The sequence below is a fragment of the Triplophysa dalaica genome, chromosome 10 (assembly GCF_015846415.1).
Source record: "Triplophysa dalaica isolate WHDGS20190420 chromosome 10, ASM1584641v1, whole genome shotgun sequence".
NCBI classification, from domain to species: domain Eukaryota; kingdom Metazoa; phylum Chordata; class Actinopteri; order Cypriniformes; family Nemacheilidae; genus Triplophysa; species Triplophysa dalaica.
In genome coordinates this window covers 15756113-15828201 of record NC_079551.1, presented here as the reverse complement: position 1 = coordinate 15828201, position 72089 = coordinate 15756113, and the positions used below count along the sequence as shown (strand labels likewise).

The following is a 72089-nucleotide window of genomic DNA, read 5'->3' as shown; positions in this document are numbered from 1 at the left end:
GGTTCACCCCATGTCCCATCCCAAGTGTTGCAACATACCACATTCTGATCAAAACGAGGGTTGTAGTGAAAGGCGATCCCATATTTGTGGCGAAAGTTGAATGATATCCTGATATAGATGAGAAGAGAGACAATTCAATAAATACATAAATACTTTGAAACAGAAGTATATTAACCTTTATGTCTGATGTTTGTTAACCTGTAAGGGTCGGTGGGGTTGACCACTCCTCGAATAATGAAGCTTTTGCCAGGTTTCAGTGGACCATTGATCAGGGTTTTGCACAGGACCGCCTGATTTGAGGTTCATAATTGAAAACAATACATTTTTAGGTTGTGATACCGAGCCAAATATGAACATAGATCTTAAACATTAATGCAGCATTTAGAGCTGAGAGAAGCAACCCTGCAGATTTATAAACCATTAATGAAAAATTTAAAAAGACAGGTTTATGATAAAGGTGTCTTCTCTTAAGAAATTATAGTTTTAGGCTGATGAAAAGTCACTTACCAGATTTTGACTTGCCATTCTGCCAAACCGTACTTTTATGCAGTCTGACAATGTAAGTGCATCTGTCAAGTGTGACCTGTAAAAATGCATGAACGTGAGCAGCTTATATACAGTGATGGTTAAATAAGGCCAACCCACATTCAGGATATGACAAATTTGAGGTTACACGGAATGTAGCACCTGAAAATTCCAAGGAACTCTATCTCACCGAACTGTATAGATTCCTTAGAATCTATTGTTAATGTCAGCATTTATGTGAGGCACAATACGTCTGAATATTAATATAAAACCTTTCCTTTATAGTCATGTTGATATATGTGAAAATGTTGTGACTGATGGATCTGCAAACTGGGGAGATAAAAAAAATATGATTTCTCTTGTTTGCAAAACAAACAACATGTGATCTCACAACAAAAGTTTTTATGTGCTGGCATGTTTAAGTGAACAAATAACACTGTAAATTATGAAGAAGAATAATGTGTTCAAGTTCATCTGTGTCATTAATGTATCTCATTGCAACACCAAATTTGAAATGTAAAATAAAATACAAATACTAGTTTTTTGTAGTTTGTTTTTGTTAACAACCATACAATTTAAGTATTGTACTTAATGGTTGTAGAAAGCAACAATCTTTGAACTCTATAAAGGTAACTTAATGTTTGTCACATAACTTCATCACGTGTTTCAAAGTCTCTCAAACAATTTCAAATGACATACCCCATATTGAATGCAGGAGGTGTGGCAAACTCAGGCTGTAAACTTTAGGGTCACAAAGTTAATGCTAAAAACCCCTAAACTAATGGATCCCAGAGAAAGGGTGTGTTATCGGATCCATTTTAGTCGCTTGTAGAAATGTTATGCTGGCCCTTTAAGACGCGATACTGAGCTGACGAGTCTCGCTCTTGTGTTCTTCTGGTGAGCAGCGCGCTTGATCAGGCGGCTTGAAAACGGGCAATAAATAATCTATTCTTTTAGAGCAAAGGCTTTATTCTTTATGAACTATATCTTTGTTAGTTTGGGTTATGTCATCACCTGTTTGTCTGTAGTTTTTTTTTTAAATGAGGGATACAGCTAACAGGTTAGTTCCAAAGACGATACCAATAAAATAAGGTTATGAAATATCTTCATTTCCTAAGAAAATAATCCGCCCACATTTCTCTCAAACTGAATGGTCACGTAAAATGTAAAGTCATTAAGAAGTTCCAAAGAAGATAACCATAAAATGAGATTATGAAATATCTTCATTTCCTAAGAAAAAACCTTGTCAGACGCACCACTCCTTCAGTTGAACACATTGATTGATTTAGCTCAAGGCCAGCCAGAATACATTGACTGTGTAAATATTAAAGTGTGGAAACCCAGAAAGCACAGGTACATCTGTAAGATGTCTGCTGAAGATCTGGAGATCTGTAAAGCATCTGCTGTGTAAAAACATATGATAAACATCTTGTACGACATGTAATAATCCCTTCTCCCAAACATCATGAAATAGAGACTGTGTCTGTCTCCCGGATTAGCAAAAATAAGATATTGCGTAAACCTCTTGAAAGTAATTTAATAAACATTAAACAAATCAAACATGAACAAAATACAGATAATCAACTGTTACGACTCGGATTGCTTAATATTAGATCTCTCTCAAATAAAGCACTTTTTGTAAACGATTTGATAACCGATCATAAAATAGACATGCTCTGTTTGACAGAAACATGGCTAAAGCCAGATGATTATATTACTCTAAATGAATCCGTTCCCCATGATTATTACTATAAACACGAGCCTCGTCTAAAAGGTAGAGGGGGAGGTGTCGCTGCACTTTACAATAATTATTTTATCACCTCTCAGAAGTCTAATTTTAAATACAATTCTTTTGAAGTCATGGTACTTCACGTATCGACACCTAATACTAAGGACAAAACATTTTTAAATTTTATTCTAGCTATTGTATATAGGCCCCCAGGGCACCACACAGATTTTATTAAAGATTTTGGTGGGTTCTTATCAGAACTAGTACTGGCCGCAGATAGAGTCCTTGTCGTCGGTGACTTTAATATCCATGTAGACAATGATACAGATGCTGTCCATGACTGTGAATGCTGCCAAACATGTATGTTACAGTTTTTCTCAATTGCTTTGGCTCAATTCTCAAATGAAAATTGTATTTTCCAAAACAATAAGATCAGATCCCCGAATAATTCGCTTATTTTTCACATCAGATTGGAATTTCGGTAACACTTTATAATAACTGCACGCTATGAATCATTAGTTAAGCATCAGTACATAGTTAATTAATCATTTATGAAGCATTGGCCCCACATTAATAGACATTAGTAAGCAGTTTATAAATACAGCTATAAATGCTTTGTTCTTGATTTATAAGCATGTATATAATATGCTTATTAATAAAATGTTCATACTTTATTAAAGATTAATTCATCATTTCTAAATTAAGGATTACATTACTTACAAACCAGTTAGTTAGGAGTTGTCAGTGGTTCATGGTCATCATTTAGAAAGTGTAAGTAAATGATTAATAAACTCTTTGAATGCACATTTATACATCTTATTATTCTGACATATAGTAACAGTTACTTAATTTGTTAATAAATGCTTTTTTAACACACATTCCTTCTTTAATTCATGATTAAATAAGGTAGTTATAAAACATTTACTTGTGGTTAGATAACTATTTTTGTGAACTCATCTAAAGTGAGGACTATGTATCCCTTGTAAAGCATTTACTTACACTTTCTAAATGATCTCATGAACCACTGACAACTCCTAACTAACTGGTTTGTAAGTAATTTAATCCTTAATTTAGAAATGATGAATTCATCCTTAATAAAGTATGAAAATTTGATTATTAGGCATATTATATACATGCTTATAAATGAAGAACAAAGCATTTATAGCTGTATTTATAAACTGTTTACTAATGTCTATTAATGTGGGGTCAATGCTTCATAAATGATTCATTAACTATGTACTGATGCTTAACTAATGATTCATAGCGTGCAGTTATTATAAAGTGTTACCGAAAATCTTTGTATCATAAGCAATAATTCATCTCTTTCCACGGCTTCTTTGCTTTATTCTATGACATATCAAAGGCATGCATCTATACATGAGAAAATAGCTTTTAATTTCATCACTCTTAAGGAGGAATGAAGCATTATTTCAATGAACTGTAAGGGTACCAACAAATCTGAGCACATCTGTTTATCCATATTAAATGCCAGAACAATGCATTACTCGTTTTTGATGTGGTCCTATGAACAAATGTTTTACGTATTACGTAAAGGTACAGTAACGTGTAAAAGCATAATATTAAAAACTGTTGCATATTTACATATTAACTCATGTTTTGTATATTCAGTTTTAACTTTTTATTTGACCAAAATCATATCAAAATAATTAATTTTCGGTGCTAATGTTGATTTCAGGCATTAACTTGAGTCAATTTATAATCTTATTTAAACATTAAACTGGTCTACTACGTTTTTATAGGAACAGGAACGCAGCAGTAATTTGGAATTAGGCTAATAGAATCCTTTGGTACTGAATGGATCTCTACTGCCACCCTGAGGCTTTTGACAGGAGAGAGTTGTTACTTGATGTTAAAAAACGCTGTTTTAATCAAGACACGATCGTTTTTGTAAATTATTTATTTTGTTATTTCGCTCTACATGTAAAAAACTGAATGCGTGTGTTTACACTTCTACCCAACCAAAAGGCTGATATAGAGGTTCAGGAGAAGAACAACAAGCAGGACAAGAAGTGGTGATGGAATAAAACACAGTTTATTGAATAGTCTTATAGGTGCACTTCAATGCTCGGTCTGACTTGAAACAGACTGGTATTATTGTGTTAAGACATTACAGCACTTGACATCAGATTAAACCAAATTAAAAGATTAATTGATCAAATAGATGCTAATCATGAAATGATCAACATGATGATCAAATGTAATGACTATAAGTGAAGGTTTTTTAAACTCCCGAGATTACCTAGCAAAGGTAATAAATTAAGAGCTCTTATTGGCTTGAAGATGGATGAAATCGCTGCTAAGCTTCCACACAAGTCAACTGCAGATCTCCACAAATATCAAGAACATCAATTTCATTCAAATTCTTGAAGCGATGGTTGTAAGTGGGCATTTCATGACCATTAACAGTCACATTGTAGCCACGGTCAGTACAATAAATGTAGACCTGAAACAAATGCAAGAGACGAAAATATATAAGTTATTCCTATGCAGTGCAAACAAACCTGGGGACTTAATAGTGATCACTTTAAAACTACAGTCGAACATAAAACAATCCTAAATGGAATGTGATGTACAGTTGTAATAAGAAAACAGTCTGCGTACCTCAAAAGGTTGACCTGCTGTAAACGGCATGCCTGCAGAATATTCTGGTTCACCCCATGTCCCATCCCAAGTGTTGCAACATACCACATTCTGATCAAAACGAGGGTTGTAGTGAAAGGCGATCCCATATTTGTGGCGAAAGTTGAATGATATCCTGATATAGATGAGAAGAGAGACAATTCAATAAATACATAAATACTTTGAAACAGAAGTATATTAACCTTTATGTCTGATGTTTGTTAACCTGTAAGGGTCGGTGGGGTTGACCACTCCTCGAATAATGAAGCTTTTGCCAGGTTTCAGTGGACCATTGATCAGGGTTTTGCACAGGACCGCCTGATTTGAGGTTCATAATTGAAAACAATACATTTTTAGGTTGTGATACCGAGCCAAATATGAACATAGATCTTAAACATTAATGCAGCATTTAGAGCTGAGAGAAGCAACCCTGCAGATTTATAAACCATTAATGAAAAATTTAAAAAGACAGGTTTATGATAAAGGTGTCTTCTCTTAAGAAATTATAGTTTTAGGCTGATGAAAAGTCACTTACCAGATTTTGACTTGCCATTCTGCCAAACCGTACTTTTATGCAGTCTGACAATGTAAGTGCATCTGTCAAGTGTGACCTGTAAAAATGCATGAACGTGAGCAGCTTATATACAGTGATGGTTAAATAAGGCCAACCCACATTCAGGATATGACAAATTTGAGGTTACACGGAATGTAGCACCTGAAAATTCCAAGGAACTCTATCTCACCGAACTGTATAGATTCCTTAGAATCTATTGTTAATGTCAGCATTTATGTGAGGCACAATACGTCTGAATATTAATATAAAACCTTTCCTTTATAGTCATGTTGATATATGTGAAAATGTTGTGACTGATGGATCTGCAAACTGGGGAGATAAAAAAAATATGATTTCTCTTGTTTGCAAAACAAACAACATGTGATCTCACAACAAAAGTTTTTATGTGCTGGCATGTTTAAGTGAACAAATAACACTGTAAATTATGAAGAAGAATAATGTGTTCAAGTTCATCTGTGTCATTAATGTATCTCATTGCAACACCAAATTTGAAATGTAAAATAAAATACAAATACTAGTTTTTTGTAGTTTGTTTTTGTTAACAACCATACAATTTAAGTATTGTACTTAATGGTTGTAGAAAGCAACAATCTTTGAACTCTATAAAGGTAACTTAATGTTTGTCACATAACTTCATCACGTGTTTCAAAGTCTCTCAAACAATTTCAAATGACATACCCCATATTGAATGCAGGAGGTGTGGCAAACTCAGGCTGTAAACTTTAGGGTCACAAAGTTAATGCTAAAAACCCCTAAACTAATGGATCCCAGAGAAAGGGTGTGTTATCGGATCCATTTTAGTCGCTTGTAGAAATGTTATGCTGGCCCTTTAAGACGCGATACTGAGCTGACGAGTCTCGCTCTTGTGTTCTTCTGGTGAGCAGCGCGCTTGATCAGGCGGCTTGAAAACGGGCAATAAATAATCTATTCTTTTAGAGCAAAGGCTTTATTCTTTATGAACTATATCTTTGTTAGTTTGGGTTATGTCATCACCTGTTTGTCTGTAGTTTTTTTTTTAAATGAGGGATACAGCTAACAGGTTAGTTCCAAAGACGATACCAATAAAATAAGGTTATGAAATATCTTCATTTCCTAAGAAAATAATCCGCCCACATTTCTCTCAAACTGAATGGTCACGTAAAATGTAAAGTCATTAAGAAGTTCCAAAGAAGATAACCATAAAATGAGATTATGAAATATCTTCATTTCCTAAGAAAAAACCTTGTCAGACGCACCACTCCTTCAGTTGAACACATTGATTGATTTAGCTCAAGGCCAGCCAGAATACATTGACTGTGTAAATATTAAAGTGTGGAAACCCAGAAAGCACAGGTACATCTGTAAGATGTCTGCTGAAGATCTGGAGATCTGTAAAGCATCTGCTGTGTAAAAACATATGATAAACATCTTGTACGACATGTAATAATCCCTTCTCCCAAACATCATGAAATAGAGACTGTGTCTGTCTCCCGGATTAGCAAAAATAAGATATTGCGTAAACCTCTTGAAAGTAATTTAATAAACATTAAACAAATCAAACATGAACAAAATACAGATAATCAACTGTTACGACTCGGATTGCTTAATATTAGATCTCTCTCAAATAAAGCACTTTTTGTAAACGATTTGATAACCGATCATAAAATAGACATGCTCTGTTTGACAGAAACATGGCTAAAGCCAGATGATTATATTACTCTAAATGAATCCGTTCCCCATGATTATTACTATAAACACGAGCCTCGTCTAAAAGGTAGAGGGGGAGGTGTCGCTGCACTTTACAATAATTATTTTATCACCTCTCAGAAGTCTAATTTTAAATACAATTCTTTTGAAGTCATGGTACTTCACGTATCGACACCTAATACTAAGGACAAAACATTTTTAAATTTTATTCTAGCTATTGTATATAGGCCCCCAGGGCACCACACAGATTTTATTAAAGATTTTGGTGGGTTCTTATCAGAACTAGTACTGGCCGCAGATAGAGTCCTTGTCGTCGGTGACTTTAATATCCATGTAGACAATGATACAGATGCCTTGGGACTGGCTTTCAAAGACACTCTTAACTCCATGGGCGTTAGTCAACATGTGTCAGGACCCTCTCACCTACGTAATCATACTTTAGATTTAATACTTTCTTATGGTATAAATGTGGACGATGTTAAAATCATTCAGCAGAGTGAAGACATAACGGATCGTTATCTGATATTATGTTTGCTTCAATGGCCTACGGCTGCAAATCAAACTCCTTGTTACAAATATGGTAGAATGATTACTTCAACTACCAAAGATGCGTTTCTCAATAATCTGCCTGAATTGTCTAAAATATCTAGCATGAGTAAAAACGTTGACGATTTTGACACTACTATTGAAAATTTTAACTCTACTTTCTCGGAAATATTAGACCCAGTTGCTCCTCTGCGTTTAAAGAAAATTAAAAATAGCAGCCCAACACCGTGGTATAATGAACACACTCAGACTCTAAAAAAAGCGTCCCGGAAAATGGAGCGCAACTTTAAAAAAACTAATTTAGAGGTATTTCGTATAGCATGGAAGGATAGTACTCGAAATTACAGGAATGCCATAAAAACGTCTAGATCCGCCTACTATTCAACACTAATAGAGGAAAACCATCACAACCCTAGATTTTTATTTAACACCGTGGCTAAATTAACAAAAAATAAGTCGTCATCGACGTCAGATTCTGATTATCAGCATAACAGTGATGAATTTATGAACTACTTCACGAGTAAAATCCAAGATATAAGAGAAAAAATTATAACAATGCAACCTGTAGTGAAATCCGCTGAACAAACTAACTATAGCACCCCTAAGGAGAAATTGCAATTATTTTCTACAGTAGATCACGATGAACTGTCTAAAATCATTAGATCATCTAAATCATCAACATGCATGCTAGACCCTATACCTACAAATCTACTGAAAGAAATGCTCCCAGAAATTATAGATCCTCTTCTCAGTATTATTAACTCATCTCTGACATTAGGACATGTGCCTAAAGCATTTAAGGTGGCTGTTATAAGGCCTCTTTAAAAAAAAAAAAAAAACTCGACCCTAAAGACTAGGGAATTACAGGCCTATATCCAATTTACCTTTTATATCTAAAGTTCTGGAAAAAGTAGTTTCAACTCAATTATGCTCCTTCCTCCAAAGGAATGACATTAATGATGAATTCCAGTCTGGATTTCGAGCATGTCACAGTACAGAGACTGCTTTGATCAGAGTTACAAATGATCTGCTTTTAGCGTCTGACCGTGGCTGTATTTCGTTATTGGTGCTGCTAGACCTCAGTGCTGCATTTGACACCATTGACCACAGCATACTTCTACATAGACTCGAAAATTACGTTGGCATTAACGGAATAGCATTGAAATGGTTTAAGTCTTATTTATCCGACCGTTTTCAATTTGTAGCAATAAACAATGAGGTGTCCCGCAAATCACAAGTCCAGTACGGTGTACCACAGGGCTCTGTCTTGGGGCCTCTGCTCTTCGCATTATACATGCTACCTCTAGGAGATATAATAAAGTGACACGGAATTAGCTTTCACTGTTATGCTGATGATACTCACCTTTATATTTCCTCGAAGCCTCACGAAACCCAGCAGTTTCATCGAATAAAGGATTGCATAGTTGACCTAAAAATGTGGATGAGTAACAATTTTTTACTACTAAACTCGGACAAAACAGAAGTGTTACTTACTGGACCGAAAACTGCTATGCGAAACAACCAAGAATACTGCTTAACCATTGACGTATGCTCCATAAAATCCTCGTCATCAGCTAAGAATCTTGGCGTTGTATTCGATAGTACTCTGTCATTTGATGTCGCCAACACATGTAAAATTGCATTTTTCCATTTTAAGAATATATCTAAATTACGTCATATGCTGTCACTATCAGATGCAGAGAAATTAATTCATGCATTCATGACATCAAGACTAGATTACTGTAATGCACTTTTAGGTGGTTGCCCTGCGGGCCTATTACAAAAACTGCAACTGGTTCAAAACGCGGCAGCTCGAGTTCTTACACATCCAAAAAAGTATGAGCTTTTAGCATCGCATTAACTTTAAGATCATGCTTATTACCTATAAAGCCCTACATGGTCTAGCGCCGTAGTATTTGAATGAACTTCTATTGTATTACAGACCTCCGCGTACATTACGCTCTCAGGCGTCCTGTCAGTTGGTAATACCTAGAATTTCAAAATCAAGTGCAGGTGGTAGATCCTTTTCTTATCTAGCGCCTAAACTTTGGAATATTCTTCCCTGCACGGTCCGGGAGGCAGACACACTCTGTCAGTTTAAATCTAGACTAAAGACTCATCTTTTTAATCTTGCATACACTACACCTCCATAATATTAATCCTCAGAGGATTTAGGCTGCATTATTTAGATCAACCGGAACCAGGAACACATCCAACAACAAATGATGTACTTGCTGCATCAAAGAGTGCAGAACAGTACTCTACTCTCAGCCAGTCTTGTCTCTTTGCTCTAAGGTTACCGCAGGATGCAGTTCGTGACCAGACCTGATGGCAGAGCTGAGAATGGGAAGCGGTGACCTGACAAGAGCTAAGAGGATAGAGCTGGATAAAGGACGCGACAACTTTGTTTTTCCTACAACATTTCAAATGCTATTAGATTGTTAATGATAATCTTAAATCCTTAATTTTTATATTTTTATTAAGCCTTGTTGTGCAAGCACTGTTGAGCTTGTGCAGAGGCAGCAGCTTTTGCCAGAGGGGAACTAGAATTCCCTGGTTGGGCCTGGGTTCCCCTGAGTTTTTTTTTTTTTCTCGATGGGAGTTTTGGTGTTCCTCACCACCGTTTGCATATTGTTTTGCACTATCTGCCTGGCCGGGGGGGGCTGCTTTAGAATTCATACTTGTATTCAATGTGTCTCATGTACAGCTGCTTTGCAACAATGAAAATTGTAAAAAGCGCTATATAAATAAAGTTGAGTTGAGTTGAGCTCCCACTTAGCTTCTCCATGTATGCATTTTTTGAGGTGGGTTTTGTAGCGGCGTTTGCCGTCACGCGACCGGCTTAGTGCACGTTGATTGGCGTCACCGCCCTGGGCCCTTTAGAGTAGGCAATTGCCCAGTTGCCCAATATGGTTAATCCGGCCTCGCTAAAACCTGCTGCTGTGATCCTGTCACTGATGTTCATCTAAGAACAAAAGAAAACAGCAATTCAATGTGTTTGCAGCTTTAATTCATTTAGAATCTAACACTGAAGACTGTAAAGTGTTTGAGAAGTTCATTCAATTTCTGTATATTTCGTACATGTTAGACACGATCGCTCTTGATTATACTGTACTTTGATGTTAAAAAAATAATCAATTAAATGGAGATATCAGTTGCAGTATTAATATTAGAATGTTGGCTTTCATTCATAAAATGATGCAGTTAAAGAAATCTGTTGTTTCTACATTCATTTGGAGATTAAATGTGAAATTATTGCAATGTAAAAGTATATTAAAAAACAATAATTTTATGTGCGATTATTGTCGATAATTGTCGATAATTGTCGAGTGCACTAGTTATATTATTAGACACTAGCCAAACATACACCGGAAGTTCACCTCAGTCCAGGCGCGCACATCCAATGAAACGATCTACACGGGCTATTAGTGACACAGATATAGACATAATAAATGTCTTTGCAGCGATGTGCTAACGGCTAGCTGTGAGTGCAATGTGGGGCTGACTGATCTACCCCAAAAAATCGAATCTTGTTTTTTCAGAAAGACCGATTCCAGGGATGTGATTTTTCCATATAAATACAGATATCCCTATTTTTTTGACCGCTGGGATCACCCAAGTAAATTGCAAAAAATTGAATTATTTATATTTGTGATGGGGGGATGTGACCGCTTCATTCAGAACATCATTTTGCGAGTTATCTTTATGTATCCAGAGAGTCTGTGAAAAATAGACGCCAAACATTGCTGCTTCGGTACTCAAAAAAGTGGGGGGTCTAATCGTCATTCAGTGGGGAACTCGACAGCGTTTTGTAACCTTTACAGAAAATCCCGAGTCTGGAAGTTGAGATGTCTATTTGATACGCTTTAAAGAGTCAGTAGCATTAGATCATGAAAACGACATTTCATCCAGAGTGTTATGTTGCCGTGTTTGAAAGTAAGCAGTCTGCCAAGTTGTAAATCCTAAGGTGAATAAATAACAAAGTTATTGGCTTGTAAAAAAGGAAGTTGACTCTGAATCATACAAACGAGACATATACAGCCACGTTTAAAGTAACATTCAAATACTAACCAAATTTAGTCCATCAGACATTAAGTGTAATCATACGAACCATCAATTAAATATCTGCCGTGCATTTAGAACAGTGTCCTGCTTACTATTTAATGAAGAAAAACACAATTCACCGCTTTAAGACATTTCTAAGGTCATTTATCTTAAAAGAAAAAATAACATGTTTCTTGTGAACAAAATTATTTATTAAGACCATAATCAAAAACAGGATCAAATATTCAAGGTTTTATTTGTCACATACACAATTATACAGAATATAATCAGTCAGGTCGGCTCAATTGACAGTGTATGGGATCGGAATCCCGCCAAAAGTATTGCGGCATATTTAAAAATATAATAAGGGTAATTCAAAAATAAAAACCGCGAGTCAGAACGTTAAATGCATTTTAAATAATATTGCACAAAATGTATAAAGACAGGAAAGTTGTCCAATTTGCATACAAAATAAAGATGCCCTTGGTTGTGTAAGTCATTCTTTGTGATTTTTGTTATTATTTGCTTATATATATTTTTTTCCCTGGCTTGCTTTTCCACGTTCTGCGCTTGCCTTTCCACATGCTGCAGTTTGAGTTTCATGATAATTAGGGTAATTAGGTAATTATGTACATTTTAAATAGCTTTTTAAAAAAGAATTTGCCAAATGCTTTACTATCTCTATTTGTCAATCGAGTCAAAAAATGCCATTGGACAGTACAGTTTTGGGAGACACCCCTTCTCCCATATGTCATACGAAGTCGATGTAAGGCGGAATTTCATTGAACAGCAAGAAAGAACTACAGCCTTTAAAACATTGACTTTATTCCGCCACACACTATGAGTACATGACATGGCAGAATATATGACAGTGACATTAAATATATGTGAACTAAACAAGCATACAGACAAACGCTCAAATGAATACATGGTTGCACACAGAATGAGAGCCTATAGAACAGTGTTTTTAACTCATGGCCATAGAGATCCACCTTCCTAATGAGCTCAGCCTTAACCTTAAAGTCCCTCGAGAGCGTTTCAAGTGCCGTCTGCTTTGTATGCTTTTGAATTGCTCTTGCTGTACTTTAACGTGATACGCCAAGCAATCTGCGCAGCAGTCGAACGTTATTGTTCCTGAATCCTTTGAATAGTTTTTTCCGGAGTTTCATCAGGGTTAGTTCCTTCCAATGGAACATCGGAATCACGGCAGAATATCCAGTTATAACCACTTCGCAGGGCACTAACGGACTTGCTGAGCAAACGTCTTAAGGTGGATAAGAGAAATACACTAAATGTGTAGAGCCGAGGGGTCATGAGGACAAGGATTAGGAACCGTTGTTATCGGGGGATGCTACCACCGGTGTGTACCCTATAAAAGAAGATGTTCAGCACAAGAAAAGCGTAGAAGCATGATCGCGTTCTGTCACACCAGTGAAAATGTGTTAATCATGCGATGAATCTGAGCTGTAATTGAGATGAGATGCAACTTGATATGGGAATTATAACGCAAAGTCATAATAATTCCCATGTAGAGACAAACTGTTTTGTTAACCAAACCTGCACCACATCTGATACAGAAGGAATAAATGCAGAGGTGGAAAGTAACGGATAACATTTGTTCGCGTTACTGTATGCACTTTTTTGTGTACTTGTACTTTTTTAAGTAGCTCTGTAATTTACTTGTACTTAAGTATGATTTGTGTGATGTATTATACTTTGTTATATTTAAAATTACATCCGTTACGGAGTATGCAGGGCGACCGGAAATTACTCCAGTGAATAATGGCGGCAAGTTTCAGGTTGCACCGGAATACCAGAAGAGCGATAGATTTCAGCTTCGAGACAGGATTAAGGACGCTGTGCAAACTAGAATTTTATAAAAATCCTAATGTGCAAAAATGTAGAGGTAAGATAAACAATAATTGTTTTCATTAAGCTCGTACCCTTGTTGCATTGGTAACTAATAAGAAGTTTGACCTGTATAGTAAAAGTCAAAACAAACATTGGTGCATAATGTTTTATATGAAGTGTTTAATCTCGTTTTGTAAATAGTTCACTAATGTGTCTGCACCACATTTACGAAGTGTGAATGGAACTCAGTGTTGGGTAAATTACTCTGAAAAAGTAATTCATTACTAGTTACTCATTACATATTCAATAGTGTAATTAGATTACTGTCCAAATTACTCTGTCCAAAAAGTATTTAGTTACTCATTACAAATTACTTTCTATATCCTACATCAACCTTGATTAGTTAAGTGATTCAAGGATAGACATGAAACGGCTTATTTAATTAATTCAAATAAATAATATTATTAACTGACCAAAGTATTACAAATGTGAGAATTATACATTAAAGCACAGATTTTAAAAGTAAGACTTTGAATGTTGATGTCAATTACACTATTGCACACGCATATATTTTACAAAGTATTTAGTTTAATTACATCATGAGCAACTGTAATTAAATTACAGAAAACATGTGAGTAATCCCTTACTTTACTTTTTCAAGGGAAAAGTAATTAAATTACAGTAACTAGTTACACCCAACACTGATGGAACTAAACAACTTCTGCTTTAATGACATATACTGTATAAACGTGTATCGTATGTCTCTCTCTTCTGTAAGCGCAGGGCAAGAAAGTCATATGAAAATGTTGCCTGCTATTTCATGCATTTTGAATAGCCTCGCAGCTCTGCCGCGAACAATACCGTGTTGCCAGATCATATTGTTGAAAAGAACAGCAAACAATGACAAGCCCAAAATAAACCTAAAAATCGACACATTTATTATGGCAAAAAACACCGCTAAGCGCAACTGTTCACTTTACTAACTATATAATGTATAATGTATCTGCAGCTTCATAAGAAAAGACTAAACAACAAATACGAAGCTTTTAAAAATATGTAAAAATGGCAACACCACGAGATCGCGCTGTGAAGCTCTGAACATAAACAAATTGTTCAAATTGCCTCCCTTAACCAGTCTTTCTGATTCATGTTTCTTGTTAACTGCGATCAACGGCACACATGTGGTAACGACCATGTTACAACGGTAATATTTCTGCAAAACAAGGCCAAAAAATATATATTTCTTGCAGTGCACCCGTTTTAATACAGGAAGCTACATCTAAAAAAAGAAAATGGACAATATTTTTTGGCACTTATTTCAGAAAGTGAAACCCACATATATAGATTCATCACAAATAGAGTGAAATATTTCAAGCCTTTATTTATTACATGCCAAGTCCTGCTGGAAAATGAAATCAGCATCTCCATAAAGCCCATCAGCATGAAGTGCTCTAAAATGTCCTGGTACATGGCTGTGTTGACTTTAGACTTCAGAAAACACAGTGGACCGAAGTCCTCTTTTCAGATGAAAGTCAATTTTGCATTTCATTTGGAAATCAAGGTCACTGGGTCTTGAGGAAGAGTGCAGAGGCACAGAATCCATGTTGCAGTGTGAAGTTTCCACAGTCAGTGATGATTTGGGCTTCCATGTCATCTGCTGTTGTTGGTCCGCTGTGTTTTCTGAAGTCCACAGTCAACAGCCATCTACCAAGACATTTTACAGCGCTTCATTCTTCATTCTGCTGACAAGCTTCATGGAGATGCTGATTTCATTTTCCAGCAGGACTGCCCACACTGCCAAAGGTACCAAAAGCTAGTTCAATGACCATTGTGGTATTGTGCTTGATTGGCCAGCAAACACGCCTGACCTGAACCCCAGAGAGAATCTGAAATGAGAGACACCAGACCCAACACTGCAGATGACCTGAAGGCCGCAGTCAAAGCAACCTGGTCTTCATTACACCTGAGCAGTGCCACAGACTGAGGCCTCCATGTCACGCCGCATTGATGAAATTCATGCAAAAGGAGGCCCAACCAAATATTGAGCGCAAATAAATGAACATATTTTACAGAAGCCTGACATTTCTGATTAAAATGTCCTTTTTATTGATCTTATGTAATATTCTAATTTACAGAGACACTGAATTTTGGGTTTTCATGATATAATCTAACAATATAAGCTATAATCATCCAAATATCCAGATATAAAGGCTTGAAATATTTCACTCTATGTAACGAATCAATATAATATATGGGTTTCACTTTCTGCAATGAGTGACACAAAATACTGACCTCAATAATATTTTTTTTTCAGATGTACATGTATTCAAAATTAGGCACTATGACTAATGTTCAATTCAATTCAAGTTTATTTATATAGCGCTTTTCACAATGTGTATTGTTTCAAAGCAGCTTTACAGGGGCACACAGGAAAAACAGAAAAACAGTTAAAACTTTAACTTTGAGTACATTTTAAACAAGGTACTTTTTACTTTTACTTGAGTAGATTTTTTGACTTGTAACTTTACTTGTTCTCAAGTAGAATTTCATCAAAGTAGTAGTTCTTGTACCTGAGTATAATATTTTTGTACTTTTTCCACCTCTGAGTAAATGTGACACCGCACACGAGCAGTGCAACAAACGACCATAGAAACCATTGATAACACGGCGTTTGTTCTGTCGCATTTAGGGACACAAATTCTGTTTATACGGTTTTTAGTCTTGTGCCGCTGTGTAATGTTAAACAGGGTGTTAATGAAAATGGATCGCAGGCTTTCCTGGCAGCATTACAATATCAAGCCGACGTTCATCCTCGTCTCTAGTACACCCTTGAGTCACGGCCTGATGGACTTTATAAGGTCCTGCGTGGTCAAAAATTGAAGAGAAAGGCAGCTCAAATAACTCTAACAAATGTTGAAGTTTATTGATCAGAAACAGCGCGCGCTGGGTCGTCTCGACAAAGAACCACCCAGTGTGTCATTCTAACAACATATTTATAGTGTGTATGTGAGAGGGTGTATCTTCTTTCTTCAGGCGGTGCCTCCCTCTCTTGATTCAATCAGCTCTCTTGATTCAATCAGTTTTGTTCTCCTTTGTCTGCAAAACATCATATGACACCCCACAACACCCAAATTCTGCATAGCTTGGTACTCAGATGTGTGTGCATGCACTTCGTTGTTCCACCTTTGGTCTTTGACCCTTTAATTTATTGTCTGCACTCACATTCCTAGAGGCACCAATCTGCATTATCTGCTTCCCCCAATCTTTGTACACAAGACTACATACACACACACACACATACCACATCCTGTAGCAAACATATTCCAATCACCCCTTAACTGACCCCTGTTTTCTGCCTAAACATTCTCATTAAAACACACACATATTATGTTAATCAAAACTGTAATAAAGAATAAACATTTAAAAGTAATAAAACTTATTAAAAAACTCCTTCAATCCCTCTCTTGACCTCTGAAAGAGGTCACACAACTTCATCATTGTCATCACCCTCATCATCCGTAAATAGGTTGTCAGACAACAGTGGCATACTGTAAGGGGGTGGGGCAAGATCTTTCTTTTCTATTGCAGCCACTATTAAACGGTTGCAAAATGATCTGATACATGGAATACAGCAACATCCACAGGTGACCAAAATTCCTACTAACACACTAATAGACACAATAATAGACATTATCAGTGCTTTCCATTTACCTAGTGATTTATCTAACCAGTCCCCTATGGGATTGTCCACTCCAGATTGTTCCTTCATTTCAGCTGATAACATTCGCAAACCCTCTAATGCCTTGGTGACTTAACCATCTGGAGCTATGTTATTGGTTATAAAAGTGCAACACACATCACCAAACATATGACAGACTTCACCTTTTTCCGCTAAGAACATGTCTAATGCTAATCTATTTTGTACAGCCATTAATGAGATGGGCGCTAATTCTTCAGATAGTCCCTCTACTGCATCCCTGGACAGATTGGCTAATCTCATAACATTGTAATGAACATAATTAATCCTATCTACATTTTTGTTAGGGGTGACTGGGAAGAGCATAGATAGAAGTGGTATATTCTCAAATACTGCAGCTATCTGGTCAGCTAATTTATATTCATCTGGGACACCGCGTGGAACTCCTATGGCATCTATATATGTGGGACTGTTTATTGATAAATCAATGATAGCTACAGCGCATTTCCTCAACACATGGTGTCTTCTTTTTGTTAAACTTCCTACACCTTGTTATTGTAATTCCACCACCTTTTCTCTTATTAATGTTAAAGGAGCTCCTAGCCTGACCATAGCACATAAACATATATATATATGTATATTTTTTTTTTTTTTTGGTACTCTGGTGAACAGTCGTCTGTCACCACAACTCCCCCTGTGGTGAACATAAAATGCTTGCTCCCAGTTTAATCAGTAAATCTCTTCCCAATAGTGGTACCGGGACATTAGATGTGTACAGAAATGTGTAAAAGGCTCTGATTCGCCACCTTAGTGGTAAGTTTTTTAGTCATTGGTCAGTGTTCTAACCCACCAGAGAAGCCCATAACTCCCACTGTTTTATCACTTATGTCTTTGTCAGTGATTGTGCCTCTTGTTACAGTTGAGTATGTTGCTCCGGTATCTACCAGAGCTGTTAGTGGTCTGTTGTTAACCACTATGTCCATGAGGGGCTCAGCCATTCCCCTCATGGTGGGTCTCTGTGGGCCCTTTCAACAATCCCCCGCGTCTTCTCCCTGGCCCCATGTTGGGTGCATGGGCACCTGAAAACTGGGTGGAGACGGATGTTGTTGCCCCGGGTATCATGAGGCTTGTGGTCCCCTGCCACGACCACTGGGTCCTCCCTGCTGAGGACCCCATCCCCCTCGAGGTGGCCCCGTAAACTGACCGTCCCCTGCCATGGGACATTCATTTCTCCAATGATCAGTGCCCCACACCCAAAACATGCACCCCTCGGACGCCCTCTACCCCTACTTCCTCTTCCCCCCATGTTATCTCCCCTCTGTCCCCTATAACCTCCCCAGGGACCTATTGGTGAAGGGGTTAGTTGGTAGTTCCCTCGCTGATCATACCCAAAGTAAGGGGAAATAACTGATTGGGTAGGTGGGTCATTTGTTGAGTGTTGGGGCATTTGTTTGGTCTTTTTCGGGCCATTGGCTCTAGCTAAATCCAGTTGGATTTTTAGCAGCTGTGTTTTAGTTTTTTCTATTTCCGCCTCATGGTAAAATTATGTATAATACACTCGTTTAAAAAAAAAAATTGGAAATAAATGACTCAAAATAAATGATTTAAAGTAAACAACAATAATGGCCAATGATAATGGTATAAACTTGATTATAATGAGTATATTGTTATCACCTATCCTCTTTCGCAAACACTTTGCTTAAAATGTTTTGTACCCTCTGAAAGTCTAGTTTATCCAGTCCACACCCCAACCTTTCTACTGAAACTCTTTTTACTTTATTTTGTACACACCAGTCTTTCATATGCTTTAAACTGTTTGTAAAGTCTTCATATGTTGGGAGATCGGTGCATTTTGTTTCTGTGATTAAATGGAAAATTGTTTTACCATCTTCTTCGTGAGTTACTGCTCATTCCCCTGGTTTCTTGTTTTGTTTTCTCACTTTTTCTACACCATATCTACTCTTAAATGTTACTGCAATACCTGTCCCATATGCACAATCTTCACTTACACAGTGCGCTAGAGGTTCCTATGGTAAAAAAATATCACCTTTCTTGTGTATGACCTGTAATGTTCCTTTTTCTGCACTCTCTTGTACTTCACCTTCAACACCCTCCCTCTCTTGGACCTGAGATCTCAGGTCCACAGCCGTCTATTCCAGAGACCTGCCTGGGGGATCACAAGCAACACAAGAAGACAAATGGTAACACGTGTCGCCTTTGCCTTGAAGGCGGACACAATGGGGTGTTCGGGAGGTAGCACGCAATGGTGTGGACCACCGTGATTCGCTCCACCTCCTGCAGAAGGTCTTCAGTCGCAGCCACTCAGTGGGTGGTGGAATAGGTTCTGGTTCAGGTCCTGTTGTGACCTGCTTTGAAAAGTGTTAGATCAGAGCAGTTAGTCTGTCAAAATATACACAATCTGACAACGGTTTGATGGTGTCTGGTCTCAGCGGTGTGCTTGGTCCTGGAAAAGATCTACCTGTAAGCAATTTAAATGGTGTAAGGCCTGAAATCCTGTTAACAGAAGATGATAACATTAACAGCTGATAATCATGACAATTTGGTCTGTGCACAGATTTTAGCCAATTAGTTTCAGAGTGAGATTCATTCTCTCCACTTTGCAATTGTTCCTTCAGCACTATCTAAACTCTGTCTGCTATGCAATGAAACAGGGGGTGTGTGGTGATTTATTAACTGTCCACACTCCTCTTCACCCTCCCCTTGTGGAATGTGTTCTCCCTGTTCTTCTCCCTCGGTGGCTAACTGCTGTGCTGTTCCACTGACTAATCTTGTGAGTTGGTGTAATTGCTGTCTTATTTCATTTATATCAAACATTGTGTCAGGCAATTCTTTACTACGTTTCCTTGGTTTAATTTTACCATAACTTGCTGCAGTTTTGCGTCATACGGTTGTGGTTTTGTCTATAGTTGCAAGTCTTGATATAGTTTTGGGGGTGGGTAATATGCTGTTTGTTCCCTGACTCCCTGGTCTGCACATTTTCTCCCCCCTCTCTTTTAACCGGACTCAGAGCAGTGGCCTTAAGCGCAATGCATGTCCATAGTCTTAATTCTTCCTGCAGAAGAATTCTTTTTTATGTTTATTCTTTTCTAACCACTTTACATTTTTTCCTTCTTCAACATGTCTTTTCAGTCTCACATGCACTCTTTTTTCCATATCACTGGCTTTTGGTGCTAGGAACACAATTTTTTTTTAAGGTGTGTCCCACCCGTTCTCAATACACATCTGACTCTATTTATTCTCCCATATTTTCTTTTCTTTTTTATGAAACTTAGGCTCCGCCTGAGCTATTAACATATCCACTACACTTTGCCACTGGTCTAAAATCAACATACCTCCATAGTTTTCACATTCCCTTTCATATTCTGCCATTCTTTCTCTATTTTATACACATACACACACACACACCCACACACACAAACGCACACGCACGCAGAGTCTCACAGGCTGGGGTTTTTTCTCTCTTCTCTCTCACTCCTGGGTTTTTCTGTGTCACAATACAATATACAACAACATAAAAAATATATCACAACGCATTCATACCCCCCACGTGACCTGTTTCCTAACAGGATTTTAATTTGCTCATACATACACGATTTAATACATAGAAAATTAAAAATGTACCAAAGAAATCACAGAAAATATTAATTTACAATTTTATAAATTTATGGTTTCCAGAACCAAGGGACTCCAACCCAAATTGGTACTTTATGGTTATTAATAAAACCAAGGGCCTCCAACCCAAATTGGGACTCTAACCCAATTTATTAGTATAGGACTTTAACCTATACTTCTTTATAGTAGGACTCGAACCCACTTCTTTTTGCGTAGGGACTCTAACCCCACGTCTTAACCTGCGTGGGGACTCTAACCCAACGTCTTTTTGTTCAGAGTAACAGACTTCAAATTTTGCTTAATTTTTATATCTATTAAAATGATCAGGAATATTTGAAATTCAACACAAAACAATTTAGAGTGTTCAATTAGCAGAGTTTGAATGTAACAGGTCTCTGCTTACCTTTCTTTATTCAGCCGGCTGTTGTGTTGAAACCAAGATGTTCCCTCTCCGCTTTTTGTTAATTCCTACTCTTCTAAAATCGTCCGAAATGTCCCTTTTTAGCCAATCACGTCGGGGTCACCATCTGTTGGACATAAGCTGTCCTGCGTGTCCAAAAATTGGACTCAAGGACTTCGGTTGAACAAAAGTTGAAGTTTATTAAACTGAAATACAGCGCGCTGGGCCTCCTCAGTCTACAGAGTCTACACAGAGAGTCAGCCCCGCCTCAGTGGTTTACAACAATTTTATATGTGTATGTGTGGGTGTGTCTTCAAGCTTGCTTCAGACAGTGGCCAACCCCTGAGCGCCTTGACCTCTGCTACTTTCTTTGTGTCCAATGGAGTGATGCTTCATCTCATATTTTCGTAGACTACGTCCTTCTTCTTTTACTATCTGCAACACAAAATACTTCCCCCACCTGCCTCCACATAAACTTAGGACCCCGCACTATTAGGGTATGTGTGTTTGGATGTGCAGCACACATCTCTTATCTTCTCCCCTGCATGGAATGCTGCCCACACATACTCAACCCACACATCCTGTTGAAAATACCTCTTTGCCCTCTAATATTCTCTCTTAACTCTGAGGCCCACAGTAAAATAATGTAATGTTATATAAGGTAAGCAGTAATAAGTAATAATCATATAAAAACACACACAGAAAATGTAATTGATATAAACCCTTAGATAAAACATATAGAACGCAGATAAAATATATAAAACCCTTCAGTAGCTAAGCAGTGTGAGGGACATGCCAAAATCACATACGTAGAGTCAAAGAAAATTGTTATAAAATGATAAAACACATTTTAAGAATCTTCTTATTGCAGTTGTACATATGTAAATATTAGTACATTTATAATAAAACTTCAAAATGCCACTATTTTGCATTACACGATGGCTCAGTGTTTCTGAGGAGGACACCAAATGGCACTTTATATAGTGATAATGACCCATGTAATAATATTTAATTTCATACGATTCATATCAATAATTTAAGATTAAAAGTTTAAAACCTACTTTAGTTTTATATAAAAAAAACTTCTTGCATTAGTAAACTTTAGTTCTGGTATACTAATTATTTCATGTCATATTAATTGTATAAATCAACTATTATATACTGTGTGTGTGTGTGTGTTCTGTTGCAGTTTACTGCTCGTTCTAGTGCCACTGGTCTGTTTTGGAGTTCATCATCTTCATCTTCTCAATTCATCCTTTCCAACCAAACTGGTAAAGTAAGATTTTATACTGTTTTAAACATTATTTAGCCAGCTATTTTGTTGAATATGACATAACGCTTGCAGTGTTTCCCCTAGGTTTACAATTTTGGGGGGGGGTTCGTTGGTTAGGGAAAACTGACGAGAAATCTTAAATCATTTCCTTTTCATTCTTTATGTGCTATCTATCTATCTATCTATCTATCTATCTATCTATCTATCTATCTATCTATCTATCTATCTATCACATAAATTGGTTGTCTGGGAGGGTAATGCTTTGTAAAAATTAAAAATGTTAACATAAGATATCTCTTAAAAAAAAAAAAAGACGTATTTAAATCTTTTTGAAATTGACTTTTGCAAATAACCTTTGTTAAATTTATAGAAGTTTTTGTTAATATCAATGGACCAGAGCTAAAATAGTTTTATTTTTTAACTAACAACTAAAAAAGATTTATAGATACTAACAAATATATTGGTTATTCATTGTCCGTTAATGTTAGTTAATACATTTATATGAGGGTTTTTTTTGTGAGACGTTTTTCTTTCTATGATGCATTTATTGGAGAATAATCCTGTCAATCGCAGCACTTCTGTGAACGTGCGCTGTTCTGAACGTCATCACGTGCGCTGTTCTGAACGTCATCACGTGCGCAGGACATTCCCATACAACACAGAGCGCCTGTATAGCGTATTAAATATCTCTTGTCTTATTTAATCAGCAGATTTACAATGTCCTAACTAAAAACATTTTAAACAGACGTATGTAAATAGTAATCGGCATGTAATTCATTAATATACATTTAACTTGTCATCCGGTGATGACTGGACTTTCCATGCTTGTCAGGGGCAGGATGCGCAATCTTCAGTCCCCAGTGAGCGCTTAAAAAAAACACAAATATTTTCATCTGGTTTTCATTTGATTGACGCGACATATTTCCCGCCGCGCGCTCGCTGTCCGGTAGTGTTTGTCTGTGTGTGTGCGCGCGTTCGCACTCATTGGGCTAATTGTAAACGCGCAAACACAGACAGAAAAGACATGCCATCGTGGAAATAAGATAAAGATAAAACATATTAGATTGGCTATTTAGTTTGTTTAAGAAAATAACAAATCGTAATCTGGCGCTATAAAGAAAATCAATTCAAATTTACTTGACGTTCAAGGGTGGCGGGACGAGCCGTTAGGAGGGCGGGGCGCCCCCCTTATATAATGGTAGGGGAAACACTGGCTTGTTGCTCCCTTACTCTTTGTAAGTTGCTTTGGTTAAAAGCGTCTGCTAAATGACTAAATGTAAATGAATACTGGGTGTGTTTACATGCACATTCTTAAGCTGGTTGTTTAATAAGCAGACAACCAAAGGCTATAGATACAGAAAGATGATTTACTACTATTTCTATTAATGGGAGATACTGTGACAATATGGCAGAACAAGTCCTATAAAAGAGCCAATTGCTGCTTGTTCAAGTAACAAGCTATATAGAAGCTTAGAAGCTATATGTACACCCGCACTTACGACTGCTTATGCGCATTGTCGAGTTTAGCCTGAAAAATAAGCTTTTCTAATGTTCATTATTTTATACCTCATACAGGTTTGTCTTTCAGCATGAAGAAGTTTTGTGCGCCCCATTGAAACACCTTATGCAAGTAGACCCATAGTTGAATGGGGCTGTTTGGTTTACCTGAAACCGTTTATGGGAATGAAAGAGGAGGAAGTTATTAGAAGAATTTGAGAAAAAGAATAAAAAAGAAAAAAAAGAAAAGGGATATTCTATTTTTGATCATACTTACCCAGGATACTTACCTATAGATAGGGAGAAGGGACCAGGGGAACCATTTGACCCACTTATCGGCAGGATCTGATTCCTAATATAAGGGAGGAAGAGAACTTGAATAGAAAATTAGAGAACAAAGATAGATGTGACTCAAAAGAGAATTTGGGAAGAATGTGATGGCACGAGTGTGTTTGTAACAATCAGGTGGTCCCGGGGCTCCTTAACACAATATTAGTATAATGTTAGGAGCAGGTGAATGAGGATAGGCGAGAATACCATATCCATCACCAGGAATCAACCCCGTGCAGGGATTCCCCCAGAAAAAGTTAAATCCAAGCAAATATAGAGGACACTTGGGGGATACGGAATTTAGATAGGGATTCCTGCACCTTGCGGTTGTTCTGGGTAAGAATGATATCTGTTTTGGATTGTAGGAATTCTTAGGAGGGATGATTGGATGAAGGTGGGGCCTTGCCGCCCCCGCCAGTCATTTCCCTTCGTCTGGGTATCGGAGGGCGTTCCAGGTTATTCGTTATTCGTCATATGCACCAGCTAGTGCTTTTTTCCTCGGACTCCCATCCCAAACTACAGCGAGAAGCTGTGGGGGAGGCCGTCATATAAACTTTTTCTAGCACCCCAATCCTAAATGCGTCTCACTGGTTTAGGGGGTACCCAATCTTATGCTCGGTCTCACAGTTCTGATTGTCTCGTGCCAAGATGGACAGCTCGGCTGCCGTCAAGAGTTCGTCTTTACCGCAGGAGCATCGGTTCTGTGTGACAAAAAACTTAATACAACACATTTCACTATAAATTTCGAGAGAGTTGTTAATAATCACCTTCTCTGCACCAAACTCTAAACCAAATGTCAGGAACCCTACTCGTTGCAACTCTAGTGGGAGGTTGGCCTTAAGAACTGTGCGTTACATAGGGGTCCTTCGACATTCAGAAAAATGCGCCGGCCAGTGCCTTTTCTCCTCGGTCTCCTATCCCAAACTACAGCGAGATGCTGTGGGGGAGGCTGTTGTATTTTTGCACCCTGCACCTTGCGGTTGTTCTGGTGATATCATGGATCGGGAGGAAACCTTTAAAAAGTTGGTCCGGGTTTTCCGGTTTCTGAAAACGAAGCACCATCCTGCTAAGACGGAAAGGGACCCCGGTCCAAGGTCACTTAACAGGGCCGCAGCATAGCTGGAACAGCTGGTGAGACCGGCACAGCCAACTGCTGTGGGGCAATGCCAGGAACTGGCTGGGTACCAGCCGACAAATCCTGGCTAACCATTATGAAGAGACCTTGAGAGGCCTCCATAGGGAGCTGAGCACTCTGGACCTCTCAGAGGCGGAGAGAGCCTGGGAGGTGGCTAAGAAGAAACCTACCTCATGAGCGGGAGGGGGTGGTGCAGCGCGCCGAGGCAGAAATTCGGGCTCTGGTGGTGGCCAGGACAGGACCGGCTGAGGCCGGGGGCACCGGGATGGAGGTGACCACGGCGGGAGAGAGTGAGGCCGAAGCGGCACAAAGGGAGAAACTGAGAGAAGAATTGAGGATAGAATTGAGACGGGAACTCCGGGCCGAGATTGTAGACCAAGTGCGGTCTGAGGTTAGACCCGAATTGCTGGGAGCACAGACTCCATTGCCCCAGCGTTTAAGGAAGCAGCAGACGCTTTCCAAGCGGAGTGATGGGGACAGTACTGAAACTCAGGGGACAGGGAACCCAGTGCAGGCCAAAAGGGAACACAGCCCAAGGGGAAATTTACCCCAAGCAGAGACTGGAACGGTTGTTCAGGAACCACAGACTGGGGATGCCGGGACGAAGAGGGACCCAAAGGCGGGCGGAGGAAGAATTGGACTGGGAAGCTCTGTTGAGCGACTCGTGGGAAGAGGGGGATGGAGAACCGGGGGACAAGAGGAAGGGAGATAATGAGTTGCCCGGCCCTAGTAAGAGGGGGCCATATAAAAGAGCTGAGGGGTTGTCAGGCGACCTGGGCAAGCCCGAAAGTGTGGCGGTCCAGACAGGGGGGCCGAAGCAGAGCCTGCATATGACAATAGACCACCAGGGTAACAAGAAGGCAAGATGGTACCTGAACCCCATGAGGCCTATTTTGATCCTGGGTGATTCAAATGTCGGCAGGATCGCAGAATTGGGGGACAACCAGGTACAATTGGTATTCTACCCGGGGGCTCAGTGGTCCAATATCTTGTGGATGCTACAGCACCACACGCCTACGTCTCCTGAGACTCAGGTGGTCATCATATCGGTTGGGATAAATGACAGGGGGGCTAGGGCGTGCTTATACCTCCGCAAGATGGTCATGGGGACCCTGTCCGCGGCAGAGAAGCGCTTCCCCAACGCCAGAGTGCGGGCACCGATGATCAATTTCTCAGCCGGGCTCCCGAAAGCCCAACGAGATATACTCAGGTCTCTCAACAATTACATTCAGGAGACTGGGGTGTCTCTCCCTCCTCTGCCAGGGTCAGAGTTCAGGGTCGAGCGGGACCTGACGCACTGGACGTCGGAGACGGCCAGGGCCATGGCAAAGCATTGGCTTGATGCTTTAAACTATGGAGCGGACGGTACAGTGGTTAACCTCTCTAAAATAATTCAGCTAAGTAAGGGGGAACTCTGTTTGTAACAGAAGGGGCTGTCATTTATTCCTAGCACTAGAGTAAGTGAATTTAATATGACAGAACTACAGGTGCAGGCCTCCAGCTATCACAGGCGACTGAGGTTGGCGGCCTTCTTCGGGGTAGAGACGGAGGACCGGCAGCCGGAACTCCCATTTAAACCCCTGTCCGTCTGGGAGCCGCTGCCGGATCAGGTCCCCAGGATGGCTTGGGACATTATCAAGCAGGACAATTTGTTTTTATCTTCTCTAACGGGAAGGCACACGGTGCCTAACGGCAATCTGTCCAGGGGGGAGGAGGAGGCCCTGGACAGACTATGTAATGACTTTTCAATTGTAATTAAACCTGCTGACAAAGGAGCTGTTGTGGTTGTCATGGATAGAGCACAAAATGTCAAGGAAGCGTTGAGACAGTTAGGGGACACCGAATATTATCAAAAGCTTGACGCACCGATTTATCTCAATTCGATCCCAGTGATTCGGGGTCTGTTAGACAACCTAGTGGCTCAGCACTACCTGGAGAGATAAAGAGATTATCTAGTGGGGGTGGAGGTCCCTAGACCCAGGCGTTTCTTTCTCTTGCCGAAAATTCACAAACCTAGGAATAAATGGCCTTTTGAGGATATGCCACCTGGTAGGCCTATTGTGGCGGATTGTGGGAGCGAGAGTTATCAGGTGGCGTAATACATAGATTACTATCTCAATCCGTTGTCCATTAGACACAGTAGCTATATAAAAGATACCTGGGATTTCGTGGCAAAAATTAAAGCCTTGGTAATCAAGCGGCCGGTATGGTTCTTTTCCATGGATGTCACGAGCCTATACACCAATATAGAGACCGAGAAAGGGTTGAATGCAGTTAGAGCCTGCTTTCATAAATACCCAAGCATCGATAGACCAGAGTCTAACCAAAAACGATTTTGAGTTCGATGGGGAATTTTACCTGCAGGTTAAGGGTACGGCAATGGGCAAGAAGTTTGCGCCAGCGTATGCCGACATATACATGGCACAATGGGAAAATGAGGCCTTGGCAAAGTGCCCTCTTAAACCGCTCCAGTATTTTAGATACTTGGATGACATCTGGGGACTATGGGGACACTCGGAGCCGGAATTTCACGACTTCGTGGATAGACTGAACAGCCATCACGAGTCGATTAAGCTAACCTTTACCCTATCGGAACGCCAGATTGATTACCTAGATGTGACCGTGTTTAAAGGTCCGAATTTCCAGGACACCGGTAAACTTGACCTCAAGGTTTTCTTTAAAAGCATGGATACACATGCGCTCTTACACAAACACAGTTATCATCCCAAACACACTTTCTGGGGTATAGTTAAAAGCCAATTGATTAGATTCAATAGAATTTGTACCCGGCGGGAGGATGAGGTGGCGGCAAGGAAGGTTCTTTTTAAGGCCTTACGGCCAAGAGGGTATTCCAGATCCTTTTTGAGGAATATGAGGCGCCAGGTACAGGCAGAGAAGGAGGGTAGTCCACAACGGACGGATCAACACAAACGAATCGTATCTTTTGTGGTTCCTTACTCTACCTTGCGAGTGTCGCCCGAAAGATAAAATGCATATTCCATGACAAGGCAGATGAGACCTGGTTTGGGGACGCCTTTATACCGCTGGTAGCCTATAGCAGGGGTAAAAATCTTAGAGATTTCCTAGTCCACAGCAAACTTCAGCCGGCAAGGATTAAGAATAGGACCAGGGAACGACTACCTGCTAGCCTTCACACCGGGCAGCAGGGTGTCTTTTGCCGGATCCCACGGAATGTTCCTCTAAACAGAAGCAACTGTGTTTACTTAATTACCTGCAGAAAATGTGGGATGAGGTATGTGGGGGAGACTAGCCATAAATACCAGGATGAATGCACATAGGTATAGCGTCAGAACTGAGAAAAAGATCAAGGGTCGTATCACATCCCACTTTGTTAGGCACGGAGTACAGAACATGAGAGTGACCGGGTTGGAGCATGGGGTTGATTGGAGTAAAAGAGATGGGCTAAAGAAGGAGTGGGCCTGGATTAAGAAGTTAGGGACTCAGTTCCCGAGAGGACTTAACGTGAGACTACAGAAAATGAAGATAGATAAACACAAAAAAAAAAAAAAATGTTTACACCAAAGACAGCATCTCACTGGTCGGAGGGTAAATTCACATTCTACCAATTATGTGTATATGTGTATGTTTCCCCAGAGGAGGTGAATCCGTGTGAGCGTATCGGAGGCGGTTTTTAGTCAGATACACTAAAAAGATTACACGGTGGCAAAACTTCCATGGGGGGCTGTGGTCTGTTGGGTCCAAGTGTATATGCTCAGAAAAGTGGCCCACTCGGGAAAGCCCCATACCGGTTTAGTGGAGGGGCAGTAAGAGAAAGGACCTACATATCCTCCATGAGAACACTGGGTCCTGACCACAGCTCCTCCGAATGGGAGCACCGGTTTCATGCCGGCTGATTTGTTTTGATTTGATTTGTTTAGATTTACCCAGTGTCAAGCTGGTCACTCACATATATATGCATCTCACTGGCTGGGTACTGCATCTCACGGATATGTCTCCTTCTGTATATTTATGTTTAGTTTTACCACTGGATAGTCTCTGTGAATATAGGCGTGGGGGGAAATATTGGCATCTCACTGGTAGATGATTGGGGATTATAAAACCCAGGTAGTTGTTTGGCTTACTTGAAAGGGGCAGAGGGTGAACGCCACACTGTCTCACATCAAGCTCGATCACCTAAGGTCAGGACACTAGATGGCCGGGTATCCAATATCAGGAAACCCATATGGCCTATCCCGAGTGTCAGGAAATTGTGAGGATCTAACACCAAAAGACCAAGATAGTTGGGTGACCGGAACACGCAATAGAAGTAAACCTGGTTCGAGGGAGCATAGAGTAACCGTTTTTTTTATATATATATCTCTCTCACATCGAACTCTTACCCTAAGGTCAGGACTTTAGATGGTCGGACACCTAATGTCAGGAAACCCAGAGGCCCTGACACCTAATATCAGGAAACCCAGAGGCCCTGACACCTAATGTCAGGAAACCCAGAGGCCCTGACACCTAATGTCAGGAAACCCAGAGGCCCTGACACCTAATGTCAGGAAACCCGGATGGCCTTACACCTAATGTCATGAAACCCAGATGGCCTAACACCTAAGGTCCCAACACTCGGTTCACCGAAACACATTATGTAGGTAGACCCAGTTTGATGAGGCATAGGGAAACGATATTCCTTCATTCTATTTCACACATCAAGCTCTAACACCTAAAGACAGGACTTTAAATGGTCAGACACCTAATGTCATGAAACCCCAAGGCCCTGACACCTAGTGTTAGGAAAACCAGAGGTCACGACACCTTATGTACGAATTCAATAGAACAGCAACGGATATAACATGTCTTGCACTATATAGGACGATATAACGATTATTCAGAAAAAGTGGATTGTGCAGTCATTTTAATTGTTCACGATCAAATATCGTCATATCGCACACCCCTACTGTGAAAGCATTTTTTATGTTTAAGAGTTAATAAGGCTACTGCAGAAAAAAATACTCTAAAGATTTATATGTAGGCTATTTTTAATGTGATGTGTTTATTAAATTATTACATACTAATTTAAAGAAACCTTATGCAATGTTTATGTCGGGGTTATTTAGGAAGACTGCTAGGCTAGTATACACGTACATGAGGACGTGGATGATGAACAATTAGCTAGGCAGTCGAAAACTTTGCATTTCTCTGTCTGCACATAATGCACTTTTGAAAGATGTTTTGCCAGATTGCTTGTGTTTCCGCTCTTACAAGCAAAAGTCTTGTTGCACCGAGCATTGTCTGTCTGCATTCACTCGAGTAAAATGTAACCAGACTTTAGACCGTTTGATTCTCTCCGCCATCGTCGCTCTATTAAGCGCAAGCTCTGTGTACTGTGCGAATAAAGAAAATGCAGGTAAATGTCTTTAATATTATCGCAAATTAGAAATGGTTGGTCAGTTAAAATATGCTAGGTAACGTTTATTTGGCAATAAGAAATAGGAAATGTTTTTCTGAATTTCACCAGTACCGACAGCAGAACCGTTAACGTCAGAGCTTATCGATACTTCGGTCTTTTATAATTTAGCTCCGAGACCGATAAAGTACTGAGTTTCGGTACCCATCCCTAACTTAGACATGTTCTGAAAAAATAGAAAATAAATAGTTACAACACATGTATGCATAATCCATAAATCACACCGTTATGCATGCACGAGCTGTTATAACAACGAGTGGATGCGTCACAAAATGCACCGTGCACAAAGCAGTCCATGATGCATAAACAAACTGTAATAACAACAACATGTATATTGGGTCACAGAATGCACCGTGCACAAAGCTCCCTGTGAGGCTGCAGCAGTCGGTGATGCATGAACGCACTGTAATAACAACAACATGTATATGCATCACAAACACAGAGCAGTCTGTGATGCATGCACGTATTGTAATAACAACAACGCACGTATTCGCACAGAAGGCATCATGCACAAAGCATCCCTTGAGGCTGCAGCAGTCCGTGATTCATGAACATGGCGTTATGACAACACGTGTATGATGTGCAGAAAGCACTTGGCATTCTTGCTGGAATCTGGATCCATTTTCTAGTGTGAATGAATACAACTTACTGGAATTTGGATAAATTTTCTAGTGTGAATTAACACAACTTACTCCAAGGACATTATCTGCAGGAAGTGCTGCTCAGTATTCATTGGTTCATCAACACTAGACTTTGTTCTTGTGTTTACAGAGGAAAAACTACTGCAAAGATGACTTCTACCTGCCCACTGTGGCACCGAAACTAAGAGTAGCTCTCACAACACCTCCGGGTTACCCACAAGGTCCTCACAGTGAAGGAGAGGAAACTGATTCTTTCACTGGAATCGGGCCGTGTTTCATACAGGGAGGGAACCTGTGGGATCCCGTGATGTGGGAAAAACCTCGTCTGGACAGTCACATTCTTGGTCACAAGGAGCTGTCCAAGGGGACACATCGTGACACGATGTGGGACTTTAAGAGGCTTAAGGTCAGTGAACAGCTCGCCGCCCTCCACGCCACCTGCCCAGCGATTCCGATGGCCACCTTTTTGGATATAGATGAAATCCAGAACTTCTCTGACAACCGAGAGGAAGAGCAAAGTGACCAGGAGGAAGATCACATGTGCTAAGAGGAAAAATGCCAGCGCGCCCGGGACAAGCTCCCGAAAAACAATAATGAGCTTGACAAACTGAATGACATCCTGGCCGCCACACTGAAGGAGGTGACAAAGAGATACAAGAGGTTTAAGAGGAGGACTGCCTGCCCGAAATGGAAGAGGAACAGAGGGAGCCACCCTCGGAAGAGCCGGCCAGGGTAAGCGCCCGCCCTTCGGCCTCCACATCCCAGCGAGAGCCTCAGGATGAACTTCCGTATTACCCGGCGCCCCAAGTAAGTGTCGAACATTTATTTAGATTTTAGATCAAATTTAGACTTCTAGTGTGTTAAAAATACGAATATGTAAATGCGATTTAATCATCAACAGAGGAAACAGGTCTCACAGACAGTGGTGGATTGTTCTTGATCTTGAATGCGACTCGCTGAGTAATAGCGTCTCTCTTCTGCAGATTATCTAATCAATGAGTACAAGTCGCACCATGAGGGATCGGACCCCTCTGCAAAATTGAAAAACAATGTGGCATCAAAAGTATTAAGAATAAAACATTTTTTGGGATACATGGCAGAGGGGAAATCCACTCTGGGGAACATGCTGTTCCTTAACGACACCTCGAAGATCAGGCAGTGGAGGGACAAACTGGGGGCATCAAGGATTACAGAGACGACCATCCACCACTACCTCAAAAACGTGGCTCAGTTTCTTGATTACGTGTCCAAGAGCCCCCCAGCCACCTGCCGCCTATCGAAGGCCGTCCTGGTGGGCATTCGAAGAGAGGTGCACACCCTAATCAAGAAGATGAGGAGAAAGGTGGTTACACACGCCGCAAAAAGGGTAGGAAGGTCATCCCGGCCATTTTGGGTGATTTAAACTTTCACTTTTTTCAAGCTTTAGACTTCTTGCATTTCATCCTCTAATTACTCTGTCTGTTCTTTCTTTGCAGAGGAGTTAAAGACATAGCCCACGTCAAGAGACCAGTGGAGGTTTTACAGGCAATTTACCGCCTACCTCGCCACCATGCGGGGGCGTGTATCAAAACCTGATGGTGGAAGAGGTGGCCAGTACCCGTAAAACCGACCCGGCTGAGAACTTTCTAATCAACATGAGTATCTCATTTTCTCATTCTCACACACCTCACTTGCTCAATTATTGCTTTCTCTTTTACAGATCGCAACCCACAAGATGAACCAGACCTTCGGGGCAGCCCAGCTGTCCCTTACATGAGGAATATGGGTGGATGGAGGCCTTCCTCAATATAAGAGAAACGCTGGTCGGAGGGTCAAACTCTCCTTTTTTTTGCACCTCCGAACCCAACCCTGTAAAAATTTAAATGCACATTTTCAGGCGGCATGGGTGGAGATGGGGTTGCCGGGAAACCCTAACTTTACAGACGCCAGGACGTCTATAGCGACATTCGTCAGTATAAATTCATATAAACACTAGACCTTTCGGGATCAGATGTGTCTCCTCATAACTTTCTGTCTTCTTCCAGGCTAAGAATGCACAAACCCCCGATGACTATGCCCTTGCCAAGTCTCATCTGCAATTTAACAACAATAAATTAATCTTCAATCGATTAGAACATTGTATGGCACATTAAGATCATGAATTGATACTCACCCAGTGATACCGCAGGGTTTATCATGTCTGCCAATAAGCGTTGGAAGTCAAAGAAGCTCTTGACTGCTACGTTTTCTAGCTTCCCAAAGCCGAGAGCCTCCTCCACCGCCGGTGCCTCTTCCACAAGCACAACACCTCATCAATGAGTGCACCAGTTTAGACCTGTTAGAAATAAAGTGTAAGTTTGAATAAATATAGCAGACTCATGTGACTTTTGTCTTTGTCTTATTGTATTTAAAGTTATTTAATCAGTGCTGTGAAATGCATTTTTCTAAGATGTATTTGTGAACCTGTGAGGAAGGTAATACATTGCAAGTCTAGAGGGTCTAATCCTGTGCTTATTCTAGAGCTCCACACATTCCTCAAAGTCTACCTGCTGAATATTTTTGAAGCAGAACTGAAGCAGGCACTGGTGTTCATTGCTGCCATTAAATTGTTAAAACACTTTTACAGATCAATTAAATGTCATACCCCTTCTGCCACACATGGATTTTTGGTTGAAACAGATAACATAAATTGGAACCCTCTGACGGCCAGATACATGTTGACACACTGGGTGGAACATTTTATCTTATAGAGATCAAAAGGTGGAAATGTAGCTTATCCTACCAAAGGGGGCTGTAACATACATTTTATGTTTTTGTTATTGAAAAAATAAGAGGCAGAAGCAGGGCAAGATAGTGCCAATGATTCTGATGGTCCAAGTTACAACGGAGGTGATGAGCAAGATATCCCTAAATTCTGGACATCGAACATGTTCAGGGATAAAAAAAAACAATATTCGTAGCTAATATGCCAAAGCAGAAAATTTGGCTGCCTAACCTGCCAGAAAAATAAAGTAGTTGGGCCTAGTGCAGGTGGGAGCCAGATGCATATTGCTGATGAGTGGTCCAAAGTTAAAACTGGTCCAACTGGCCAGATGCGTGTCGTGTTCATTATACCGAAAAAGAAATACAGGAAAACTCTGCTCCATTTTCAAGCTTGATAAATTGTGAGACAAATTCAGAGAGGAATGAGGGAATATATTGTGGTCAAAGTCAAAACTGTAGATGAAATGAATCCACCAGCACCAGAAGAGCTAAAACCCCTCCTTCAAGCAGTGAACACACTGGTCATCTCCACAGCAGAGTATGAAGTGGGTTCAGTAAGATGAACATTTTAACCACAACTAGAAGCACCCTTGAGATACAAAGTATGTCAGACTTGCTTTTCATCAAGTCTGTTGGACCTCCACTAAAAAAAGTTCAAACCAGATGTTTAGGTCAAGTCTGCTTCAAAAACATTGCTTGGCTAATGATCTGAAAGCAAGAGCCCGAAAAATATACATGAAAAAACATGATTATGAAAATCTTTGGAAGCTACTGCGAGATACTGTAGGGGAGAATGGGGTATGCAGCATTGCAGCAATGAACTGATCAGTTATTTATTTTGCTTCCCCTTTTTAGTCTTTTGTTTGAGTTTAGGAAGTTTAAGGTGGTGTGATACATTTGTTTAATCCATTTGTTCTTGCACTTCAATTAAAATTGACTTGGGTTAATGTTCATTTACAATGCTATGTGAGGTTTTGTTTCAACAATTAATAGTTGAATTCCCGATAGATTAATAGGTATCATGAGTATGAAGTTGCACTTGCACCCAGTGAAAGATTTGTCCTCTGTATTTACCCTAACTATGTAGGAGCAGGTAGTCATGCCAGCCTGGGGACCAACTCCCATTGTGCCTTGTGGGTCAAGATCAATGACAGGAGTATCTGATATGTAATATATCAATAGCATGCTTGTTGTTTTAGAGCAGTGGTTCTCAACTCTGGCCCACGAGATCCATTTTCCTCTAGAGTTTAGCCCCAACTCGGATAAAACACCTGTTGAGGCTAATCAGTGACTTCAGGAACACACGCGTTCAACTTAATGTTGGGCTGCACAGGATGTTTGGCATATCGCATTAAAGTACCATGAGAGCGATTCAAATCCGTACAGAAAAATCTGCAGTTGAATTGCTCTCGCGGTACTTAAATGTCATACGCTGATAGATTTGCGCAGCGCTGCATTATGTTGAACGTGTCTATTGCTAAAGACACTGATTAGCTTGTTCAGGTGTTTTATATCAGAGTTCGGGCTAAACTCAGCAGGAAAATGGATCTCGCGGGCCAGAGTTGAGAACCACTGTTTTAGAGTAATATAATATAATAATTGTCTTTTTGCTTAAACAATAATCAAAAGGTTAATCAGTTGATCTCCCACCATATGGGCTTTCATCAGCACAAATGATCTAAACGCTAAATCCAATCCACCATTCCCCCTGATTTTACTTTTCAACTCTGGTACTGGTTACGGCTCCAAGCATATTGTATTGATTTGTTGAGAGTTCTGCATTTTCACACCTGACACTGAAATTATTCATGACTGGGTCTGTTTTAGTGGTTTATCCAGCACTTCTGATAATAGTTTCAATAGTTATACTTTTTATGACACTTCCAAAACAAATGTCCTAATGATGCTGGTGATATACCACATCTTTCACATGAAGGGTCCACTGAAGAAAACATCCTAGAGAGCTTTAGTTTAGATAAATGAAGTCTGTGTGGGACTTTAAATGGTATTAATCTACGTCTTATACACAGAGGAGGAATGAACCTGTTCTTGTGCTCACTCCCATTGTCTATCAGGTATATTTTTTTCAAGATATTCATGCCACGGCTCTCTTATGCTGTAGTGAGACATTAGACTCTAACTGTGATAGTTTATTACATATAATGGATATTCCTTCTAAAAATACACCTTCTGCTTTAGTTCTCTGCGACTAGATCTTAATTCTCAAGAGTTTCTTTATTCCAAATGAATGGAGTGACCATTTTATCCTAGTTTTAAAAAAGTACTTTTGATATATATATATTGGGATAAAGTGAAATATGAAAATAGATTTATGCAAGATGCTCATTTTGGGAAAACTTAAAGTTGCAACTCTCATTGCTACCCCACTGTCCAGGTGTTTTGTGACACCACTGAAATCACATATTTTCCAAAGTTTACTTTCTAAAGTTGTGAGTGTTCTGTTACAGAGGAACAACTTATAAATTCTGGTTGAATAATGTGATCACAGAAGAACCAGACATGTGCTATTAGGTGCTCTTATAAAGCTTCAATCTAATAGTGTTTGTATGAGACACAGCTGCTCTCCAATGTCCAGTTTAATGAGTAAATTGATGTGTGATGTCATCAGTTCTTCCTTCACCAATGAGAACACATAAGATCTGATGATGATGATGATGATGATGATGATGATGATGAGCAGCAGCTGAACACAATCAAAAGCTCTTGTACTTCAGCACTTAAATACACTGACTCAACACTTATATTTCTCTTCTAGTCATTATATAATCATATATAATCTAATCCCAATATTGTTTGCGGTTACTTAATAAGATCATGTTAGATATTCATGTAAAATTAAAATCAAACTTTGAACTTAAAGCTTTACTTCTCAAGTCCATGGCTTTCACAGACTGGGTCACAAATGTAATCTATGACTACAGACATCAGCTCTATGCTTTGCATTAGCAGCATGTTTACAAACATCACAACTATACTTTTCATCTGCAGTAATTTATTATCTTGCATCTTATTTGTACTGCAGTTTATATTATGAAACAAATCTGTTGCATGTATTTTAAGGCACCATAAAGAATCATCTATAAGTTCCTGAGGTTGATTTTTAGCCATTTGATACATTGTTTATGAAAGTCTACATCCAAATAATCTGCAGTAGGTCAGGGGCCTGTACCATGAAGCTGGTTTAGGTGGCTAGCCAGCTATGTTTCAGTTTAGTTTGTGCCAACCCTGGGTTTTAGGTACCATGAAAGTAGCTCAGCTTTAATCGGTGTTTGCGCCATGGTATTTTACGCTGCACAGCTAACCTGCTCCGGGGCAGGTTATGTTCTGGATTCGAGATCTCAGACTGAAGTTTGACCAATCAGCTGTGAACAAAGAAACATATAGCTGACGTAACTAATTGACGTAAGCTGACGTAAGCTGTTCTCTGTTGCAATGACTTCACCTTTTCTCCCAAATTCTGTGGACATCTCCGCGCAAATTGTTAGACGAGCACTTCGTAGAGAAAGAGTTTTTAGGGACAGACAAAATCCCCTTGACTTTCCTGATAGTTACTTGTACGAAAGATACAGATTTTCCGCGGAAGGAATGTCTTATCTTTGCGAACTTCTTGAGCTGCACATAACAAATGTGACTCGTCAAAGCCATGCCCTTACTGTACCGCAAATGGTATGTATTGCGTTGCGTTTTTTTTGCAAGTGGTACATAATTGTATGTGGTCGGTGATGCAGAGAATATAGGGGAAACACACGGTCTGTCGAACCATTTGCAAGGTGGTCCTCGCTCTGCAGGGATACATAAATAGCTGCATTGTGTTCCCTGGACATTTATCCACCATGTGCATAAAAGAGGGCTTTTATAAAATTGCCGGTAAGATATCTTGATAGGGTTACATCACATGAACAAATTTAACCTTTCAAGCTCATTTTTTTGAACGCTCATATTTCACACTCAAATATATTATACAATAGTATGCGGTAGCTACATGTTAGGAATGGTTTTAAATATATATATTTTCATTCCTATGATAGGATTCCCTAGAGTCATAGGAGCAATAGACTGCACACATGTTGCAATCTCCACAGCGCTAGGAGAACATGAAGCAGATTATGTGAACAGAAAGTCCTTTCACAGCCTTAATGTTCAGGTAGGGCTACTTTACAGCCTATGTGAAATTATTTTTATTTGCATTGAGATCAATCTTTAAATACATAGTAACTAACAGATAGGACAATTATTTGCTGTACATTTCATCTGCAGATGACTTGTGATCATCAATGCATGATCACAAGCTTGGATTCCAAATGGCCTGGCTCAGTGCATTACTCACGCATTTTCAGAGTCTATTTTGTGTCAGCGCTTTGTTGGAGGGTGTGCTCCAACTATCGGGGATCCCACTTCTCAGCCCCCCGGGAAAGTCTATGCCAGGGTACTGGAGAGGAGAACCCGGCCGATGGTAGAACCTCGAATTCAGGAGGCACAGTGTGGTTTTCGTCCCGGTCGTGGAACACTGGACCAGCTCTATATCCTCTCCAGGGTGCTGGAGGGTTCATGGGAGTTTGCCCAACCAATCCACATGTGTTTTGTGGATTTGGAGAAGGCATTCGACTGTGTCCCTCGCGGCATCTTGTGGAGTGTGCTCCGGGAGTATGGGATTCGGGACCCTTTGCTAAGGGCTATCCGGTTCCTGTACGACCGGAGCAGGGGCTTGATTCGCATTGCCGACAGTAAGTCAGACTTGTTCCCTGTGCATGTTGGACTCCGGCAGGGCTGCCCCTTGTCACTGGTTCTGTTCATAATTTTTATGGAACAATGGAACATTGTGCACCTCCTGCACTCTCAAATTCATAACAGGCGCGAGACTCTTGAGCGCTCAAGTTCAGAACAGCGCGTTCCCAGCAGAGCTGCGTCCAACACGAGTACCTATAGATTCTCTGAAGTAAGACATGTTTTAATTTCTCATTCATCTTTTAATACTTGTAGAACAAAGAATTTCAACTGATTTTTACTTATATTTTGACAGAATGTCGTCTAATAGAAGTAACAACGCTTTTTGGAAGAGCTTTCGTACTGACAGGAATTTATTTTATCTGCTAATACTAATTTCTGCTCAATGAATAAACGGCTTTTGCGGAAATAAATGTGAGTATACGTGCAAAAAAATGTTGCTTTAGGATTCATTTAATTATATTTCATTATTTTTGAGGTACACATCACCGTTGGACTCCATCCAGGGTGTATCCTGCCTTGATGCCCGATGACTCCTGAGATAGCCGCAGGCTCCCCGTGACCCGAGGTAGTTCAGATAAGCGGTTAGAGAATGGAATGGAACATCACCGTTGGCAGTTAAGAGTATCCAAGGCAACGGGACATTACAGGCGCCTCAAGAGGACATATGACAGGGCTCTAGACTAACTTTTTGCTGGTTGTACTGGTGAGGCTAACTTTTTTTCTAAATTTTAGACCGCATTGCATTTAAGGCTTTTAACATTTAACTGGTTTTACCAGATCACTTTTTTTTACATCTCAATATAGGCAAAATTGACTTGTAAATGATTAACTAACAATCTGGTGAACATAAAGTTCTTTATTTGAAGCCCAAATCTACAATAAAGGTAACTTACTGAAAAAGTGTTGGTGCTTAAAGTGCTTCAGTGAACTGATGTTCAAAGTTAAAAGATCTCAAAATAAATGAACCAGGGCTTGACATAACCCAGGAGGTTGATGTCAGAGCATTGCTTATGATTTTCGGACGGATCAGGCCTTAACTTAACATTATTCACAGAAAAGTTCTCAATTGTTCTTTTCATCTTCTCTCATCATCTGCGGCTACATCCACTATGATTAACTGATTAGGGGTTAACCCTATACTGGCATTTGACTTCTCACCTCTCTGTCTGACTGCAGCACAAGCACTTTCAGACGTACACACCAGAGGTTGCGCTAGACTTTTTTATTTACTTTTAATCATCTCTTGTATGTTTTACGATCGCGGTCCGGCTCGCATGAGCAGCGGATCGGGGATAACACCTGGTGCTGCAGACTGAGAGCTCTGTCATCTCATGAAAACATTGAGTAAAAAAACTTTACATGCCATAGTTTACACAGGAGTGAAGGGAAATGTGCAATAATTCTCCTTTATTCTTCATGTTATGTGGTTTACTTTGATAGGTGAACTGTCTTTCCCACGTCCCAGCGTGATATCCGTATATTTAAAGTGGCCGTGATCAAAGCAAATGTGACCGACAACAAAACCAGTCTTATGGTTCAATGTTTCGAAATTGAGATTTTTACATAATCTGAAAGCTGATTAAATAAGCTTTCTGTTTATATCTGGCTGAGATACAGCCGTTTGAAACTCAGTAATCTTAGAGTGCCAAAAAAATCTAAATATTGAGAAAATGGCCTTTAATGTTGTTAATCAGAGTGACCGTCGCAGGCCATCCATTCACAAAAAAATTGTTTTTATATATTTAAGGTAGGAAATGTACAAACTATCTTCATGGAACATGATCTTTACTTAATATCCTAATGATTTTTGGCATTAAATTAAAATCAATAATTTCGACCCATATAATGTATTTTTGTCTTTTAAAAAAAATGTTCCCGTGCTACTTAAGACTGGTTTTGTGATCCAGGGTCATGAAGGAGTTTTTAAAAAAAGTTTTATTACGTTTAAATGTTTATTCTTTATTACAGTTTTGATTAACAAAATATGTGTGTGTTTTTAATGAGAATGTTTAGGCAGAAAACAGGGGTCAGTTAAGGGGTGATTGGAATATGTTTGCTACAGGATGTGGTATGTGTGTGTGTGTATGTAGTCTTGTGTACAAAGATTGGGGGAAGCAGATAATGCAGATTGGTGCCTCTAGGAATGTGAGTGCAGACGATAAATTAAAGGGTCAAAGACCAAAGGTGGAACAACGAAGTGCATGCACACACATCTGAGTACCAAGCCATGCAGTATTTGGGTGTTGTGGGGTGTCATATGATGTTTTGCAGACAAAGGAGAACAAAACTGATTGAATCAAGAGAGCTGATTGAATCAAGAGAGGGAGGCACCGCCTGAAGAAAGAAGATACACCCTCTCACATACACACTATAAATATGTTGTTAGAATGACACACTGGGTTGGTTCTTTGTCGAGACGACCCAGCGCGCGCTGTTTCTGATCAATAAACTTCAACATTTGTTAGAGTTATTTGAGCTGCCTTTCTCTTCAATTTTTGACCACGCAGGACCTTATAAAGTCCATCAAATGGTGACCACGACGTGATTGGAGAAAAAAGGCAGTAAGGATATTCGTAGAATTCGGCAAGGACCGAAAATTCGGCACGGAACGATTTTGGGTTCAACATACGGTCGACCAAAATAAAAAGGTAAGCAGAAACCTGTTTAAACGAACTTCTGCATATTGGACACTCTAAATTTCATGTGTTGAACTTGATATGTATTCCGTTCCATTTAATAGATAGTGTTGATATCTGTTGATCAGAATAAATAAAAGACTGTGGATGAAAGGCCCACAGCTGACCGTAGTTTAGAAGTATGGCACATTAAATTTAGAAGACTGTGGATTAAAGGCCCACAGCAGTAGTTAAGACCGTAGGTTAAAGGCCTACGGCAAAGTAAATTAAGACTTTGGGTGAGAGGCCCACAGCAGTAGGAAGACCGTGGGTTGAAGTCCTACGGCACATTAGTATAGGAAATTGTTATCAGAAAATATAGGTTAAAGTCCTGTATAAAGAAGTATAGGTTAAAGTCCTATAGAAATAAATGTGGGTTGGAGTCCCTTGGTTCTGGAAAACATAAATTTGTACAATTGTAAAGTAATACTTTCTGTGATTTCAGTGGTATTGTTTTTTTTGTATTAAATCGTGTGTGTATGAGTGAATTAAAATCCTGTTAGGAAACAGGTCACGTGGGGGGTATGAATGCGTTGTGATATATTTTTTTATATAACATATTTCAACATATTTTTTTTATTATGTTGTTGTATATTGTATTGTAACGAGAGAAAAATCCAGGAGAGAGGGAGAGAGAGAAAAAACCTCAGTCTGTGAGACTTTGTGAGTGTGTGTGTATAAAATAGAGAAAGAATGGCAGAGTATGAAAGGGAATGTGAAAACTATGGAGGTATGCTGATTTTAGACCAGTGGCAAAGTGTAGTGGATATGTTACTAGCTCAGGCGGAGCCCAAGTGTCATAAAAAGGAGAAGAAAATTTGGGAAGGGAAATGGAGTCAGATGTGTATTGAAAATGGTTGGGAGAATCCCGAGAGTATGTTGATTAAGTTGGCACCAAAAGTTAGGGACATGGAGAAAAGAGCGCATGTAAGACTGAAAAGACATGTTGAAGAAGGAAAAAATATAAAGTGGTTAGAAAAGAATAAACATAAAAATAAAGAAGTTAAAATTTAGGAAGAATTAAGACTATGGACATGTATTGCGCTTACTGCCGCTGCTCTGAGTCCAGCTAAGAGAGAGGGCGCAGAAGATGTGCAGGTTGAGAAGACAGGAAGGGAAATGAAGGGTAAAACAGGAAGTGCAAGACCCAGTAGCTCATCTCATATAGGATCCGCCCCCTTGGATCCTGATTTGAGTGTGTTGAAGCCACCGCCCTATGCATCAGCGCAACAGCAAGTGCAAGTCAATGTGAAAGACTCAGTGGTAGAAGTAGACATACCCGACTTAGAGAAGTTAAGCAAGCAATTAAAGGTGTTAACCGCACAGATAGAGGAAGTGACACAGAGACAACAAGAAGATTGTGAGGAACAAAGTGTAGTCACTGAAAAGGGAGGTTTAGTAAAAGAAAATGAGGAAGAGTCTATCCAGTCTGAGGAAGAAGACTAAAGTGAACAACAGGGAGCATTTGGAAAAGACCGCAGGGGGTTACAAACACAAGATTGTCAGAGGATAGTCATTAAAGGGATCATGACATCTAGCCCCGTGGCACATGGCACAAGGAGCCATACAAAACGCACACTGGCATTCACGCCAACGTCACGAGACCAGGGGAACATTAATTATCCCCGAGAAAAAGAAAATAGGAAGGAAGAAGACCAGCCACTAGATGGAGGAGTTTACCATCAGTTAAGAAGTGGCTTACAAGCACCATTATTGCAAAGGGAAGAGAATGAATCTCACTCTGAAACTGAAATTGGCTAAAATCTGTCAACAGACAAAATTGACCTGGTCATCTGCACGCCCTCTAGCATTAATGTCTGTACGTTCTTCTGTTAACAGGATTTCAGGCTTTAAACCATTTAAATTGCTTACAGGTCGATCTTTTCCAGGACCAACCACACCGCTGAGACCAGACACCATCAAACCGTTGTCACATTGTGCATATTTTGACAAACTAACTGCTCTGATCTAACACTTTTCCCAGCAAGTCACACCAGGACCTAAACCAGAGCCTTTTCCACGACCCACGGAGTGGGTACGACTGAAGACCTTCCGCAGAAGGTGGAGCGAACCATGGTGGTCAACACCATTGTGTGTCACCTCATGAACATCCCATTGTGTCCGCCTTCAAGGCAAAGGCGACACGTGTTACTATTTGTCTTCTTGTGTTGCTTTTGATCCCCCAGGCAGGTCTCTGGTATAGACGGCTGTGGACCTGAGATCTCAGGTCCAAGAGAGGGAGGGTGTTGAAGGTGAAGTACAAGAGAGCGCAGAAAAAGGAACATTACAGGTCATACACAAGAAAGGTGATATTTTTTTACCATAGGAACCTCTAGCGCACTGTGTAAGTGAAGATTGTGCATATGGGACAGGTATTGCAGTAACATTTAAGAGTAGATATGGTGTAGAAAAAGTGAGAAAACAAAACAAGAAACCAGGGGAATGAGCAGTAACTCACGAAGAAGATGGTAAAACAATTTTCCATTTAATCACAAAAACAAAATGCACCGATCTCCCAACATATGAAGACTTTACAAACAGTTTAAAGCATATGAAAGACTGGTGTGTACAAAATAAAGTAAAAAGAGTTTCAGTAGCAAGGTTGGGGTGTGGACTGGATAAACTAGACTTTCAGAGGGTACAAAACATTTTAAGCAAAGTGTTTGCGAAAGAGGATAGGTGATAACAATATACTCATTATAATCAAGTTTATACCATTATCATTGGCCATTATTGTTGTTTACTTTAAATCATTTATTTTGAGTCATTTATTTCCAATTTTTTTTTTTAAACGAGTGTATTATACATAATTTTACCATGAGGCGGAAATAGAAAAAACTAAAACACAGCTGCTAAAAATCCAACTGGATTTAGCTAGAGCCAATGGCCCGAAAAAGACCAAACAAATGCCCCAACACTCAACAAATGACCCACCTACCCAATCAGTTATTTCCCCTTACTTTGGGTATGATCAGGGAGGGAACTACCAACTAACCCCTTCACCAATAGGTCCCTGGGGAGGTTATAGGGGACAGAGGGGAGATAACATGGGGGGAAGAGGAAGTAGGGGTAGAGGGCGTCCGAGGGGTGCATGTTTTGGGTGTGGGGCACTGATCATTGGAGAAATGAATGTCCCATGGCAGGGGACGGTCAGTTTACGGGGCCACCTCGAGGGGGATGGGGTCCTCAGCAGGGAGGACCCAGTGGTCGTGGCAGGGGACCACAAGCCTCATGATACCCGGGGCAACAACATCCGTCTCCACCCAGTTTTCAGGTGCCCATGCACCCAACATGGGGCCAGGGAGAAGACGCGGGGGATTGTTGAAAGGGCCCACAGAGACCCACCATGAGGGGAATGGCTGAGCCCCTCATGGACATAGTGGTTAACAACAGACCACTAACAGCTCTGGTAGATACCGGAGCAACATACTCAACTGTAACAAGAGGCACAATCACTGACAAAGACATAAGTGATAAAACAGTGGGAGTTATGGGCTTCTCTGGTGGGTTAGAACACTGACCAATGACTAAAAAACTTACCACTAAGGTGGCGAATCAGAGCCTTTCACACTCATTTCTGTACACATCTAATGTCCCGGTACCACTATTGGGAAGAGATTTACTGATTAAACTGGGAGCAAGCATTTTATGTTCACCACAGGGGGAGTTGTGGTGACAGACGACTGTTCACCAGAGTACCAAAAAAAAAAAAAAATATACATATATATATATGTTTATGTGCTATGGTCAGGCTAGGAGCTCCTTTAACATTAATAGGAGAAAAGGTGGTGGAATTACAATAACAAGGTGTAGGAAGTTTAACAAAAAGAAGACACCATGTGTTGAGGAAATGCGCTGTAGCTATCATTGATTTATCAATAAACAGTCCCACATATATAGATGCCATAGGAGTTCCACGCGGTGTCCCAGATGAATATAAATTAGCTGACCAGATAGCTGCAGTATTTGAGAATATACCACTTCTATCTATGCTCTTCCCAGTCACCCCTAACAAAAATGTAGATAGGATTAATTATGTTCATTACAATGTTATGAGATTAGCCAATCTGTCCAGGGATGCAGTAGAGGGACTATCTGAAGAATTAGCGCCCATCTCATTAATGGCTGTACAAAATAGATTAGCATTAGACATGTTCTTAGCGGAAAAAGGTGAAGTCTGTCATATGTTTGGTGATGTGTGTTGCACTTTTATAACCAATAACATAGCTCCAGATGGTTAAGTCACCAAGGCTTTAGAGGGTTTGCGAATGTTATCAGCTGAAATGAAGGAACAATCTGGAGTGGACAATCCCATAGGGGACTGGTTAGATAAATCACTGGGTAAATGGAAAGCACTGATAATGTCTATTATTGTGTCTATTAGTGTGTTAGTAGGAATTTTGGTCACCTGTGGATGTTGCTGTATTCCATGTATCAGATCATTTTGCAACCGTTTAATAGTGGCTGCAATAGAAAAGAAAGATCTCGCCCCACCCCCTTACAGTATGCCACTGTTGTCTGACAACCTATTTACGGATGATGAGGGTGATGACAATGATGAAGTTGTGTGACCTCTTTCAGAGGTCAAGAGAGGGATTGAAGGAGTTTTTTAATAAGTTTTATTACTTTTAAATGTTTATTCTTTATTACAGTTTTGATTAACATAATATGTGTGTGTTTTAATGAGAATGTTTAGGCAGAAAACAGGGGTCAGTTAAGGGGTGATTGGAATATGTTTGCTACAGGATGTGGTATGTGTGTGTGTGTGTATGTAGTCTTGTGTACAAAGATTGGGGGAAGCAGATAATGCAGATTGGTGCCTCTAGGAATGTGAGTGCAGACAATAAATTAAAGGGTCAAAGACCAAAGGTGGAACAACGAAGTGCATGCACACACATCTGAGTACCAAGCTATGCAGAATTTGGGTGTTGTGGGGTGTCATATGATGTTTTGCAGACAAAGGAGAACAAAACTGATTGAATCAAGAGAGCTGATTGAATCAAGAGAGGGAGGCACCGCCTGAAGAAAGAAGATACACCCTCTCACATACACACTATAAATATGTTGTTAGAATGACACACTGGGTGGTTCTTTGTCGAGACGACCCAGCGCGCGCTGTTTCTGATCAATAAACTTCAACATTTGTTAGAGTTATTTGAGCTGCCTTTCTCTTCAATTTTTGACCACGCAGGACCTTATAAAGTCCATCAGGCCGTGACTCAAGGGTGTACTAGAGACGAGGATGAACGTCGGCTTGATATTGTAATGCTGCCAGGAAAGCCTGCGATCCATTTTCATTAACACCCTGTTTAACATTACACAGCGGCACAAGACTAAAAACCGTATAAACAGAATTTGTGTCCCTAAATGCGACAGAACAAACGCCGTGTTATCAATGGTTTCTATGGTCGTTTGTTGCACTGCTCGTGTGCGGTGTCACATTTACTCAGAGGTGGAAAAAGTACAAAAATATTATACTCAGGTACAAGAACTACTACTTTGATGAAATTCTACTTGAGAACAAGTAAAGTTACAAGTCAAAAAATCTACTCAAGTAAAAGTAAAAAGTACCTTGTTTAAAATGTACTCAAAGTTAAAGTTTTAACTGTTTTTCTGTTTTTCCTGTGTGCCCCTGTAAAGCTGCTTTGAAACAATACACATTGTGAAAAGCGCTATATAAATAAACTTGAATTGAATTGAACATTAGTCATAGTGCCTAATTTTGAATACATGTACATCTGAAAAAAAAATATTATTGAGGTCAGTATTTTGTGTCACTCATTGCAGAAAGTGAAACCCATATATTATATTGATTCGTTACATAGAGTGAAATATTTCAAGCCTTTATATCTGGATATTTGGATGATTATAGCTTATATTGTTAGATTATATCATGAAAACCCAAAATTCAGTGTCTCTGTAAATTAGAATATTACATAAGATCAATAAAAAGGACATTTTAATCAGAAATGTCAGGCTTCTGTAAAATATGTTCATTTATTTGCGCTCAATATTTGGTTGGGCCTCCTTTTGCATGAATTTCATCAATGCGGCGTGACATGGAGGCCTCAGTCTGTGGCACTGCTCAGGTGTAATGAAGACCAGGTTGCTTTGACTGCGGCCTTCAGGTCATCTGCAGTGTTGGGTCTGGTGTCTCTCATTTCAGATTCTCTCTGGGGTTCAGGTCAGGCGTGTTTGCTGGCCAATCAAGCACAATACCACAATGGTCATTGAACTAGCTTTTGGTACCTTTGGCAGTGTGGGCAGTCCTGCTGGAAAATGAAATCAGCATCTCCATGAAGCTTGTCAGCAGAATGAAGAATGAAGCGCTGTAAAATGTCTTGGTAGATGGCTGTTGACTGTGGACTTCAGAAAACACAGCGGACCAACAACAGCAGATGACATGGAAGCCCAAATCATCACTGACTGTGGAAACTTCACACTGCAACATGGATTCTGTGCCTCTGCACTCTTCCTCAAGACCCAGTGACCTTGATTTCCAAATGAAATGCAAAATTGACTTTCATCTGAAAAGAGGACTTCGGTCCACTGTGTTTTCTGAAGTCTAAAGTCAACACAGCCATGTACCAGGACATTTTAGAGCACTTCATGCTGATGGGCTTTATGGAGATGCTGATTTCATTTTCCAGCAGGACTTGGCATGTAATAAATAAAGGCTTGAAATATTTCACTCTATTTGTGATGAATCTATATATGTGGGTTTCACTTTCTGAAATAAGTGCCAAAAAATATTGTCCATTTTCTTTTTTTAGATGTAGCTTCCTGTATTAAAACGGGTGCACTGCAAGAAATATATATTTTTTGGCCTTGTTTTGCAGAAATATTACCGTTGTAACATGGTCGTTACCACATGTGTGCCGTTGATCGCAGTTAACAAGAAACATGAATCAGAAAGACTGGTTAAGGGAGGCAATTTGAACAATTTGTTTATGTTCAGAGCTTCACAGCGCGATCTCGTGGTGTTGCCATTTTTACATATTTTTAAAAGCTTCGTATTTGTTGTTTAGTCTTTTCTTATGAAGCTGCAGATACATTATACATTATATAGTTAGTAAAGTGAACAGTTGCGCTTAGCGGTGTTTTTTGCCATAATAAATGTGTCGATTTTTAGGTTTATTTTGGGCTTGTCATTGTTTGCTGTTCTTTTCAACAATATGATCTGGCAACACGGTATTGTTCGCGGCAGAGCTGCGAGGCTATTCAAAATGCATGAAATAGCAGGCAACATTTTCATATGACTTTCTTGCCCTGCGCTTACAGAAGAGAGAGACATACGATACACGTTTATACAGTATATGTCATTAAAGCAGAAGTTGTTTAGTTCCATCAGTGTTGGGTGTAACTAGTTACTGTAATTTAATTACTTTTCCCTTGAAAAAGTAAAGTAAGGGATTACTCACATGTTTTCTGTAATTTAATTACAGTTGCTCATGATGTAATTAAACTAAATACTTTGTAAAATATATGCGTGTGCAATAGTGTAATTGACATCAACATTCAAAGTCTTACTTTTAAAATCTGTGCTTTAATGTATAATTCTCACATTTGTAATACTTTGGTCAGTTAATAATATTATTTATTTGAATTAATTAAATAAGCCGTTTCATGTCTATCCTTGAATCACTTAACTAATCAAGGTTGATGTAGGATATAGAAAGTAATTTGTAATGAGTAACTAAATACTTTTTGGACAGAGTAATTTGGACAGTAATCTAATTACACTATTGAATATGTAATGAGTAACTAGTAATGAATTACTTTTTCAGAGTAATTTACCCAACACTGAGTTCCATTCACACTTCGTAAATGTGGTGCAGACACATTAGTGAACTATTTACAAAACGAGATTAAACACTTCATATAAAACATTATGCACCAATGTTTGTTTTGACTTTTACTATACAGGTCAAACTTCTTATTAGTTACCAATGCAACAAGGGTACGAGCTTAATGAAAACAATTATTGTTTATCTTACCTCTACATTTTTGCACATTAGGATTTTTATAAAATTCTAGTTTGCACAGCGTCCTTAATCCTGTCTCGAAGCTGAAATCTATCGCTCTTCTGGTATTCCGGTGCAACCTGAAACTTGCCGCCATTATTCACTGGAGTAATTTCCGGTCGCCCTGCATACTCCGTAACGGATGTAATTTTAAATATAACAAAGTATAATACATCACACAAATCATACTTAAGTACAAGTAAATTACAGAGCTACTTAAAAAAGTACAAGTACACAAAAAAGTGCATACAGTAACGCGAACAAATGTTATCCGTTACTTTCCACCTCTGCATTTATTCCTTCTGTATCAGATGTGGTGCAGGTTTGGTTAACAAAACAGTTTGTCTCTACATGGGAATTATTATGACTTTGCGTTATAATTCCCATATCAAGTTGCATCTCATCTCAATTACAGCTCAGATTCATCGCATGATTAACACATTTTCACTGGTGTGACAGAACGCGATCATGCTTCTACGCTTTTCTTGTGCTGAACATCTTCTTTTATAGGGTACACACCGGTGGTAGCATCCCCCGATAACAACGGTTCCTAATCCTTGTCCTCATGACCCCTCGGCTCTACACATTTAGTGTATTTCTCTTATCCACCTTAAGACGTTTGCTCAGCAAGTCCGTTAGTGCCCTGCGAAGTGGTTATAACTGGATATTCTGCCGTGATTCCGATGTTCCATTGGAAGGAACTAACCCTGATGAAACTCCGGAAAAAACTATTCAAAGGATTCAGGAACAATAACGTTCGACTGCTGCGCAGATTGCTTGGCGTATCACGTTAAAGTACAGCAAGAGCAATTCAAAAGCATACAAAGCAGACGGCACTTGAAACGCTCTCGAGGGACTTTAAGGTTAAGGCTGAGCTCATTAGGAAGGTGGATCTCTATGGCCATGAGTTAAAAACACTGTTCTATAGGCTCTCATTCTGTGTGCAACCATGTATTCATTTGAGCGTTTGTCTGTATGCTTGTTTAGTTCACATATATTTAATGTCACTGTCATATATTCTGCCATGTCATGTACTCATAGTGTGTGGCGGAATAAAGTCAATGTTTTAAAGGCTGTAGGTCTTTCTTGCTGTTCAATGAAATTCCGCCTTACATCGACTTCGTATGACATATGGGAGAAGGGGTGTCTCCCAAAACTGTACTGTCCAATGGCATTTTTTGACTCGATTGACAAATAGAGATAGTAAAGCATTTGGCAAATTCTTTTTTAAAAAGCTATTTAAAATGTACATAATTACCTAATTACCCTAATTATCATGAAACTCAAACTGCAGCATGTGGAAAGGCAAGCGCAGAACGTGGAAAAGCAAGCCAGGGAAAAAAATATATATAAGCAAATAATAACAAAAATCACAAAGAATGACTTACACAACCAAGGGCATCTTTATTTTGTATGCAAATTGGACAACTTTCCTGTCTTTATACATTTTGTGCAATATTATTTAAAATGCATTTAACGTTCTGACTCGCGGTTTTTATTTTTGAATTACCCTTATTATATTTTTAAATATGCCGCAATACTTTTGGCGGGATTCCGATCCCATACACTGTCAATTGAGCCGACCTGACTGATTATATTCTGTATAATTGTGTATGTGACAAATAAAACCTTGAATATTTGATCCTGTTTTTGATTATGGTCTTAATAAATAATTTTGTTCACAAGAAACATGTCATTTTTTCTTTTAAGATAAATGACCTTAGAAATGTCTTAAAGCGGTGAATTGTGTTTTTCTTCATTAAATAGTAAGCAGGACACTGTTCTAAATGCACGGCAGATATTTAATTGATGGTTCGTATGATTACACTTAATGTCTGATGGACTAAATTTGGTTAGTATTTGAATGTTACTTTAAACGTGGCTGTATATGTCTCGTTTGTATGATTCAGAGTCAACTTCCTTTTTTACAAGCCAATAACTTTGTTATTTATTCACCTTAGGATTTACAACTTGGCAGACTGCTTACTTTCAAACACGGCAACATAACACTCTGGATGAAATGTCGTTTTCATGATCTAATGCTACTGACTCTTTAAAGCGTATCAAATAGACATCTCAACTTCCAGACTCGGGATTTTCTGTAAAGGTTACAAAACGCTGTCGAGTTCCCCACTGAATGACGATTAGACCCCCCACTTTTTTGAGTACCGAAGCAGCAATGTTTGGCGTCTATTTTTCACAGACTCTCTGGATACATAAAGATAACTCGCAAAATGATGTTCTGAATGAAGCGGTCACATCCCCCCATCACAAATATAAATAATTCAATTTTTTGCAATTTACTTGGGTGATCCCAGCGGTCAAAAAAATAGGGATATCTGTATTTATATGGAAAAATCACATCCCTGGAATCGGTCTTTCTGAAAAAACAAGATTCGATTTTTTGGGGTAGATCAGTCAGCCCCACATTGCACTCACAGCTAGCCGTTAGCACATCGCTGCAAAGACATTTATTATGTCTATATCTGTGTCACTAATAGCCCGTGTAGATCGTTTCATTGGATGTGCGCGCCTGGACTGAGGTGAACTTCCGGTGTATGTTTGGCTAGTGTCTAATAATATAACTAGTGCACTCGACAATTATCGACAATAATCGCACATAAAATTATTGTTTTTTAATATACTTTTACATTGCAATAATTTCACATTTAATCTCCAAATGAATGTAGAAACAACAGATTTCTTTAACTGCATCATTTTATGAATGAAAGCCAACATTCTAATATTAATACTGCAACTGATATCTCCATTTAATTGATTATTTTTTTAACATCAAAGTACAGTATAATCAAGAGCGATCGTGTCTAACATGTACGAAATATACAGAAATTGAATGAACTTCTCAAACACTTTACAGTCTTCAGTGTTAAATTCTAAATGAAATACAGAATTAAAGCTGCAAACACATTGAATTGCTGTTTTCTTTTGTTCTTAGATGAACATCAGTGACAGGATCACAGCAGCAGGTTTTAGCGAGGCCGGATTAACCATATTGGGCAACTGGGCAATTGCCTACTCTAAAGGGCCCAGGGCGGTGACGCCAATCAACGTGCACTAAGCCGGTCGCGTGACGGCAAACGCCGCTACTGAAGGGTTTTATATATTTTATCTGGGTTCTATATGTTTTATCTAAGGGTTTATATCAATTACATTTTCTGAGTGTGTTTTTATATGATTATTACTTATTACTGCTTACCTTATATAACATTGCATTATTTTACTATGTTGAGTAGGGTCTCAAAATATTAGTGCAAAATGGTATTTTCAACAGGATGTGGGGGTTGTGTGTGTGTGTGCAGCATTCCAGGCAGGAAAGGAGGACAGGAGAGTATGCTACACATCAACGCACATACCCATATAGCGTGGGGTCTAAGCAACAAAGTTTATGTGGAAACTGGGTGGGGGAAGTGTGTTATCTTGCAGATAGTAAAAGAAGAAGGACGTAGTCTACGAAAATATGAGATGAAGCATCACTCCATTGGACACAAAGAAAGTAGCAGAGGTCAAGGCGCTCAGGGGTTGGCCACTGTCCGAAGCAAGCTTGAAGACACACCCACACATACACATATAAAAATGTTGTACACTGTTTGAGCGGGGCTGATTCTCTCTGTGAAGACTTTTTTGTCTGAGACAAGCCCAGCGCTGAGATTCAACTTAATAAACTTCAACTTTTATTCATCTGAAATCCTTAAAGCCAATTTTTGAACGCGCAGGACAGCAGATGTCCATCACTACAAAACCCACCTCAAAAAATGCATACATGGAGAAGCTAAGTGGGAGCTCAACTCAACTCAACTTTATTTATATAGCGCTTTTTACAATTTTCATTGTTACAAAGCAGCTGTACATGAGACACATTGAATACAAGTATGAATTCTAAAGCAGCCCCCCCGGCCAGGCAGATATGTAAATAATATGCAAACGGTGGTGAGGAACCCAAAACTCCCATCGAAAAAAAAAACAAAAAAAAAACAGGGGAACCCAGGCCCAACCAGGGGATTCCAGTTCCCCTCTGGCAAAAGCTGCTGCCTCTGCACAAGCTCAACAGTCCTTGCACAACAAGGCTTAATAAAAATATAAAAATTAAGGATTTAAGATTATCATTAACAATCTAATAGCATTTGAAATAATGTAGGAAGAACAAAGTTGTCGCGTCCTTTATCCAGCTCTATCCTCTTAGCTCTTGTCAGGTAACCGCTTCCCATTCTCAGCTCTGCCATCAGGTCTGGGCATGAACTGCATCCTGCGGTAACCTTGGAACAAAGAGACAAGACTGGCTGAGAGTAGAGTACTGTTCTGCACTCTTTGATGAAGCAAGTACATCATTTGTTGTTGGATGTGTTCCTGGTTCCGGTTGATCTAAATAATGCAGCCTAAATCCTCTGAGGATTAATATTATGGAGGTGTAGTGTATGCAAGATTAAAAAGATGAGTCTTTAGTCTAGATTTAAACTGAAAGAGTGTGTCTGCCTCCCGGACCATGCAGGGAAGAATATTCCAAAGTTTAGGCGCTAGATAAGAAAAGGATCTACCACCTGCACTTGATTTTGAAATTCTAGGTATTACCAACTGACAGGACCCCTTAGAGCGTAATGTACGCGGAGGTCTGTAATACAATAGAAGTTCATTCAAATACTGCGGCGCTAGACCATGTAGGGCTTTATAGGTAATAAGCAAGATCTTAAAGTTAATGCGATGCTTTATAGGTAACCAGTGCAAGGTTGACAGAACCGGGGTTATATGCTCATACTTTTTTGTACGTGTAAGAACTCGAGCTGCCGCGTTTTGAACCAGTTGCAGTTTTTGTAATAGGCCCGCAGGGCAACCACCTAGAAGTGCATTACAGTAATCTAGTCTTGATGTCATGAATGCATGAATTAATTTCTCTGCATCTGATAGTGACAGCATATGACGTAATTTAGATATATTCTTAAGATGGAAAAATGCAATTTTACATGTGTTGGCGACATGGCTTTCAAATGACAGAGTACTATCGAATACAACGCCAAGATTCTTAGCTGATGACGAGGATTTTATGGAGCATCCGTCAATCGTTGTTACGCATTGCAGTTTTCGGTCCAGTAAGTAACACTTCTGTTTTGTCCGAGTTTAGTAGTAAAAAATTGTTACTCTTCCACATTTTTAAGTCAACTATGCAATCCTTTATTCGATGAAACTGCTGGGTTTCGTGAGGCTTCGAGGAAATATAAAGTTGAGTATCATCAGCATAACAGTAAAAGCTAATTCCGTGTCGCTTTATTATATCTCCTAGCGGTAGCATGTATAATGCGAGGAGCAGGGGCCCCAAGACTGAGCCCTGAGGTACACCGTACTGGACTTGTGATTTGCTGAACACCTCATTGTTTATTGCTACAAATTGAAAACGGTCGGATAAATAAGACTTAAACCATTTCAATGCTATTCCGTTAATGCCGACGTAATTTTCGAGTCTATGTAGAAGTATGCTGTGGTCAATGGTGTCAAATGCAGCACTGAGGTCTAGCAGCACCAATAACGAAATACAGCCACGGTCAGACGCTAAAAGCAGATCATTTGTAACTCTGATCAAAGCACTCTCTGTACTGTGACATGCTCGAAATCCAGACTGGAATTCATCATTAATGTCATTCCTTTGGAGGAAGGAGCATAATTGAGTTGAAACTACTTTTTCCAGAACTTTAGATATAAAAGGTAAATTCGATATAGGCCTGTAATTCCCTAGTTCTTTAGGGTCGAGTTTGGGTTTTTTTAAAAGAGGCCTTATAACAGCCACCTTAAATGCTTTAGGCACATGTCCTAATGTCAGAGATGAGTTAATAATACTAAGAAGAGGATCTATAATTTCTGGGAGCATTTCTTTCAGTAGTTTTGTAGGTATAGGGTCTAGCATGCATGTTGTTGATTTAGATGATCTAATGATTTTAGACAGTTCATCGTGATCTACTGTAGAAAATAATTGCAATTTCTCCTTAGGGGTGCTGTAGTTAGTTTGTTCAGCGGATTTCACTACAGGTTGCATTGTTATAATTTTTTCTCTTATATCTTGGATTTTACCCGTGAAGTAGTTCATAAATTCATCACTGTTATGCTGATAATCAGCATCTGACGTCGATGACGACTTATTTTTTGTTAATTTAGCCACGGTGTTAAATAAAAACCTAGGGTTGTGATGGTTTTCCTCTATTAGTGTTGAAAAGTAGGCGGATCTAGACGTTTTTATGGCATTCCTGTAATTTCGAGTACTATCCTTCCATGCTATACGAAATACCTCTAAATTAGTTTTCTTAAAGTTGCGCTCCATTTTCCGGGACACTTTTTTTAGAGTCTGAGTGTGTTCATTATACCACGGTGTTGGGCTGCTATTTTTAATTTTCTTTAAACGCAGAGGAGAAACTGTGTCTAATATTTCCGAGAAAGTAGAGTTAAAATTTTCAATAGTAGTGTCAAAATCGTCAACGTTTTTACTCATGCTAGATATTTTAGACAATTCAGGCAGATTATCAAGAAACGCATCTTTGGTAGTTGAAGTAATCGTTCTACCATATTTGTAACAAGGAGTTTGATTTGCAGCCGTAGGCCATTGAAGCAAACATAATATCAGATAATGATCCGAAATGTCTTCACTCTGCTGAACGATTTTAACATCGTCCACATTTATACCATAAGAAAGTATTAAATCTAAAGTATGATTACGTAGGTGAGAGGGTCCTGACACATGTTGACTAACGCCCATGGAGTTAAGAGTGTCTTTGAAAGCCAGTCCCAAGGCATCTGTATCATTGTCTACATGGATATTAAAGTCACCGACGACAAGGACTCTATCTGCGTCCAGTACTAGTTCTGATAAGAACCCACCAAAATCTTTAATACAATCTGTGTGGTGCCCTGGAGGCCTATATACAATAGCTAGAATAAATTTAAAAAAGGTTTTGTCCTTAGTATTAGCTGTCGATACGTGAAGTACCATGACTTCAAAAGAATTGTATTTAAAATTAGACTTCTGAGAGGTGATAAGAGAATTATTGTAAAGTGCAGCGACACCTCCCCCTCTACCTTTTAGATGAGGCTCGTGTTTATAGTAATAATCTTGGGGAACGGATTCATTTAGAGTAATATAATCATCTGGCTTTAGCCATGTTTCTGTCAAACAAAGCATGTCTATTTTATGATCGGTTATCAAATCGTTAACAAAAAGTGCTTTATTTGAGAGAGATCTAATATTAAGCAATCCGAGTCGTAACAGTTGATTATCTGTATTTTGTTCATGTTTGATTTGTTTAACGTTTATTAAATTATTTTCAAGAGGTTTACGCAATATCTTATGTTTGCTAATCCGGGGGACAGACACAGTCTCTATTTTATGTTGTTTGTAAGAAGGGATTTTTACATGTTGTATATTTTGTGTATTCGGTGACGCGAGACGGCAAGCAGACAGTTGGTTAAGCCATTCTGTCTCCTTCCTGACCTGGGCCATAGGTAGTCAGACTTTAGCATTATTAAGACTGTGTGCCAAATTTCTAGAGAGGAGGGAAACCCCATCCCAGGAGGGATGGAGACCATCTCGTTCCAACAGGTCAGGTCTGCCCTCAAAACTCTTCCAGTTATTTATAAAATCTATATTATTCTGCAGGCACCACTCAGACAACCAGCCATTTAGTGATGATAATCTGCTATAAATCTCATCACCACGGTAGGCAGTAAGGGGGCCAGAGAATATTACAGTGTCTGACATCGTTTTTGCGAGCTCACACCTCTTTAATATTATCTTTAGTGATCTCCGATTGACGGAATCTAACATCATTTGTGCCGACATGAATAACAATCTTACTGTATTTACGATTAGCCTTAGCCAGCACATTTAAATTTGACTTGATGTCAGGGGCTCTGGCTCCCGGTAAACATTTGACTATGGTGGCTGGTGTCTCTATATTATCGTTCCGGACAATAGAATCACCGATCACTAGGGCACTTTCAGCAGGTTTCTCAGTCGGTGCGTCACTGAGCGAGGCAAACCTGTTAGAGACTTTAATCGGAACGGTTGAGTGATGTTTTGTCCTGCGACTATGCCGTCTCACGGTCACAAAGTTTCCCAGCTGCAGGGGATTTTCAACCGGAACCGAGCTGTGTGCGCTAACATTGCTCGCATCCGAAGTGTTTTCTACAGTCCTAACACTCTTACTATCCTCAAATATAGATTGGATGCGAGACTCTAATTCTAAGATCTTCTCCGTCAGCCTAACTACTTCCCTGCATTTATCACATGTAAAACCCTCGCCGCTGACAGAGAAGGCTAAACTAAGCAAATGACATGAGGTGCAAGTAACAACAACAATAGGACTAGAAGCCATAACTCACCGGGTATGAAGTGCAATCCTAACTTACCAAAGTTGCTTGATGAGTCTTAGTATATACGCTTAAAAAGAGAAACAGTTAGCACACAAGACAAATAGGGGGAGATGCTATTCCACAATATAAACAGAAGGCAAGCTAACACGCTAATATGCTAGAGGCGTTACGCTTCAATTAATATAGATTTAGAAAATAAAGTTCTAAATAAGTCGGCAACGACAATGATAGGTAACTGTAGTAAAAATACACTAATATTAAGACCAGGAACAAATGTGAGGTGAAGCAAGTGTCAGAGGATACAAACTAGCTGCCGGCAGCGATGCAATCGGAAGCGCTAAACGGAAATGAAAAAAGCAGAAAATAATTAAAATATATACCGAAAATAGGGAATGTCTTCACACTAGTAAACGTAAGGAGCTGTTCAGCAAGGGCAGCATCCGTCAACGAGGACAGCTCTGCTAGCCAGGACATTTCTTCACTGCCGGCGCTAGCTAATGTTCACAGCCCCGAGAGCGGAGAGCCCCTGGCTGCATCTGAACCGCTCGTCGAGTCTGCGAGCAGCACCTGTACCACAGACACGGATCTCTGGACTTTCTCGCTTACACTAGTTTGCACATTCAAAGTCCAGAAAAATGCCAGAGTAAAATATGTTTGCCAAATGAAATCAAGCCTTTCAAATTTAAAAACGCTCTCCCCCATTATTTAGGATTAAAATTGAGGATTAGTATATTTTGCCAGATTATTTAGCATTTCTTTTTGTCTTGTCTAATTGAGAGAAATTTACATATTTCCAATTGTTCATCTTGCACTGAAATGTTTAACCCTTGGCTGTCTTGTTGGACTTTGGTGTGACAGGCTGTTTTCTGTTTTAAGAACAGTTAAAATGAGTTTAGGAGCAGATGATATTGCATTTTATTGATTTTTTCCTTATGGTCGATCCATGAAAATGCTTGTAAATTGTTTATTGTCGTTGAGAGAAAACAGCAGATTTCAAAATGCTGATATTGTATTATAACTTGATTGTCCTGTAGAATTCTGAGGTGACAGGTGATTTCTGTTTAAAATGACCTGAAGTCCAAATGATACTTGATTCTAGGAGATTATGGATTTTTGTTTGTGTCTGTTGACTTCCTATGTGATGGCTTTATAAATACAATACATTTGTGCTGGGTCTAGGTGTTGTTGAATAAATACTGGATTCTTTGAGAGTGGTGATGGGGTACTTGAATATTGTTGCCTAGGGTACAGCGAAGTGTTTATCTGGCCCTGGGTTTTAGGATGCGGTCACTTTAAGAGCTGCCTCTCTACGCAGATCTGACACCTAGGCCTGTAGCAACGCGTCGACGTCATATTTTTGCGTCGTGAACGTTAGCTACTAGCCTAGCACGCACAAACTGCACAGAGATCTAAGATATGTTGGTTAATTGGTTAGCCTAGCACCACCAAAGTAAACAGCTGCTAGATAATATTATTCAAATAAACTGATGATAGCATAGCACTACAATGAGGTTAAGAGTAGATTTAAATACCCCAGAGTCATAGCTGGTGTTAAAATATGCATTGCTTTCATGTTTTCTAGGACAGAGCAAAGAACCTCCTATCTTGGGAAAGAGATGCAATGTGTCACAGTTGTTGTATGTTTTGTTTGTTTTTTTCCACCCATTGTTCATTTCATTATTAGTTAATTAGTTTTCACTTGTGTTTCATTGTTAGTTTATCCCCAGCACCTGTTGATCCCTTGTTATATGTTGTATTTAAGTTCTCCCCTAAAGTGTATTCCTTGTCGGTTATTGTTTATGTTAACGGGTGTTTTGCTCCTGGATTCCTATGTTTCCTTGTGGATTTACTATTAAATAGCCTTTGGATTATATCCCCATTGTCATACGCTCTTGTATCCCCATTACACGTGGCACAATCCACGCAAAATATACGCAAAAACAGGAATTTATATTGTGTTAATCACTCTCAGGAATGTCAATACTGTGCACTGCACTACAACTTTAGAATTTTTTGAATGAGAGAGTTATGTTGGTACTGTAAAGAGTAAACAGGTTGGCCTTTCATTTTGTATAACAGTAAAATTATTTTATTTAGCATAAAGCAGAATAATTTTTGCTGTGCAAAACTGTTGATTAATAAAGTATATTATTTAGATTATTTGGTATTTATTTGAGATACATTATGTTTTTTATTCATCGAGCAACAGAAAAATTATCGTTAGATATATCGCCCAATTAGTTGTCTAATCGATAAAATGATCGCAAGAATAATCGTTGAAGAAATAACCGTCTAGCACTACTGACAACTCTCCCATCTTCACAACTCTTTACATTCTTTGGGGAATTTGTTTACCATGTTGAAATCTGTGCTAACGAAAATGCTTGACAAAACCGGATTCTGGCATAAACTGGTGTTTTTATTTAAGCACAAAAGGGAACTTAATACTGATGTGCGCTGTCTGACAGACATTCACTGACGCAGTCATCCATCTATAACACCCATATATAACGAGCCAAAGCAACTGTTTCAAATCACACTTAAATGGTTTAAGGCCTTTACATGTATTAGAGCGTGATAATATAATGTAACGCTAGACAATGGATGACAAAGACGTGGGATGAGCAGACACAAGTCAGACACCCGTCTTCTTTATACAACACAGGATGAGCAGACACAAGTCAGACACCCGTCTTTATACAACACAGGATGAGCAGACACGAGTCAGACACCCGTCTTTATACAACACAGGATGAGCAGACACGAGTCAGACACCCGTCTTCTTTATACAACACAGGATGAGCAGACACAAGTCAGACACCCGTCTTTATACAACACAGGATGAGCAGACACGAGTCAGACACCCGTCTTCTTTATACAACACAGGATGAGCAGACACGAGTCAGACACCCGTCTTCTTTATACAACACAGGATGAGCAGACACGAGTCAGACACCCGTCTTCTTTATACAACACAGGATGAGTAGACACGAGTCAGACACCCGTCTTCTTTATACAACACAGGATGAGTAGACACGAGTCAGCCACCGTCTTCTTTATACAGCACACGATGAGCAGACATGAGTCTGACACCCGTCTTCTTTATACAACACAGGATGAGCAGACACGAGTCAGACACCCGTCTTCTTTATACAACACAGGATGAGCAGACACAAGTCAGACACCCGTCTTCTTTATACAACACAGGATGAGCAGACACGAGTCAGACACCCGTCTTCTTTATACAACACATGATGAGCAGACACGAGTCTGACACCCGTCTTCTTTATACAACACAGGATGAGCAGACACGAGTCAGACACCCGTCTTCTTTATACAACACAGGATGAGCAGACACGAGTCTTCTTTATACAACACAGGATGAGCAGACACGAGTCTTGACACCCGTCTTCTTTATACAACACAGGATGAGCAGACACGAGTCAGCCACCGTCTTCTTTATACAACACATGATGAGCAGACACGAGTCTGACACCCGTCTTCTTTATACAACACAGGATGAGCAGACACGAGTCTGACACCCGTCTTCTTTATACAACACAGGATGAGCAGACACGAGTCTTGACACCCGTCTTCTTTATACAACACATGATGACCAGACACGAGTCTGACACCCGTCTTCTTTATACAACACATGATGAGCAGACACGAGTCAGACACCCGTCTTCTTTATACAACACAGGATGAGCAGACACGAGTCAGACACCCGTCTTCTTTATACAACACATGATGAGCAGACACGAGTCTGACACCCGTCTTCTTTATACAACACAGGATGAGCAGACACGAGTCTGACACCCGTCTTCTTTATACAACACAGGATGAGCAGACACGAGTCTTGACACCCGTCTTCTTTATACAACACAGGATGAGCAGACACGAGTCAGCCACCGTCTTCTTTATACAACACAGGATGAGCAGACACGAGTCAGACACCCGTCTTCTTTATACAACACATGATGAGCAGACACGAGTCAGACACCCGTCTTCTTTATACAACACAGGATGAGCAGACACGAGTCAGACACCCGTCTTCTTTATACAACACAGGATGAGCAGACACGAGTCAGACACCCGTCTTCTTTATACAACACAGGATGAGCAGACACGAGTCAGCCACCGTCTTCTTTATACAACACAGGATGAGCAGACACGAGTCAGACACCCGTCTTCTTTATACAACACAGGATGAGCAGACACGAGTCTGACACCCGTCTTCTTTATACAACACAGGATGAGCAGACACGAGTCTGACACCCGTCTTCTTTATACAACACAGGATGAGCAGACACGAGTCTTGACACCCGTCTTCTTTATACAACACAGGATGAGCAGACACGAGTCAGCCACCGTCTTCTTTATACAACACAGGATGACCAGACACGAGTCTGACACCCGTCTTCTTTATACAACACAGGATGAGCAGACACGAGTCAGACACCCGTCTTCTTTATACAACACAGGATGAGCAGACACGAGTCTGACACCCGTCTTCTTTATACAACACAGGATGAGCAGACACGAGTCAGACACCCGTCTTCTTTATACAACACATGATGAGCAGACACGAGTCAGACACGAGTCTTCTTTATACAACACAGGATGAGCAGACACGAGTCAGACACCCGTCTTCTTTATACAACACAGGATGAGCAGACACGAGTCTTGACACCCGTCTTCTTTATACAACACAGGATGACCAGACACGAGTCTGACACCCATCTTCTTTATACAACACAGGATGAGCAGACACAAGTCAGACACCCGTCTTCTTTATACAACACAGGATGAGCAGACACGAGTCAGACACCCGTCTTCTTTATACAACACATGATGAGCAGACACGAGTCAGACACCCGTCTTCTTTATACAACACAGGATGAGCAGACACGAGTCTTGACACCCGTCTTCTTTATACAACACAGGATGACCAGACACGAGTCTGACACCCATCTTCTTTATACAACACAGGATGAGCAGACACGAGTCAGACACCCGTCTTCTTTATACAACACATGATGAGCAGACACGAGTCTGACACCCGTCTTCTTTATACAACACAGGATGAGCAGACACGAGTCTGACACCCGTCTTCTTTATACAACACAGGATGAGCAGACACGAGTCTTGACACCCGTCTTCTTTATACAACACAGGATGAGCAGACACGAGTCAGCCACCGTCTTCTTTATACAACACAGGATGAGCAGACACGAGTCAGACACCCGTCTTCTTTATACAACACAGGATGAGCAGACACGAGTCTGACACCCGTCTTCTTTATACAACACATGATGAGCAGACACGAGTCTGACACCCGTCTTCTTTATACAACACAGGATGAGCAGACATGAGTCTGACACCCGTCTTCTTTATACAACACAGGATGAGTAGACACGAGTCAGACACCCGTCTTCTTTATACAACACAGGATGAGCAGACACGAGTCTTCTTTATACAACACAGGATGAGCAGACACGAGTCTTGACACCCGTCTTCTTTATACAACACAGGATGAGCAGACACGAGTCTTGACACCCGTCTTCTTTATACAACACATGATGACCAGACACGAGTCTGACACCCGTCTTCTTTATACAACACATGATGACCAGACACGAGTCTGACACCCGTCTTCTTTATACAACACATGATGAGCAGACACGAGTCTGACACCCGTCTTCTTTATACAACACAGGATGAGCAGACACGAGTCTGACACCCGTCTTCTTTATACAACACAGGATGAGCAGACACGAGTCTTGACACCCGTCTTCTTTATACAACACAGGATGAGCAGACACGAGTCAGCCACCGTCTTCTTTATACAACACAGGATGAGCAGACACGAGTCAGACACCCGTCTTCTTTATACAACACATGATGAGCAGACACGAGTCAGACACCCGTCTTCTTTATACAACACAGGATGAGCAGACACGAGTCAGACACCCGTCTTCTTTATACAACACAGGATGAGCAGACACGAGTCAGACACCCGTCTTCTTTATACAACACAGGATGAGCAGACACGAGTCAGCCACCGTCTTCTTTATACAACACAGGATGAGCAGACACGAGTCAGACACCCGTCTTCTTTATACAACACAGGATGAGCAGACACGAGTCTGACACCCGTCTTCTTTATACAACACAGGATGAGCAGACACGAGTCTTGACACCCGTCTTCTTTATACAACACAGGATGACCAGACACGAGTCTGACACCCATCTTCTTTATACAACACAGGATGAGCAGACACGAGTCAGACACCCGTCTTCTTTATACAACACAGGATGAGCAGACACGAGTCAGACACCCGTCTTCTTTATACAACACATGATGAGCAGACACGAGTCAGACACCCGTCTTCTTTATACAACACATGATGAGCAGACACGAGTCAGCCACCGTCTTCTTTATACAACACAGGATGAGCAGACACGAGTCAGACACCCGTCTTCTTTATACAACACATGATGAGCAGACACGAGTCAGACACCCGTCTTCTTTATACAACACAGGATGAGCAGACACGAGTCAGACACCCGTCTTCTTTATACAACACATGATGAGCAGACACGAGTCAGCCACCGTCTTCTTTATACAACACAGGATGAGCAGACACGAGTCAGACACCCGTCTTCTTTATACAACACATGATGAGCAGACACGAGTCAGACACCCGTCTTCTTTATACAACACAGGATGAGCAGACACGAGTCAGACACCCGTCTTCTTTATACAACACATGATGAGCAGACACGAGTCTGACACCCGTCTTCTTTATACAACACAGGATGAGCAGACACGAGTCTGACACCCGTCTTCTTTATACAACACAGGATGAGCAGACACGAGTCTTGACACCCGTCTTCTTTATACAACACAGGATGAGCAGACACGAGTCAGCCACCGTCTTCTTTATACAACACAGGATGAGCAGACACGAGTCAGACACCCGTCTTCTTTATACAACACAGGATGAGCAGACACGAGTCTGACACCCGTCTTCTTTATACAACACAGGATGAGCAGACATGAGTCTGACACCCGTCTTCTTTATACAACACAGGATGAGTAGACACGAGTCAGACACCCGTCTTCTTTATACAACACAGGATGAGCAGACACGAGTCAGACACCCGTCTTCTTTATACAACACAGGATGAGCAGACACGAGTCTGACACCCGTCTTCTTTATACAACACAGGATGAGCAGACATGAGTCTGACACCCGTCTTCTTTATACAACACAGGATGAGTAGACACGAGTCAGACACCCGTCTTCTTTATACTACACAGGATGAGCAGACACGAGTCTGACACCCGTCTTCTTTATACAACGCTGGATGCACTTTCACGAGTCAGACACCCGTCTTTATACATCGTGTGATGCACATGAGTATTTTCTCATTAACTAAAGTATTTTTATATGGCCAAAAAGTTTACGGTATTACTGAATAGTAAAAAATGTAAAACGATAAAATTAAAAGTGAAAAAAATCAACCAGCTAAAAAGACGACCGGCTATGCTAAATTAACTAAATGAAGTCGAGAAAAACATAAAATACTCTTGACCTTTAACCCTGCTTGAACCACTCATGGTCCAGGAACTCTTCTATTGTTGGCCTGTCGGGTGGTGGAGCGAAAACGGACCGATTGATCAAGTCAAGGCATTCTGTGAGGAGAAGTGTTTACAAGAGGAACGATTAGTCACGCATGTTCTTTGTAAACTCACTGTCAAACACAACAATAGCTACTGAAATATGTAGTTTCATTTAACACATTTTTAAAAACAATATCCTGTTTTCATTCAACTTATATTTAGGAAGTTGCATTTGGTGAGACATCACCCAGTGACTGAACAGAATCTTGCTTTGCATTTCACAAGGATAGTGCTGGTCTCTTACCTTCAGTTAAACCAAGTTCTTCGATCTCAGCTCTGTCTTCTGTAGTAAAATAGCATTGATAAAGCGTCCTACGTCCACTTCTCGTATGCAGGAGCAGCTTACCCAAACAACAGACTGTATCGGCAACCGCATGACCTCGACCTGGAACACAAGTATGAAGTGAGCAAACATTTCACAGGTAACAATCATTCAAGTCAAAGTATAACACCATCAATCCAGTACTGCTGTTGGGAGGAAACTCATTTTGGACTGGCTTCAATGTTTATACGACGGTCATTACATCGGCTAGCACTCACCCCAGCTTTCACCGCCTGGTTCGACCCAAGTTGGGCCAGGTATGCCACTTCTAGGGTCTATCAACATGAGCGTCATGGAACACAAACAAGAAGTGAGCAAACATTTCACTGGCAAAAATCATTCAAGTCAAAGTATAACGCCATCAATCCATTACTGTAAATTCTGACAGGGTGCTGTTGAGGGGAAACTCATTTTGGGTTGGCTACAATGTTTGTACAAGGGTATTTACATCGGCAACCACAAACTCAACTCACCGGGGTGTTTAGGGTCGGGTTTGCCCCAAGTTGAGGCAAGATCGGCACGTCCAAAGTCTATGAACATGAGCGTCATGGTCTGTACATTGATCAGCATGTTTCTGATCTCCAAGCTACCATGGCAGATGTTGTGGTCGATGCAGTGTTGGGCTGCGTTCACTGCTTGTCGCATGAGAGGACGTGCCTGATCTTCAGACAGATGTTCTATCTCAAGAAAATCTTTCATGCTTAAACAGGGATATGGATATTCTAGAACGAGGATGTAGATGTTGTCCTCTTCAAACCAGTCCAACAGAGCCACAATGTTGGGGCATCTATCTGGTTTCTGTAGCATCAGATTTACAGCCACTTGTGAGACGAGAGGCTCGTTATGTCCAGGCTGGTGAAAAAAGGTCATAAAGGTTAGCAGACGTAGGCAACTTTTCAATTTCCACTAATCATTTGTGTTGAGATACAGTGGGGACTTAAAGTATGAAACTTCAATGAGAAATACATTTTCTAATGATTTTTTTTTTTAATTAATTAATTTATTCGCATAACAATTGGACAATTGAAACAATTGAAAAGGATGTGTATGAATGTCTTAGTATTTTTTATGTGCCTCTTTTAATGTGTGTACAAAACCTGATGTGTCATGTCCAGCTCATGTGCTCAACTACACACAGAAATCAACGCCAATGCCTTCAAATTCTCTTGTTTGATTTGTAACCTATACGGAAGATTTTTTAAGATTTTTGGACCCCACTTCACATTAAAAAAAATGTAAATATGACTCACAACATGAATAAATCTTTGCCTTTCGAGCGACTTGCGAAAAAATTTGATGGCGACCTGCAAAGAGAATCATCACATGTCAGGTTTACAACAGTACATCAAACTTTTTTATCCTTGTGAGTGTTTTGATCCAGATATGTTGATGAATAAAGCAAACGTACCTTCAGGCCATCGGACTTGCGAGTACCCTCATACACAATGCCGCCATGTCCTCTTCCTAGACACAATCTTCTCAGCTCATAAAGCGCTGAAAAAGGTTCTAAAAACAAACAATACATAAGGAACACGTGATTGAGTCACACAAACTCCAAGAGCAGTGATGTTTTAAAAACAATCAAACAAACAAGTGCTGCAACAACGAATCGATTAAATAGATAAAAATCGATTACTAAAAGAGTTGGAAATGAATTTCATATTTGATTCGTTGTGTCGCGCAACGTTTGATTATTTAAAAAAAAAAAAAACTTAAGTTGAGCGCAGAGCAAACACACTTGGCCTCTTTCGCGCACGGATGCTAGCAGAGTTCGGAGATAGAGGAAAGATACAGTACATCCAACGTGATTCAACAGAATGAAAAGGTGTTTAAGTATAACAGCAGGACAGTCAAAAAGAAAACCAAATTTCTCTTTCAAAAGAATATCAGGGCCATCAAAAGTCATTCTGACAATTCATTTGATCAGAATAATAGTTGACATTAATTCAATATTTAATAATAGGGCTGGGTATTGGATCCAATTTGGCGATTCAGTTCGATTCTTATTTAAAGTATTTCGATTCTAATCAATTTCCATTCCCGTTCCAAATTTATTTAGTTTCATTTAATTTAAGATTGATTACGAAAAGCAGGACAGAATGAAAGTTAACCTGAACATAATGGCAGTATACTTACCAAATTTATCCAATTCATGAAGAAACGGTTTGTCAGACAAATATGGAGCCGGAAATATGGGAAGACAAATTGGTCGATAACTTCTGAATACTCTCTGAACATATGGACCAAAGACAGAGAAACCACGATAGAAATCCTCTAGTTCTTCACTAAAGTCCCGCTCCCATGGGCGAACAGCCTTGTCTGCTAAGACCACCGGCTTCAAGACTTGAGGATCTTCAGGAGCTGGCTGAGGAGCTTCAGGAGCTGGCTGAGGAGCTTCAGGAGCTGGCTGAGGAGCTTCAGGAGCTGGCTGAGGAACTTCAGGAGCTGGCTGAGGAACTTCAGGAGCTGGCTGAGGAACTTCAGGAGCTGGCTGAGGAGCTTCAGGAGCTGGCTGAGGAGCTTCAGCAGCTGGCTGAGGAGCTTCAGGTGCTGGCTGAGGAGCTTCAGGAACTGGCTGAGGATCTGTTGGAGCCAGGTCCGACTGTTTAGGTAAAAGCACCACTTTGTTGTTTCGAGCGCAGGAGTGCTTCATAGCCTGCCATCCTTTCTTAAAGCGGGCATGGACACCCTTCTTCTTCTTCTTCCCTTCTGTTTGTTGTTTTAAAAGATAAACACAAAGAGAGAAAAACAAACAGTAAAAATGATTTTTAGATGCCAGAAATATATCACAACAAACAATTAAATAAAACACAGTTCTCTCTGGAGCTTTCTACTAATGGTTATACAGACCTGGTCTGTCTTCAGGTGGATCTTCAGGAGCTGGCTGAGGATCTACAGGAGCTGTCTGAGGATCTTCAGGAGCTGGCTGAGGAGCTTCAGCAGCTGGCTTAGGAGCTTCAGGTGCTGGCTGAGGAGCTTCAGGAACTGGCTGAGGATCTGTTGGAGCCAGGTCCGACTGTGTAGGTAAAAGCACCACTTTGTTGTTTCGGGCGCAGGAGTGCTTCATAGCCTGCCATCCTTTCTTAAAGCGGGCATGGACACCCTTCTTCTTCTTCTTCCCTTCTGTTTGTTGTTTTAAAAGATAAACACAAAGAGAGAAAAACAAACAGTAAAAATGATTTTTAGATGCCAGAAATATATCACAACAAACAATTAAATAAAACACAGTTCTCTCTTTAGCTTTTTGTTCATGGTTAGACAGACCTGGTCTGTCTTCAGATGGATCTTCAGGAGCTGGCTGAGGATCTACAGGAGCTGGCTGAGGATCTTCAGGAGCTGTCTGAGGTTCTTCAGGAGCAGTCTGAGGTTCTTCAGGAGCTGTCTGAGGTTCTTCAGGAGCTGTCTGAGGTTCTTCAGGAGCTGTCTGAGGTTCTTCAGGAGCTGTCTGAGGTTCTTCAGGAGCTGTCTGAGGTTTTTCAGGAGCTGTCTGAGGTTCTTCAGGAGCTGTCTGAGGTTCTTCAGGAGCTGTCTGATGTTCTTCAGGAGCTGTCTGATGTTCTTCAGGAGCTGTCTGAGGTTCTTCAGGAGCTTTCTGAGGTTCTTCAGGAGCTGGCTGAGGATCGTCAGGAGGTGGCTGAGGATCTACAGGAACTGGCTGAGGATCTTCAGGAGCTGGTTGAGAATCTGATGGATCCAGGTCAGGCTGTGTAGATAAAGGCACCACTTTGTTGTTTCGGGCGCAGGAAGGCTTCATAGCCTGCCATCCATTCTTAAAGCGGGCACGTACACCCTTCTTCTTCTTCTTCCCTTCTGGTTGTTTTTCTAGAAAATAAAACCAGAGAAAGAGTAAAGAAAAATCAAAGAATTACCAGAAGATAGCAGAAATGTATCACTAAGAATCAAATTAATGAAATTGACTCCAAGAGCCTACGAAGGATTAATTAATAAAGCCTTATCAGTTTTGTTTTGCACAAGTTTCACCCCCCCAAAATGTCGAATAGTAGATCTGTTGCATATCGAATATCTCAGACAGCTGGACATTCCTGCAATTGCAGTAGGGTTTAGTTTACTGTGGTGTTTAACAACTATAGGCTACACATTTGAACTGTACAGAAACAGTTACGCAGCCCACTTTGACAGACATGTTGTACAGTGATATTGTGAAATCTGTTAATGAAACAGATATTACACTTATAGGTTATTGTTACAAATGTGCTTTCAAAGTGTGCTTAAGCGACTTCAGCTGAGCTTTGGTGACTGATATGAAAATTATTTGGAGCTATTTTCTCACGGTTAGACGGACCTGCTCTGTCGTCAGTTGGTTCTTCTGGAGCAGTGTGCTTGAGTCCAGAAGGATCTTGCGGAGGAACGACCGGATCTTCAAGAGGCGTTTGCTTCCAGTCACGACCAGGGCGATCAGCTGTGTCTGCCAAGACCACCGGGTTCAAGACTGGTAGATACGGCTCTTCAGATGGATCCAGGTCATTGCTTTGATTGCAAGAGCAGCAGCCCTTCACAGCCCGCCATCCTTTCTTAAAGCTGGCGCGAACACCCTTCTTCTTCTTCTTCTCTGTTTGTTGTTCTAAAAGATCAAACAAAGACAAACGAACACAATAAAGCTGTTTTTAGGTGTTAAATTACACAGTGTTTCCCCTACCATTATATAAGGGGGGCGCCCCGCCCTCCTAATGGCTCGCCCCGCCACACTTGAAGGTCAAGTAAATTTGATTTGATTTTCTTTATAGCGCCAGATTACAGTTTGTTATGTTTTTAAACAAACTAAATAGCCTTTAAGTAATATGTTATTTATCTTATTTCCACAATGGCATGTCTTTTCTGTCTGTGTTTGCAAGTTTACAATTATCCCAATGAGTACGCACGCACGCACGCACATTCACACACACACAAACAAACACTAGCGGACAGAGAGTGCGCGGCGGGAAATATGTCGCGTCAATCAGATGAAAACCAGATAAAAATATTTGCGCTTTTTCAACGCTCACAGGAACTGAAGATGGCAACACTCACTCTACTGCGAGTAGCAGCCGGGGTAGCTCTCCTGCTCAAGTCTAAGTGTTGCGCATCCTGCCCCTGACAAGCATCAAAAGTCCATTCATCACCGGATGACAGGTTTTGACCCAGCTTGGCTGTCAGAGGGGAAATACTCCCCTTGGCTGTACAAGACTGATCTTGGTAAGTAACTAAATACATACATAAATAAATGTGACAGCAGGGTTCTCATCTACCAATTACGTACGGCCTAACTTGTTCATAATATACTGTGGTAATTACATGACGGGTAACTAAAAACTGTAATTTCATTAACAATAAAATGTATATTAATGAATTACATGCCGCTTACTATTTACATGTGTGTGTTTAAAATGTTTTTAGTCAGGACATTGTAAATCTGCTGATTAAATAAGACAAGAGATATTTAATATGCTATACAGGCCGCTCTGTGTTGCATGGGAATGTCCTGAGCACGTGATCAATTTTAAAAAGATTTGAATACGTTTTTCTATATGAGATATCTTATATTAACATGTTTTTACTTTTACAAAGCATTACCCTCCCACACAACCAATTTATGTGACATGGATGGATGGATGGATAGATAGATAGCACATAAAGAATGAAATGGAAATGATTTAAGATTTCTTTTTAGTTTTAGGAATGTTCTGTGGAATATGTAGACAGCATAAACAAGCGGTTGTGAGAGGAAATCAGACCCGGCCAGTCCTACAGAAAGGACAAACTTGACAACCATATGGCATCTGAGCATCACAGAACACCCAGTTCAAATAGTTGTTCAGTTAATATATTCACTACTGCCATTAAAAGAAACAAATGAACACCATGACTGCTTTAAGTGTTTGTGTCTG

At 40.1% G+C, this 72089-nt stretch overlaps 1 protein-coding gene and 1 pseudogene across 1 annotated transcript; one reads left to right on the top strand and one right to left on the bottom strand.

Annotated features, from left to right (window-relative positions):
• Nucleotides 1-37830: 37830 nt before the first annotated feature.
• Nucleotides 37831-43247, top strand: LOC130430659 (uncharacterized; annotated as a pseudogene).
• A 22549-nt stretch (nucleotides 43248-65796) lies between these two features.
• Nucleotides 65797-68003, bottom strand: LOC130430658 (serine/threonine-protein kinase pim-3-like). The gene is made up of 7 exons (XM_056759810.1): nucleotides 67943-68003; nucleotides 67613-67710; nucleotides 67455-67508; nucleotides 66678-67056; nucleotides 66423-66479; nucleotides 66127-66267; nucleotides 65797-65894 (listed from the first exon to the last, which is right to left on the bottom strand). The coding sequence occupies exons 1-7, from the start codon at nucleotides 68001-68003 to the stop codon at nucleotides 65797-65799; spliced, it is 888 nt and encodes a 295-aa protein (XP_056615788.1).
• Nucleotides 68004-72089: the final 4086 nt, after the last annotated feature.

Coding starts and splice junctions, on each gene's coding strand:
- LOC130430658 (XM_056759810.1), bottom strand. CDS start 68,003: ATGTACTGTATCTTTCCTCTATCTCCGAACTCTGCTAGCATCCGTGCG. Junction 67,509..67,612: donor GCAAGTCCGATGGCCTGAAG/GTACGTTTGCTT, acceptor TTCTCTTTGCAG/GTCGCCATCAAATTTTTTCG. Junction 67,057..67,454: donor GGCAAAGATTTATTCATGTT/GTGAGTCATATT, acceptor TTTTTTCACCAG/CCTGGACATAACGAGCCTCT.